Source organism: Eleutherodactylus coqui, chromosome 8 (genome assembly GCF_035609145.1).
Source record: "Eleutherodactylus coqui strain aEleCoq1 chromosome 8, aEleCoq1.hap1, whole genome shotgun sequence".
Classification (NCBI taxonomy): Eukaryota; Metazoa; Chordata; class Amphibia; order Anura; family Eleutherodactylidae; genus Eleutherodactylus; species Eleutherodactylus coqui.
Window position 1 is genome coordinate 55012286 of NC_089844.1, and position 72089 is coordinate 55084374.

At 43.9% G+C, this 72089-nt stretch overlaps 1 protein-coding gene and 1 long non-coding RNA gene across 3 annotated transcripts; both read left to right on the forward strand.

Annotated features, from left to right (window-relative positions):
* Window positions 1-16467: 16467 nt before the first annotated feature.
* LOC136577479 (uncharacterized) lies at window positions 16468-20933 on the forward strand. Its single transcript, XR_010786484.1, has 4 exons — window positions 16468-16583; window positions 17993-18078; window positions 20325-20389; window positions 20802-20933. It is a non-coding gene; the product is annotated as an uncharacterized lncRNA (long non-coding RNA).
* Window positions 20934-24843: 3910 nt separating this feature from the next.
* Window positions 24844-43338, forward strand: MYL1 (myosin light chain 1). Of its 2 annotated transcripts, none has more exons than XM_066575632.1 (7): window positions 24844-25105; window positions 39281-39308; window positions 41454-41597; window positions 42158-42331; window positions 42424-42501; window positions 42647-42689; window positions 43048-43338. In XM_066575632.1, the coding sequence occupies exons 1-6, from the start codon at window positions 24986-24988 to the stop codon at window positions 42673-42675; spliced, it is 573 nt and encodes a 190-aa protein (XP_066431729.1). In that variant the 5' UTR covers window positions 24844-24985; the 3' UTR covers window positions 42676-42689; window positions 43048-43338. The 2 variants fall into 2 exon arrangements, with proteins under 2 accessions (XP_066431729.1, XP_066431730.1); XM_066575633.1 differs by lacking the exons at window positions 24844-25105; window positions 39281-39308 and adding exons at window positions 38313-38427; window positions 39016-39040.
* The last annotated feature ends 28751 nt before the right edge of the window (window positions 43339-72089 follow it).

Consider the following 72089-nt stretch of genomic DNA (forward strand, 5'->3'; position numbering starts at 1 on the left):
GACGTCACTGTATGAGGGCTTGTTTTTTTGCAGGACGAGTTGTCTTTTTTAATGGTGCTATTTAAAGTACCATATAATGTACTGAAAAACTTTTACAAAATTCTAAATGGAGTAAAGTGAAAAAAAATTGACATTCCGCCATCTTTCAGTGCATTTAGCTTCCACGGCACATAAACTGCAACAAAAACAACCTAATAACTTTATTCTATGGGTCAGTACTAGGGATGAGCGAACGTGTCCGTTACGGACACATCCGCACCCGGACACCGGCTTTGCCGAACACTGCAGTGTTCGCGCGTAAGTGTCCGGGTGCCGCCGGGGGGCGGGGAGATGCGCGGCGGCGCGGGCGGCAGTAGCGGGGAACAGGGGGGAGCCCTCTCTCTCTCCCTCTCCCCCCCACTCCCCGCCGCACCCCCCCGCGCTGCCACGGCGGCCCCCGAACTTTTTCGCCCGAACACTGAAGTGTTCGCAAAGTTCGGTGTTCGGGCGAAAAAGGGGCGGAGCCGAACGTGTTCGCTCATCTCTAGTCAGTACGATTGCTATGATACCAAACTTGTATAGTTTTTTTTTGCTGTACTACTTGTATTTTTTGCAAAGACATTTAATTTTTAAAATTATTTTCTGCTGCATCTTCTGCGCGCAATAACTTTTGTATTTTTCCATCGACGTAGTTGAGCAAGGCCTCATTTTTTGTGGGATGTCCTGTAGTTTACGTTAGTACTAATTCGGAATACATACAACTTTTTGATCGCTTTTTATTGCATTTTTTCTGTGAGACGGTGACTAAAAAAGTGCATTTCTGGCGTTCTTTATTTTTTTTTCGAACTACGTTCACCGTGCGGGGTAAATAATGCACTATTTTGATAGATCGAACTTTTATGAACGCGGCGATACCAAATATGTATTTTCCTTTTATGATTTAGATTTTTTTATTATAGATATGAAAAAGGAGGGTTATTTAAACTTTTATTACTTCTTTTTTTTTTAACTGTGAAAAAGTCACGAGAAAGAAAAAAACTATTGCAATTTGGTATTGGCATAATCGTACCGGCCTGTAGAATTACTTTAATATATTATTTATACTGCTCAGAGAATGCAGTGAAAAATAAAAATAAAAAACATGCCAGAATTACAGATTTTGTTAATCTTGCCCCTAGAAAAAAAGGAATAAAAAGTGATCAAAATTTCACACATTCCTAAAAATTAAATAAATGAAGACTAAAGTTCATCCTACAAAATAACAAGGCCTTCTAGGGCTCTGGCAATGGAAAAATAAAATTAATACGGCTCTTGGAATGCGACGACACAAAAGCAAACCTTTAAGAAAAAAATTTGTTTTAAATGTACAAAAATAAGGAAACATAAAAAAACTGTATAAACGTGGTATCGCCGGAATCGTGTTGACTAATGTTATCACACTATTTATTCTGCACGCTGAACGCCGTAAAAATGAAATAAAAAAAACGAATGGCAGAATTTCTTTTTTTCCCCCCAATTTTTTACAAAAGTTATGCAATACATTATATATACCCAAAAATGATGCCGTCAAAAAGTACAACTTGTCCCACAAAAAACAAGCCCTCATATGGCCATGTCAATGGAAAAATGAAAAAGTTATAGCTCTTGGAACGCGACTGCAAAATTAGTTAAAATTAAATGATTAGCCCATTTAAAAACCTGCCCTGGTGGGTCTGACAGGGTGGTAAGAAACACACCACTGAAGGGGTTAAATGGTTACAATTTAAAATTTGTCATTTTTTTTGTGATCTAAAAGAGGAAGTCAATATTTACTTGATGGACAACCCCTTAAATGGAGATAAATTAAAAGTCATAAATGTCAGTCTGCGGTTTACATCCAAAGACTAACGTGACAAAGGATCAGTAATTTGGAATATTTTGCTATCTTCAGACCCAGCTAAACCTACTAGGACGTCTTTGGTGGTTTACTCTACTGTTGGGCCTTAACACTAGTCACAGTTGTAGTAAATGATGTGGCACTTAGTCCTCTAGAACCCCAAAGTGAAGCCATTATATCTCATAGATTTAGGTGACTCAGTATTGTCCCTCAATGGAAAAACAAGTAGACGTTTTAGAAGCTCTATGTAGAGTTCTAAATTCTGGGCAATGATACCACTGTACAACACTTCAGTAAAAATTCCAAAACTATCAAGTCTCCAATATGCATTACACAGTCTGTGCTGAAATTAGACTTTGCCTTAGTTCCACAGTCATTCATGTATGCCGCTATTATTGCCGCTACCAGACCAGTTAAGTGTGATGATAACCTTTATTCACTGTGTATTTGGGGTTATAGCCAAAAAGGCTTCAGGTTATGTCTACTGGCTTTACCTAAAGGTCGAAAGGTTTTAGGGTAGAATTTCCTCCAGGATTTCAGCCTACAACCCCTCTCCCTAAGTGGTGGTCCATGTAAAAAGGTTTTTAGTGTTCACAATTAATTTTAATAGTAAAGCCTTTGGACTAGTGCTCAGTCATGGATGGTCTTGAGGAAATAACAATTTTTAAAAAATTTTTTTCTTCAATTTTCTACGAAATTCTTGGCATGCAACATTTTGCAGTCATGACTGATATTTGTTTTTCATCCTCTTCTACCCCCAGCTGGACTGTTCATACTGGGCTTAAAAAGTCACAGCCTTTTTGATATATGTAGGCTGTGTACAAGAGCACAAAACAAGTGGTGTAGTACATACACAATATGTTGAATATATGTGAACACGTCTTCTACTGGCACCCATTGATAACAAATGCATACTATTCATAATGCAGCCATGCCATCTTTTGTAGACAAACACTAACTGTAGAATGATTGGTATTGAAGAAACCGATGAGGTTATGTGGTTTGTCCAATTTTGTGTCCTGCTAAAGCTCTACCTGTAAAGAGTACTGTCAGGGCTTGAACCCACAACCTCCTGCACTCCAGTAGGCAGCTCTCTGCACTCAGCCATCCAGGACTTGCATAGTTCCTTTGCTGAAACCTAGCCTTGTTGTATATTCTTCTTGATTTAGTTCCTGCCCCTCTGTCCTGGCTCCACCCTGCCTCTGATTGGGACTCTCTATAAAAGCCTGGCCATGCCACTGCCTCTTTGCATGATTATTCTGCTTCACAGCACTGTTTGTTCAAGCTTCATGTTACCTGCTCCTCCACCATTTCTGAATGACTACCCAATAACAACTCCTGGCTTCCATCTGACTACGCTTCCTGCCTCACCCATTTATACTGCAACTGTGACTACCCAATAACAACTCCTGGCTTCCATCTGACTATGCTTTACACCTCATCCATTGTACTGCAACTGTAACTACCTGCTGACAACCTCCAGCTTGCTCCTACTTTGGTTCCACGCTGCTACTACACCCATGGCTCCTATCCAGCGCCAGTAAGACGTTACAAGTATCACTGCTAATCTGGTGAAGAAACATCTAAAACCCATGGAACATTAAGCCATACCTGCTGTCAGAACCTGATCACCAACTCCTGAAGTTGGTGGTACATTAAAATCATTATCGGCTGAAACATTCGCTGTTAACTTTCAAACTATCTCTAAAAACAGCACAAGAACAATTTGTAAAGGCCTTAATGCATTTGTTTTTCATGGTGGAACAACCACACACAAGTGCAAATGATAGGGGGACACTTTCTGCTTCCAGCATTCTTTGAACAGGTTGGGTAATGGCTCCTTTACACTGTGCAACTATCGTTCAGATATCTGTCAGAAAGTTTTCTTTTTCATTAGTTGTTTAGTAAAATATCGTTTTTAGGTGGAATCTCCATGCAAATTGGTTTGCAAGTTCTTCAAATACGAATGACTGTGACTTTACACCAGATGATTTTAGATCCAGCAGCGACTATTTTTTAGGCGAGCTGAAACAAAACGACTAGCAGCTGGTGAGTGAATTACCGCTCATCCCCCTGTTGGCGGCCATGTTTGCACCAGAAGTCTGTTGTTTGCATTTGCTCTTTCAAGCGATTATTCAGATGATGGTCGTAATGTGTAAACCTGCCCTAAGGCACTTTTTTACATTAGCATTTCAATATCCCTGCCCACATGAACAAGTAAGTGCTATGTCAAGGTATATCACTTGTCTGACATGGACGCAGCGACCTCAAACACTTTTGGGTTAAAATTAAATGCTATGTATGAGTCAGACTTCATTGGTCAAATCTCAGTGCAAAACCTCACTAATGTCAATGTGGCTACAAGGAAATGAATCCTTGTAGATATGTTTTTAATTTTCCAACTATACAAAAGTAGGTAGGGAGGTGGGAAAAAAATATATAGGGGTGGAGCTACCTGAATGAGTGGGTGATTTGGATAAATATAAGTAGAGGAACAGGCAGAAGATGTGATTCTTCTCTCTCGTTAAGATCGTGGGTCATGGAAAAGACCTGGTTGTTCGGGTGCAGCCAACCCAATGATAGTCGCACTGGCAGCTGAGACAATTCTGATGAATGAGTGAGGAGTAAAATGTGATGGGTATAGGTGCTGGTGTACCAGGCAGAGGGGCTCCATGCACATACCAACAGCTAACATAAGGTGTATCCCCAGTTATAACTGAGGAAGGGACGTTGCATCTTTTTATTCTGGTATAAAATAAAACAGAGAAGCTTAGCTCACTTCTTGCATTGCATTGAGTTTTATATTTCGGTCAGCTGCGCCTACACCCATCACTTTTTTGGCCTCATGTCCACGGGGAAAATCAGGCCCGCCACGGATTCTTTATGGAGAATCCTGCAGTAGGTCTCTCGTTTCCCGGGGACATGAGGCTAAAAAGAGGAATTTACTCACCTGTCCGGACGATGCGGACCTGCCCTCCGTCGCAGCCGGATCTTCTTTCTTTGGCCCGGCAGATGTGCTCGGCATGCCGGATGCGTGCCGCGCGCATGCGCCGGGCACTCCAGTTTTTTTTAACTCCTGCTCTCCCGCGATCCCGCGCGCGGAGAGCAGAAATTCAGGCGCGGGTGTACCGTGGATCCAGACGAGTTCCATAGGCCTCAATAGAAGCCTGCGGGAGCCGTCCCAGCGGGAGACCTGCACTAAAATGGAACATGCCGCGTTTTTTTTCCCCGCACATGCAATCCGCGCCTCAAGGGGAAAATGACATCCACAGGTATTTAACTACCTGCAGGTGTCCAATGCATCCCTATGGGGCGCGGATCCGCGTGCGGGAAAAACGCTTCGGATTTTAGATCTGCTTTTTACCGTGGACATGAGGCCTTTCTCTCAACTATACAAAACTGCAGGAATAATGTTGACTGCAACGCTATTTGAAAAAAATTGAAGGACACACATCAGAGACCTCCAAAATGCAGAATTTCCAAATAGCAAGTTCGGGCATAAAATTAATTATATCTCAAAGCTCCACTTTAGAAGTAGTAACAACTACAGTCCAATTTTCCATATCATAGTGAATATTAAAACCTATCCTTAATGCAGCCTCCTAGGCTCAGAACCCCTACAGTCATCATCAATGTCCTCCTGAGCCTAGGAGGCTGCATTAAGGCTTTAATAGTTTTAATACTCACTGTGATCTGGAAATTCTGATAGTAGTAGCCGATTTGTTAGTAGTTTTAAAGTGGAGCTCCTGGACATCATTACTTTTATAAGTAACAATATTGCCATGAGTGTAAGAGACAGCAATCTCATTGTTAATCCCATTACCCAGTATCCTTGTATTCTGCTGCTAAGTTTCGTAATAGTAGATATGTGTTACGTTCATCTGAGGGTTTATTCACTTTGCCTACAACAACTTCATAATTCCTAACTGAACATTAAGTATCTGGACATTGACACCACTTAGGTATACCAAACACATAATAGTTTTATTACCGTGTTTCCCCGAAAATAAGGCACCCCCTGAAAATAAGGCGCACCCCGAATTTTGCGGAAGTCCCAAATATAAGGCACCCCCGATAGTAAGGCATAGTAAAGTGTGCAGGCAAGTCAAGAGGCCTGTCCCCTGCTGCCATCCCCATTGTCTCCTACCTCCAGATGTATAGCTAGATCTGCAGACAGTCTGCTGTTATCCTGTACCTGTTCTGCTGTACAAGTGTGCTGTTGTGAGCTCCCCTTGCTGGCTGGAAAAGTCCATACTGTACGTTCTGTTCCTGCTGTACATGTCTGCTGTGATAAGCTCCCCCTGGTGGCCGGAAGCTGCAATACCATCCCTGCTTACAAGTGGTACAGGAACTTCTGTCTGCAGACAGGTACCTTACTTTACAGCCCTTATTTTGTTATGGCTCTGTGTGTGAGTCAGGCAACCTGTGTGTGATTCTTAAGGCTGGGTTCTCACAGAGCGTATTTCCAGCGGAAATCTCGCAGTTTGGCCACAGCGATAAACAGCGAGATCTCAGCTGGGAAAGCGCTGCTTCAAAACCCACGGCACTCAGACGCTTGTCTTGAAGCGACCTGGCTGCAAACTTTTCCGTTTCTGTGGCTGGTGAATCCGCACCACAGCACCGGCTTCTCCTAGCTTTGCCGTGACAGATTTGCTGTCCTATGTGGACGAGATTTCTGAGAAATTTTGTCCACAAAGCTGGCCAATTAAGGGATTAGCGGCCACAGACGGATTTGCCGTGGCGAAATAAGACACCCCAAGAAAATAAGACGTAGCGCATATTTGGGAGCAAAAATTAATATAAGACGCGTCTTATTTTTGGGGAAACAGGGTAGTTAACACAAGTAACATACCCGTATTTTTCGCTTTATTAGACGCACTTTTCTTCCCCCCAAAGTGGGGGAGAAAAGTCAGTGCGTCTTATAGAGCGAACGTGCGGCTTATTCACGCGATCGCGAGTTTAACGCGCAATTATGCGAACATTCGGCCAAAGAATCAATTCTCTCTCCTTTGCACTGCTGCCCACTGATTGGTGGTGAGCGCCGGCGGGAACAACTGTTGCTCCCCTTCCTCCACCAATCAGCTTGACCCCTTCCTCCTATGAGGAAGTGCTTACAGTTCTTTCATTATTGCATGACAACGCTACCTTAGTCTCCTGCTGCATCCATCCAATTTTAGAAAGATGTCAAAGCAGAAACGACTAGCATATAAAATCCCTTTTAAACTGGAGGTAGTGAAATACGCCAAAGAACATGGGAACAGAGCAGCTGAGAGACATTTTGGGCCACCTCCAACAGAAAAAATGATACGTGAATGGAGGAAACAGGAGGAGGAGCTGCAGAAAGCAGATAAAAGTAAGCACACTTTTCGTGGGCGTACTGCAAAATGGCCACAGATAGACGTGGAAATGAAAGAGTGGATAATATGTCACAGGAACAATGGATTTTTAGTCTCTACAAAAATGATCATCTTTGAAGCCAAGCGTCTTGCTGCAGAGAAAGGCATTGAGGACTTCACTGGATCAGCATCGTGGTGCTACAGGTTCATGAGGAGATGTGGCCTTGCTATGCGCACCAAAACTAGGATTGCGCAAAAAATGCCTAAAGAATATGAATCCAAGATTGTGTCTTTTCATAAATTTGTAATTGATGCAAGAAAGAAAAATGGCTTTGAAATAGGCCAGATTGGGAATATGGATGAAGTCCCATTAACGTTTGATGTTCCATCAAACAGAACTGTTGATTTGAAAGGTGCAAAATCCATAACTGTGAAAACCTCAGGACATGAGAAAATGCATTACACGGTCGTGTTGTCCTGCTGTGCAGATGGCACCCAACTTCCACCAATGCTAATCTTCAAAAGAAGAAGCATGCCAAAAGAGGTGATCCCACGAGGAGTTATTGTACATGTTCATGAGAAAGAATGGATGGATGAAGGTGGAATGAAAATATGGATCGAAAAAGTGTGGTCCAGACGCCCTGGAGGGCTTCTGAAGAAACCTGCCCTGCTAGTACTTGACCAGTTTAGGGCACATATCAGTGAAAACACAAAAAAAAAATTTAAAGAAGCAAAGACCCATTTAGCTGTAATTCCTGGGGGGCTTACCAGCCAGTTGCAGCCTCTGGATGTTTCTATTAACAAGCCATTTAAAGTTTTCATGCGAGAGGAACAAGTGGATGTTTGCTGGGAATCATGACCTGACACCCACTGGACGCATGAAAAGGCCCACTATCCCTCAGGTTTGTGAGTGGGTGAAAACATCGTGGCTGGCTGTGAAGGAGGAAATTGTTGTAGGATCCTTCAAAAAATGTGGTATCAGTAATGCCTTGGGCGGTTCTGAGGATGGAATCCTTTATGAAGATGCTGACACCAGTGATAGGGAGTCACTGAGCTTGATAAGTTCAGACAGCAGTGAGGAGTTTTTGGGGTTTCCTGATGACTAGAGGTGTATTGTTCTAAAATAAAAATCTCTGCTCATCTGTTAATTACAGTAATAATAGTTCTTAATGCAGCTGTTGACTGACTGCTGTTCATGTTTACATATTATTCTGTTATTTTATTAAATATTTAAGCCCACTTTTTGGTTCAAAATATTTTTTTCCTACTTTCCTCTCTCTAAAACCTAGGTGCGTCTTATCATCAGGTGCGTCTTATAAAGCGAAAAATACGGTAAATACATTGTCATAGGAACACCAAGGAAACATCTGACCCTGGTGTACACCAAGAGGGGAAACCTGCCTATAAATGGAGTAAGCATGGCCCCATATCAGGAACCTAGGGTCGAACTGATTCTCCCTAAGGCCGGGCTCACATGACCATATTTGAATTGCGGATTCCACGATTGGCGTCCATGTGGACTTTCCACGGTAAAACGTGGGCATTGAAAGGCATGCATTTTCAAATTTTCCTTAACACTTGCAGACACAAATTGTGTATTCCGCAAGCGGAAGAAAAATTGCAGCATGTTCTATTTTACCGCAGAATCCACGTGGATGGCCTCCATTGATGTCAATAAAGGTGTCAGATCCGCAGCCCATACACAATTAACATTATGTATGGGCTGCGGGTGCCTGCGTCATTACTATGCGATGGCATGGGAAATAGAACAAAAAAAAAGGGTATTGCGCATGACCACTTGCGAGCCTCCACAGTCATCCACAATACAGTTAAGTGCAGTATGCAGGGTCACCGACGGGACTCGCAACCAGAATCCACTGCAGGCCTCCCGCATGCGGAATCTGACCTTCTCGTGTGAACCCGGCCTAAAAGGTAGCAGGCAGCAGTGGAATAGATGGGACAGGATATAAACTCCAGCAAATAGAGCTGCATGAACAAATACAGGCAAACCCGCAAGACCAGGGAACAGATCAGACAAGACATGGTTCAGACCAGTAATCTGTACACCTACGTATGGAGGGGATTCAGACATAATCAAACAGGACATAGCTTAGACCGGGTGTCGGCACACCTACAGACAGAGGGGTATTTAGGCGTCCACGCACCTCAGGACGGAAGGGATTAAGACAGAACCGCCTGCATGCTATTACCAGTGTTCAGAAAGGAGACGATGAGGTATAATGACCAGCACCCTCTAGCAGGAGGGGCTAGTATTTATGTACAGATTGTTATGCAGTATAGTGGCTAACGCAGCTGCATGGGACTGGGGGCGGGGTACTAATAGGGTAATAGCGAGATTAGCTGGGGGGTGGAGTTAAGACAGGAAGAGAAGACAGGAAGAAGACCAGAAGAAGCTACACGAGGGAGGAAGAGGACGGAGCTGGACAAGACGGAGTGAGGAGCACAGTGAAAGGAGCTGAGAGATCAAGAGCGAAAGAGAAGAAAAGAGAAGAAAATCGTGTGACAGACCAGCAGAAGACAGAACGAGGAGCGAAGATCGCAAGACGGATACGAGCGGGGGAAGGATCGGCAAGAGAAAGCGAGTCAAGATGGAGGATCTGCGGGCAAAAATCCAGGCGGCAGTGTTACAAGACGGCACCGGGTGGCTCGAGGACCTTCTAGCAAGTTGCAGGTTGGCCGGGAATGCGGCGGGGCCAGCGGAAGCCAATGCGCTGCAGAGTAGAGCCGGCGAAGACATCACCGAGGAACAGGAATGCTCGTGGGGCAGGCCGCAGCGTAGGAAGCAACCTCCGGCAAGACTTAGCCCTAGCCCAGCCACCAAGCGCCATGGCCGAAGATCAAGCCGGAGAGGCAAGGGAGCGGCGGGAACCGTAAGCGACAAAGGCAAGATGGCGCCGGAGTTTATACAGGCGGCAGGAAAACAGCCCGCCACGAAGCAGCGGTCTGCAGTCAAAGGGAAGGCGTGCGGCAGCGGCGATAGCAGCAAGCTCCAAGCCATCCGAACAGCGAGCGTCCAGGCGCAGGACACCACAGTCGGGGAGAGGTGAGCGACTAAGGAGAGAAGGAGAGGATCGGGGGAACACGCGGGAAGGGCGCGTACTTCAACAAGATGGCGGATCGCCGTGCCACCGCAACTATGCAGTGCACAGCGGTACCAAGACAAGGCAGGAGATAGTGCAGCGGGGAGGGGGCACTAAGGCAGCAAGATACAGGCCACAGGCAGCGGGTCTCCCGGGCAGCCCCACTTGCAGTTCATCGATCAGGCCCGACATCGCGGCATTAACGCCACAGAGGAGTGAGCGAGGGGGAGCAAGCTCCATTACAGGGTCTGGCAGCCCAACCCCTGAGCCCTCCAGCTTTAGTCTCCCAGCTCATAGTCACATTAATCCCATTTATTATAACCCCCCTCCCAGGGCTGCTTCCGCCCATTCTCTAAGCCACCTCACAGTTACCCAGCCTCTCCCAACGGCAGTCTTACCCCCTCATCAATCCCCCCCTCCATTTCTGGCTTACAGCGCCGTTGCTTTGTCAACCCCCTCTATCTTAACCCCTCGCTGCAAGACACGGCGGGTTACTCTTCCCAGACCTCATCCAATCGCGCCAGCGGCAGCCGCCAGGGCCAAGGCGCCAGGTGCAGGCAGAGAGATAGGGCCAGACTTTTAAGGCAGGACGCCAGGCGTTTTAGGCAGACAGAGCAGGCAAGTATAGCTTCTAGCAGCAGTAGCTACAGGGTGCGAGAAGTTAGTAGGGCAGATAGGAGCAGCAGCGAGGAAGAGCTAGTTCACGCAGAAGGCCAGCGCCAGCTGCCAGCCCCGCGACCACAGCAACGCAGCAAGGAGCACAGGAACAGCAGGAGACAGTTTCATTCGCAGGGACGGTCAGAGAGGGACCAGCCTGGTTTGTCGCAGCCACGGGGGGCGAGAGAGGGTCCGCAGATGGTCGGTCGGCAGCCCACGCCCAAACACAGGATCCGCAGGAGGGACGCAGTGAGGACAACACCATTGGCATCGCTGGAGGTCGGTCGAGCTGGTGAGTCTTCATTTTACAATGCTTGGCAAAATGTTATGGATCCCGCAAGAGGCGCGGACAAACAAGATTTGGTCACGGTTTTGAAATCGTTGTTGAGCAAGGTTAATTCGCAAGAAGGGCTTTTAGTGTCCTGTGTTTCACCAGGGGGCGCAGGCACACCTGTGAGTAATGTTGGTGGTGGCTCAACAGCGAGTGCAGAGGGTGACCCATCGGAAGGTCTAAAATATGCTGATTCTTTGTTCTGTGGTGTCGCCCCCTTGGGGGTAGGTTTGGCGAATGATCTAGCGGATAAGATCAGAAAAGGTATATATGTAGATATTTGGTCGTTCGGTAACTGGTTACAAGCGTACCTGTTATTGGCACACATGGCATGCCAGCATCAGCCCAGCAAGGGCCCAGAGCTCATGGTGTATTTGAACACCATTTACAGCGCCTACAAGCTGCATGGAGGGTCGGCTTGGTGGCACTACGATGAAGATTTTAGGCGGCGGGTATCGGGACTGAGCCACATAAGCTGGGCTTCAAAAGCCACGGATGTGTGGATTCAGCTTATTCTAGCGCAGCGGCCCGCCAGATCGTCCTTTCCAGTGGGAGGCGCGGGGGGCAGTCAACAGCCCCCCGCGGCCGCACAGAGACCGAATGGCTCTTGTTGGCTATACAACGAGGGGCATTGCAGATTTTATGCCACCTGCAAATTTAGGCATGAGTGCTCGGTTTGAGAGGGACAGCACGCAGCAATTCGCTGCTTCCGGAAACAAAGATCGTCTGCCTCAGTGGGTGGTGCCAGTGGAGCGCCAAACACCAGTGAGAAGTCGGTACCTGGATCTGTGGCTCGACAAGTACCACATGAAACAGGAGGCAAAAATCCTTAAGTTCGGTTTTTCCAAGGGTTTTGTTATACCGTTTTCGTTCCACCCCGCAACAATGTTATCCCCCAACCTAAAATCGGCATTAGATAACATAGAGCTAGTGAAAGAAAAACTGCTTAACGAAGTTGAACTGGGCCGTATGGCCGGCCCTTTCGAGGAACCACCATTTACGAACCTGCGGGTGTCCCCCTTGGGTTTGGTACCTAAGAAGGAAACCGGTAAGCTCCGCTTGATCAACCATCTATCTTTTCCAGTCGGAGGTTCCGTCAATGATGGCATATCAAAAGAACAGGTGGCGGTCGCTTACACGTCTTTTGATTGCGCGTTCGCTTAGTTTGATCGGCAGGAAGGGGAGTGCAGCTAGCGAAAACGGATATCGAGTCCTCTTTTCGCTTGTTGCCAGTCCACCCCGATTGTTTTCATCTGCTTGGTTGTCGTGTCGACAACCAATTTTTCATCGATATGTGCCTGCTCATGGGATGCTCAATATCATGCTATTATTTTGAATTGTTTAGTTCTTTCTTGGAGTGGTTACTCAAGTATGAGACGGGCATCCCATCGGTGATACATTACTTGGATGATTTCCTGTTCGTTGGCACTGAGACATCGGGTGATTGCGGTTTTTTGCTCAACACTTTTCGGTCCCTCATGCGTCGGGCGGGGGTCCCGTTATCTGAAGAGAAAACCATGGGCCCAGTAATGCGAATCACCTTTCTTGGGATCGACTTTTCAGATTGCCTACGGACAAAGTGGCCCGATTGCAGCAGTCAGTCAATGAAGTGGCTAGTTGCAAGAAGGTCACTCTGCGCCAGATTCAAGTGCTGTCAGGCCTGCTCAATTTTGTGTGTAAGGTCATTCCCATGGGTCGGGTCTTCTCCAGAAGACTAACTCTGGCGACTGTGGGGGTCCGTGAACCCCACCATTTCGTTCGAGTGACGCAAGGGATGAGAGCAGACCTGCATATATGGAAAGTGTTTTTGCACTCTTTCAACGGGCAGGTCGTGTGCCCGAAGGAGGATGTGGTAGGCAGCGACATCAGCTTGTTCGCGGATGCGGCCGGTTCGGGAGGCTTCGGAGTTATTTTTAACAATCACTGGTGCAGGGAACCCTGGCCAGGGACATGGTTGGAAAAAGAATGGACTAAAAATATTACACTTTTGGAATTTTTTCCTTTGGTCGTTGCATTGGAAGTATGGAGTTCAGAGTTTCAGGACTGTAAGATTTGTTTTTGGTCGGATAACGCGGCGATGGTTCAAACGATTATCCAACAGTCCTCGGCTTCCCCGCCAGTATTGGCATTGTTGCAACATGTGGTTTTGAGATGCCTTCAAAATAATATTTATTTACAAGCTAGACATGTGCCAGGTTGTGACAATGGAGCGGCTGATGCACTCTCTCGTTCACAGATGGATTTGTTCAGGGAACGGCACCCACAGGCCGATGCCGAGAGGGTACGGTGCCCTCCTTTCTTATGGAGTCTGGCAGAACAGAGTTGCTGAAGCTGGTGGAGGCATCGGTCACGGTTGCGACCTGGAAGAGTTACAACTCAATTTGGTCATCTTGGTTAACATTGGCAGGAGGACGCGTGGCGGAGGGCGCGTTCGGCCACGTTAGACATGTTAACACTTATCGGGAGTAGCCTTCTTATTAAAATTACACGGTAAAGCGGACATCACTAAGGATTTCGTTTTTCGGCAGATAATCCGGGGTTGCAAAAAGGACAAGACTCGGGTCGACACGCGGCGCCCCATTACTTTTGCCCTATTAATGAAACTTAAACAGTTCGGAGATGCTATTGTTCAGAACGGCGTTTTTGTTAGCCTTTTTTGCAGCTTAAAGGATTGGAGAGCTAGTTCCAGCCAGTAAAAATAAAACCGGAGGCTTGCGCCATGATGACGTAATTTTTGCGGACGGATCCCTGCGGATATGTGTTAGGAAATCAAAAACTGATTTTTATGGCAGAGGCGAATGGTTAGCTATCAGTAGGCTGGGCTCCAAGTGGTGCCCGGTCGACATGGTCCTGTCTTATATGAGCACGCGCAACCCTTGCGAACAATTTTTGGTACACTCATCGGGACTCCCTCTCACGCGCTTCCAGTTTACGGCGGTTTTCCGTTCAGCATTACGCAAGGCAGGTATGAACGCGTCCGAGTTTGGAACGCATTCTTTCAGAATAGGTGCTACGACCATGGCCGAAGCGCATGGCATGCACGAGGACGAGCTGAAACGGCTGGGCAGGTGGAAGTCACAGGCCTATAAGTCGTATGTTAGGCCTGACCTAATATTAGAGTGATCCGTTGTTGTGTTGCAGTACAGTCTATGTTTGTTGCGTGGTTTTTCGGTTATTTTCCCTGGTACGGGGTTTTTTCCTTGTTTTTCCTTTGTTTCAGTTACGGAACCGTGGAAAGTGTGGATTATTGGACATTCTTTCGTTTATTGGGTGGAAAAGAGGGCAGCAACTCGGCCATTAGGAAAAAACTTAGGGATGGCAGGAACAGTGGTGAATTGGCACGGAGTTCGAGCTCTGCAATGGCCCAGGTTGCTGCAAATCGTGACGAGGATCAGCAGGTGGAACCCCCGGGAAGTTATCCTGGTCGTGCACGCCGGGGGGAACGACCTAGGCAAGATAAAAATGGGCGACTTGCTCGTCTTGAGGAAACAGGATATGCTTCGATTCAGGGAGTGTTTTCAGGAATCCATTTTGGTTTGGTCCGACATTGTCGCTAGGAGATGTTGGAGAGGAGCCAGAGACCCGGAAGCGACTGACAACGTGCGAAAGGTGGTTAACCTGAGGATGTCCAAGTTTGTACAATCCCTTGGGGGGATTGCGATCCGCCACTGGGAGTTGGAGGACAAAGAAAGAGGTGCTTTGAGAGACGATGGAGTGCACCTCAACGAGGTGGGTCTTGACACGTTCTTATTGGGACTGCAAGATGGAGTGGAAGCGGCATTAGCTCGGGTCGGTGGGGTGGGGCGGAATGCGCCGTAGGTAATACGGCGCATGCCGTGTGGCCTGGAGCTTTCCATGCTGGCTAAAGGAAAAGGAGGAAGGTTTACAAGCCCAAGGAAAAGCGGGGCTTACAAACGTCCATTGGAATGCACAGTTAAAGTTAAGCGGGTTTTAGCATGGGAAGAGTCATCGAGTTAGAGGTAGTTAAAGTATTATTATATTTTTAAATTGTTTAATAAAGCTGTGGCCTACCCCACATTTTCCAGCAAGAAGTCTATGGGTAAGTTTGTTTTGGTAAGGGAGCGTCAGTTCAGGTTTATGCCCCCAGTCTCTTATGCAGTATAGTGACTAACGCAGCTGCATGGGACTGGGGGCGGGGTACTAATAGGGTAATAGCGAGACTAGCTGGGGGTGGAGTTAAGACAGGAACAGAAGAGGAGAAGACAGGAAGAAGACCAGAAGAAGCTACACGAGGGAGGAAGAGGACAGAGCCGGACAAGACGCCCACCCACCCGCCCTGTTGGGAGAGGACTAGGATGGACATTGATACGGCAGTGCATGACTTTGGAAGTTGTCACAGCTAGGAGTTAGGCCTGGAGCTTTCCATGCTGGCTAAAGGAAAAGGAGGAAGGTTTACAAGCCCAAGGAAAAGCGGCTGGCTTACGAACGTCCATTGGAATTCACAGTTAAAGTTAAGCCAGTTTTAGCATGGGAAGAGTCATCGAGTTAAAGGTAGTTAAAGTATTATTATATGTTTAAATTGTTTAATAAAGCTGTGGCCTACCCGACATTTTCCAGCAAGAAGTCTATAGGTAAGTTTGTTTTGGTAAGGGAGCGTCAGTTCAGGTTTATGCCCCCAGTCCCCAGATGATTGGCTGGCTGGAGCAATCTTTCCAACAGCCAGCCAAATCAGCCCCCAAACTGCAGTGATGTCCTGAAAGTGCATAGCACAACAAGACCCAGGAGCACAAACTATCACAAACGTTACAATACACATGTGTCTATGCTCAGGTATTTATTTACCATATGGTTACACAAAGGTGACATGCAGTACCTGCCTAAAATACTCAGGCACATCATCTGTTGGGATGAAATGGCATGACCCTAGCTAAACTAAAAATAGGACATTTATATGAAATAAAATATTGCATGTGTTTTTGTTGGATGCCAAAGAAATAAAAACTCTGCAGATCATGTCAGGCTTCAAGTTATGAAACTTTAATAGGTTAATATTTTGAAGATTCTTGATTTCCATTTTATTTATAGACTAGCGGCTGTAATCACAATCACCCCTTAGACAGCTGTATATGAAGATTAGATGCAGCCAGAAATGCAAGTTCTATACCTTCATATTTTGACTATTTTCCCATCCTTCTGTTAATATACTTCTTATATCTTCTGACATACAGAGTGGACATACTCGTGTGGTGTACTCTGACCAAACCGCTGTCTCCCCCTTCTTGATCCCATTCATCGTAGACTATGGAGGTTTCTGAAGAGAGTTGGCAACTGCATACTGGAAGGTGAGGAAGATGCAACTTTCCCCTGATTGGGTATACAGCAGTGATTTCCAACCAGGGTGCCACGGCTCTGTCTGGAAATCACGTCGGTACTGTTGTACCTTGACGCCACCGGAAGCTAGGGGGCTGACAGCCCTTACAAGGAGGGAGGGGCCTGTCACACCCCTAGCTCCCGATTGGATGATAGGTTCTCTGCCTGGCAAGCTGCTTCATCTGCCTGAGTGCCATGCTGTGTACTCCCCCCTGGCCACCACCCTGCTGCCGCAGCCATTGAGGGCTACTACAGGGTGAGTGTGTGAGGTGCAGGAGGAGCAGGAGCTGAGAGTGCCGGTGCAGGGTGAGCAGGAGTCAGGGACAGCAGCGGGGACACCACTCGCAGTGCTCCCGCCTGCTTTGGCCGCAGGGGGAGCGGCAACGGGAGCTGAGAGTTTCAGTGCAAGTTGAACTGGAGCTAGAGACAGCAGCGGGGATGCAACTCACAGTGCTCCCGCCTGCTATGGCCGCAGGTGGAGCCGGTACAAGGGGGAGGGGGGCTGTCAGTGGAGGAACGGTCCGGCAGGGGAAAAGCACCGTGTGGCAATTTGTGGCAGAGATCGAGGGTTAGGGTGAGGGGTAAGTGTAACAGTTAGGCTTATATTGTAAAAGTAAGGCAAACTGTTACACTTCCCCTTAAACACAGCATATGTGTGAGAAAAAGATCGCAGCCTGCTCTCTTTCAACGTGTATCGCATACGAACAGCCCTATTCTTTTCTATGGGCTTCATATGCAACACAGTGGAACATTAAAAAAACAGGATAAAGTCACACTGCGCATGACAGTGTGCATGCGTTACGCGGTCGTGTGCAGTGTACTGCCGGAGCGCGACACAACGCCGGGGGAGGTGAGTACTGATTTTTTTTTTTGACACTTTTTTTTGTATTACCGGCGTATAAGACGACCCCCGACTTCAGAGCAGATTTTTCGGGGTTCAAAAGTCGTCTTATACGCCGGTATATACGGTACCTACTAGAGATGAGCGAGTATACTCGCTAAGGCACATTACTCGATCGAGCAGTGCCTTAGCCGAGTATCTCCCCGCTTGTCTCTAAAGATTCGGAAGCCGGCGTGGGTGACAGGTGAGTTGCGGCGGGGAGCAGGGGAAAGAGAGGGAGAGAAAGATCTCCCCTACTCCCCCCCCCCCCCCGCTCTCCCCCGCCACTCCCCGGCCCCCGCCGGCCCCTGAATCTTTAGAGACGAGCGGGGAGATACTCGGCTAAGGCACTACTCGCTCGAGTAATGTGCCTTAGCGAGTATACTCGCTCATCTCTATTACCTACCCTTTGACTTTATGAAAACATTCAGTTTTTTTAGGTAGGTGACTATATCAATGTCACATCTTGACTTGACAATCTTTGTCCACTCTTCCTTGTAGGAGCGCTCCAAATCTGTCAGACTGCATGGGCATCTCATGTACAGCGCCATCTTCAGGTCAACCCACAGATCAGCAATGGCATTCAGGTCTGTGCACTGGCTGGGCCTTTTCAAAGCTTTGATCTTCTTTAGGCAAAGCCATTCTTTTGTTGATTTGGAGGTATCCTTTGAGTCGTGATCCTGCTGAAAGGTCCAAGAATAGTCCAAGAATTGCCCAGGATCACACCAGGGTATGAAACAACGCTGCCATGGGGCAACCAAAAGCCTGTTGGTTTTGACCCTCACCAACATAAAACATAACCTTAATTATATAAGTGAAATAAAGCGCTTATTAACATATTAAAATTCCAGGACTCTTGCCGCTCTTATAGACTAAAGAATTCATGGATCATACGACAAAGGCATAGAAATTGGGAGGTCACCAAGCTGACTCCTATCATGCTAGAATATGGAGGGATTGAATGCCGACCACAATCCTTCACATGTATTTACAGAGCAGCAGTGAAGCCTTGAGCTACAATGTAACCACTAGCCCCACCGACATGTTTCGCCTAACTAGGCGTCATCAGGGGAAAGAAAGGGCCTATAATGAAAACATTGCCGCAATAGTAGCCTTTAAATGGCAAATAGCCGGGACAAACGATCCGACCTCCAAAGAGATCACATACATGGTTTCATCCAATAAGGAGGCATTATTATTGCGTAAATCCTCCAATGACAGTCTTTCATCCATGCAGAGATTAGAGTGTATCAAGTTCCTTCTCGGTCAGATTTTCATGATCTCATTGACAGCAAGACGGGTGAAAGTGTCTATGGTGCTGGGGTGAGCATGTTTATTATTTTTACATGGAGGAAAGTATGACTATATGTTCTTGCAGGGAGACACTATGGCCCTATATTAGCATAGCGGACAGTATGGCTGTATATTACTACAGAGGGCAGAATGACTTTATACTACTACAGAAGAATATTATGGCTACAAGAGGCAGTATAGCTATATATTACTACAAGAGGCAGTATAGCTATAAATTACTACAGGGGGACAGTATAGCTATATATTACTACAGGGGGACAGTATAGCTATATATGACTACAGGGGGACAGTATGGCTGTATATTTCTAGAGGGTGACATTATGGTCACAGGAGGCAGTGTGAATATATATTACAAAAGGGAGACAGTATGGCTATATATTAATACAGAGGGGAAAGTACAGCTATATATTCCTTCAGGGGACAGTATGGCTATTTATTTCTACAAGGGGACATTATGGCTATACATTACTACGAGGGGCGGGGGGCTTTATGACTATACAGTAAAACGTCTACTAGCATTGCCATGTACTAAGGCCAATTTCGGGTAAGGTCGTTTTTTTTTTAGCCAAAATTTTGTCTCTAGTAACATTGGTTGCCTTTAATAACACTGGCATGTGCCGGCCCACGTGACCTTGATGCTGAACCCATGTGATCTCCTGCTCAGCGTCTCCTCCTCCTCCTCCTGCTGCTAATGCAACCCACCCTGCTCCATCATCAGCGATGGGTTATACACTAGTACAGTACAGTACTGTACATTTGCACTCCAATATAACAGCACAGAGAACACAGTAATAACGCTGAGGACAGATGATGTACTGCAGTACAGCAGATGTCACCTGCAGTCCTATGTAACACCACAGAGAACACAGTGATAACGCTGAGGACAGATGATGTACTGTAGTACAGCAGATGTCACCTGCAGTCCTATGTAACACCACAGAGAACACAGTGATAACGCTGAGGACAGATGATGTACTGTAGTACAGCAGATGTCACCTGCAGTCCTATGTAACACCACAGAGAACACAGTGATAACGCTGTGGACAAATTATATACTGTAGTACAGAAGATGTAGCCTGCAGTCCTATGTAACACCACAGAGAACACAGTGATAACGCTGAGGAAAGATAATGATGTCACCTGCAGTCTTATGTAACAGCACAGAGAACACAGTGATAATGCTGAGGACAGATGATGTACTGTAGTACAGCAGATGCCACCTGCAGGCTTATGTAACAGCACAGAGAACACAGTGATAATGCTGAGGACAGATGATGTACTGTAGTACAGCAGATGCCACCTGCAGTCCTATGTAACAGCACAGAGAACACAGTGATAACGTGAGGACAGATGATGTAGTAGATGTGACCTACAGTCCTATGTAACACCACAGATAAGACACAATAACGTGCAATAACATGTTAAATGCTCATTTATTCTTTACAGTAGTCTTTTATATTCATTTATAATTGTTATTTCTCCATTAATTTGTGGTTTGGTGTGTTTTTTGAATGTTTAGAATGAATTAATTGGATTTACATTGATTCCTATGAAAATAATTACCTCGAGTAGCAACGGTTTCAGGTAAAGCCAATTGCTTTCAGACGGATTACCAATGTTAGTAGAGGTTTTATTGTATATTCCTACAGGGAGACATTATGACTATATATTCTTACAGGGGGACATTATGGCTATTTATTACTACAAGGGGACATTTTGACTATATATTCCTACAGGGGGTCAATTCAGCTATATATTACTACAGAACGCCCAGTATGGCTACAAATAATCTTATAGTGGGACATCATGGTTATACATTACTACAGGGGAGAGTGTGGATTTTTTTATTACTACGGGAGAGAGTATGGCTCCTTATTTACTTAAAAGGGACAGTGCGGTTTGTTGTTCATTACTCAGAAATCGCTGTGAGTTGCACTATTATACATTATTTAGAGGAAACCATGTGTGACACTGTTAAAAGTATATCTTAATATAGGTATTACGGATATGAAAAAGCAAAGATATCTGAGTGGCAACCTCTGAAGAGACAAGTTCTGTCCAAGATAAGTTGTCATGTTGATCTGGACTGGATGGAGAAGAAAACCACAACGCTAAATTAGAGATGACATCACGGGTGAGTCACATATCAGAATGTCATTGTTTATTCTGCCACTGGCTGCCTCTAAATAGTCCTGTAGTCACTGTATGGTCTGTAGAGTGATGATGGCTAGTAGCATTCTTCTTTGTTAATGCTTTACCATTGTTCAGGTCATAGCAAGGGCTGGTTTGACTTTACAGTTTATTCCTTTGATGATCTTGGTTCTGAAGATTTATTTATGTTATGCGTTTGATTCTGGTGCTGTATTTATGTTATGATGTTGATTCTGGTGTTATACTTTATGTAATTAACTGTCCTACTATTAACCCTTTGCAATCCAGTTTTGGATTCATGGTTCCTGGGGGGCTTTCTCTGTCTGCCATTATACAATGGCACCATCTACTGGCTAGAGCCAGTACTGCGGTAAGGGGCGTTATGGAGAGGCCCCCGACAACAGAGCGACCAGTAATATACAGTAAGAATACCCTGCCGGACGTCTTCTGACATCGGAGCTGTACAGCCTTCAATCAGAATGTCTTCAGACGTCAGACAGTGGATTGGAAAGGGTTAATGTTTACAATAATATATGGAGTATTGTAATTATTTGATTGGACTATAGTTTAGGGATAAATTTCTGCGACTTGTAGGCATTTGACATGCATAATTTAATAACCCAGGTAGGGAATGTGTTGTTAAAATTTTGAGTCCCTCCCCTAAAACCATCTCCTCCTGATAGTTGAAACAGAGAGTCGGAAAGCCCTACAATCAAAGGGTCTTTTAAGACAAGCATTGTTTTTTTGAATACCCACTCCCCAACACAAGCACACAGATGAGGTGAAATTGTGAATCCGCATTATTTTTAGACAGTTTGTCAAAACTCTATTTGGGTAAGGGCTGAACTAACCTTTTGCCCCGGGTGAAGGGAAGCTTAGCTACACTTCTGGCCATAACTGAAATAAAATATTTCCAATTTTGAGCAATAGTTATCCCGTGTAAATGCAGGACTGACAGGGTACTGAGTGAGAAATCCCTCATTAGTCACTACTTCCCGCTCTCTATAAACAGGCAGCTGTTCATCTTTCAACAACTACCTGTTCACAGTGGATGGAGGCTGGCGGCCAGTAGAGATCTTCCGCGCGCTCCACCATGATTAACTAAAAGACTATTGCTCCTGTGTGAAAGCTTCCCATGTCAAAGTAATTTAAGACAGGAAACACAATAATTTAAATAGGAGGAAGTGCTAGGATCAGGGTTATATAAGAAGTCCAAGGGTGGGCTAATTTAGCAGTCAAGGCAAGGAATTGTAAGAAGCAAGAAACTAGACAATAGATTCAGCAAACAAGCTGCCCAGAATAACCTGTAGCTCAGTGGATGATGACAGCGAAAGTTGCAAAAATAATGTTACACAAGAATATGGACCACAAATGGACAGGAGATAAGATACAACAGCACCCCAGAATAAGGAAATCACCAGACAGACTTGTCTGAGCTGAGATGCAGGACTGGACCATCAACCCCCAATTTCACCAGAAGCACCTTCAGACTGAGAGTTTAACCAATGTCCTCTGAAAGGAGGAGCTGGAATAAATGGCTACAAACTAATGCTGATGGGCCAGCTGGCATGCAAACCTCCCAGCCAACCATTCCATTCACATACTAGCAGAGAAGTGTCCCCATTGGCGTCCAGCACCAAAATTACCCTAAGCATGAAGGCCAGGGCTGACGATATGACGTCACCATGCTCCTGATCGTCCGACTCTTGCCATGCAATGCACAGATATGTCATGGTCTTCCAGATTAAGAAACTATTCATAACTACCCTCTATGAACGCTATAAGGGTGGTTTCACACACATAGTTTAAAAAAAAACAAAAAAAACACCACTGCACTTTTGATGCAGTTTTTAGAGACAAGTCAAAGCCAGAAGTGGTCCAGCTTTTTAACTCCCATTCCTTTGAAATCCATTTCAGGTTTTAGCTCAAGAAGTGCATGAAAAACTGCCACAAAACTGCATCTCTCCCCCCCCCCCCAAAAAAAAAATCTATGTACTAAATGACCCCGATTGCTCAGGCACTACATAAATTCTAATATAATTTAACAATCTGCGTTCTTAACCCGAAAACCACTTTAAGGAGGATTAATTGTATTCTTATCATATCGATTAAATGGGTAGAGGCAGAAAACTTCACATATATAGGCAGCTGAACCGCCAGCCATGTTATAAATAGCAGCTCCCGTAATCTATATGCATTTTAATAGCCAGTACAGTGTCATTTCTGAAAAGCACCATAGACTTAGAAAGTCTAGTAATAAATGCATTTAAACCACTCTATCCCCCTGAAGTTTTCGGTGGACTTGGGCAGCATCTACAGTCATTATAAAGTTTGTCCCTGTGCTAGAAAAGAGTAATAGGGGAATAAAAGAGTGCTGTGAAACAAGATGTTGCCTAAAGATGCCAAAGGTGTTTGCTAAATATAAAGCCTTTCGCAGCACGGATTTACAAGGTCATGAATTAAGGCTGTGATTGCTATGCACATATCAGTGGTAAACAGCTGGACCCTACAGCCCTATTTAAGAGTCCGATTTTGTCCTAAAGTGACCAGAAAATCTTCCATCTCAGAGGAAGGAACTTGGGCTCTTTGTAAACCTCTGTGTTCATCTGCAGAGAAGAAATGATCTGGCAGTGTGGGGTTGGCGGACTTCAAGACATTTGTCTTCGATAATAAGGCTGGGATAGAATTGACATGCAGGGTACAGCTTTATGATCAGCACATAACTTGCATTATTTATAGCTTAGAATATTATTTGTGCACTGTGGGATATTTCCAAGTTGTGTTACTGTAGCTAATAGGTGCATGGCGATTGGATACATTATTGATGATTGCACAGATGTATCAGAGCTAAGTCTTCTGTGAGAATGGATGTAGAATGCAAATGGTAAAACAACAATTTTAGCTCTGCTACTTCTGTATCTATTGGATATAGCTGTACAGAATGTAGGACATCTTGGAATACTTAGTCTTTTCACATGCATATGTTATGTAATTGATCAAAAGACAAACACATGTACATAGACAGACATATATATTGGGATATACAAACATACATGTGTGTTCTGTAGACACTAACACCCATCTGGGCGCAGAACGTTTGCATCATAATGTAGGCACTACTTGGAATAGGTTAATGGAATGTATAGAAATAATGGTTTCCATTAGTCAACTCGTTTCTTCGAGGCTTGTATTGTGAATTCTAAGCGGTCTCTGTGTCAAGAGTTGTTAGCTCCCCTTCAGAAGGTAATTAATATACAAAAGCAGGGAGGATGGGGGCATGTGCGTACAGTACATTCTCTCTGAAACCGGAGGAGGTGACAAGGACGACTGGCCATATACGTCTGCTTTTATTTTTAAACCCTCGGCTGCACACTGCTTGATCAACACTTTTCTGCAAATGAAAAGAAGAGAATTGGGGGAGGGCAAATATGACTATGTTAAAAGGGGGGTGGTGGGAAGTGTGAGGGGAAGGGGGGGCAGAGAATTTTTTGTGTACCCCGTTCCTTCTAAACACAACATTCCAGCCTGAAATCACCTCCTTGGAGACACCTTGGAATCTATAAGGAGGGGGAAGTGCTTGTATGATTTACTGCATAAGAACAAAATGAAATTCCTTCAAGGAATTGGGGCCAAAATGTTCCCACCTGCAACTGCATGTCAACAAGAGCTTTCCAGGCAGCTTATTCATGTGTGTTTGTCCTTTACACTTATCCTAAAAATCCAGGCAGGCTAAAAAAAATAGAAGTCCCGTGGCTTGATGTAGCCCTGACCCCCTTATATTCCATTTATAGTCTTAGTCCTTATGACATCCTCCTTGCCTGGGGAACTGTCCAATCCAGCAGCATGCATGGAGATTGTGTTAGGTACTAAGCGAAATATAAATATGCCCTAATAGTGAAAAAGACACTGGGTCCCACTTCTAGGCTCTGGACGGAGGATCGTCCTGATATTACCTTCTCCCTCAAGAAAACACTTGGGCTGGGTTCTTTTTGGATCCTTAACTACCTCCCCTGTTTAAACTAAAGCACAATGGCACCCAAGAAGGATGTGAAGAAACCAGCTGCCGCAGCGGCACCAGCTCCAGCCCCAGCCCCAGCCCCAGAACCAGCTAAACCCAAAGAACCAGCAATTGACCTGTCCAGTATCAAGGTAACTGGGCTGCAATGGGATGTAATGTGTTTTGGTCACTGGAAACTTAGGGGAATAGCGAGATGCTGCTTTCTATAGATTGTACTCTTTAGAAATGCGTTATTCTGAGAACACGGAAGACTAAATCCCACATCTCAGAGTGTTCTTCTTTATGTTGTGGATGTTTTTGTGGCTTCCTTGATGAGTACTTTTTGGGGGAATTAGGGATAACGTTTAATTTTTGATATCACTTGTAACTTTTGAAGTGTTTTACATCGAAACATACACAAGGGAATAAGACACAGTATATTTAACTCCCCTAATTTCACCCATGTATATGTAAGTTATTTAGAACTTCTGCCCTATGTTATCATTAATCATGCAAAACTTGTGTCTTATATATTCCTTTTACTTACCACTTATAGTAACATATTAGCCATATACTTGCTGGTCTGCCCTCATCTGGCAAGATCTAATAGTTATTCTTGAATTGGGGTTTATGAACAAAACTTTAGTATTTCCAGTGACTCTACACAAGCCATCTCTTTACTTTGTGTGCTGTCAATGAATGCAGTGTGAAGTGTGATGTGTCCTCACTAAGATTGCTCCTTGGAGTGGTAGGACAGACAGGTGCCTAGATAGTTGCAGTCTTTTCAATGCTTCTCCGCCTTCCTAGCAGCTAATTGGTCTGTAAATGTGGATCAGAAGGAGGATGCCCTAATATGGAGGAAAAAGGCTTGACTTCCATTATAATTAGGACTAATGCATAATGGGGCGTTTCTCTTCTTGCTGGTGAAGGGACACTAAAAACCTGTGATGTACATTCGTCATGCGGTCTACTGTTGTGTATAGCTAGTCGATTTAGGCTGGGGAGAGGCTCATTGTAGTGTTCTTCATTGGGATCAATCCATAAAGATGTTAATACCATGATCTCTTCTTTATCTCACATATCTCTAGCTGTGAGATAACAGACAATGAATTAGCATTCGAATGAATGACAATGAATTATGTCTTTATTGGCTTTGCTTTTAGAAGTTGTGGATTTTAGGTTTATTGCTGTTGACGTTAACTAATGATGATGTATATAATGTAAGTAGTCGAAGTTTAGGGTTAGCAACTTACTGGCATCTTGTATGATTAGTCACTAATCTCTGAAATCTTTTCAGTATCATGAAGGAGCAATGTTTTTGAGATTCAGTTTTTGCGGTGATGTTTTCCTGTGACGCTTTCCATTCATTTGCTTCAATGACTAATTGTGTCGTGTAGACCTAACATAATATCTATAGTACATCGCATGAGCTAATAGATTTAAAGTAAGAAAATATGAGCAAGTTATTCTTTACATCAAGAACTTTATCCTACAGGACAACTTTTTCGACACTCAGGTCACATAAATTAATCAGTAATTGGTCGGGTGATAAAATAACGTGAATGTCACTAAGCTCATTCTTAAATTGTTTATCTAACTAATCTTCCGTATTTGCTTCAAAGACTTTAACTGTCCTGTAGAGTACAAGCTGCTATATGTGCTTAGTTATAATAGCAGGTTTGATGAGAATTGCCTTCTTAATTAGACATCAAGGGTGCCCTTTCAGGAAACGTGGAACAATATATTTCACTTGACTGCAAAGGTTATGTGTTCAGTGATACATTAAAATACTTAAGGAGCTAATAAAACATCAATGTTTGTAAGTGTTGTCGTTTAGCAGCTGTTACTTCGGTTTCTGCATTATTATCTAAGGGCTCCATGATCCAATTAAATCATAAGGATTGCTGTGTGCAGTGATCGCCATCTGTTGGCCATGTCCCTGCACTGCGGCTAGCATATCACATTCTCTGATAAATAGTAATACTGTACTAAATTCATTATTAGTTTTGAGCGTACCAATCTAGTAGAATCCTGTTTTGGATCAAGTTTGGCTAAAAGTTGTACCAAAGCAAGTTTCTACTGGTTCAGTTTGCTTAACCCTAGTCCTCAACATTGATGTATGACATGGTCTAAGAAGGATAAAAGCCCAGTATAACACTCTGAGAGGCTTTCACGGCTCTTAGACACCAGTTTTAGGGGTTTTGGTGAACTTCTGGTTCGGTTCAAACTAATTTGGACCGAACATAACTTTTTGCAAAAGTTTTCAAAACTTTTCAGAAGTTTACTCGTCATCACTATTCATTATCTTCATTTTTTGAGTCATAGCATATTAAATTCCTATTCCTCACTCTAGCCTAGTATATTTGAATGTACATTTAGTATATAACCATTGGGAGTAAATTAATTATTTAGCATTATTTTTAGGGTTCGGGTAAAATACACAACTACAGTATGAATTCTTGTTTTTTAGTGTTTTTACGCATGTATCTTATACAGCATGATATAATTGTTTCAGTGTTTGTTTAATGTATGCTCTTGTGTGAAGTGTTGCAATGTGGACACTTGCCAGACCAATATGCGCTGATGGAAGCCTGCAGGTTCGGAAACAAAGGATAACAGTAACGTAAGAATTTAATGGTGGCAATGCATTGACAGAATGTGCTGAGATGATAGATATTCCTTATATCCACAGGAACATTTTCTCTGTTGTTAAAGGGAAGCTACCACCAAATTCATGCTGCCCAAAATATGGGCACCATGAACCAAGGACAGGCTTGGCTATTGCCCCATGTATGTATTATTCAGAAATGCTGCTGTGTTACAGAAGAAATGCACTTCGAAGTTTCACTTGGACCTGAGCTCCAAATCGTGAAGGTGTGACGCACCGGCCTCTTCTCGACCACGGCATCATGATTGACAGCCTTCTCCCCTTGTGTATAGGGAGGAAGCTGTCAGTGTGGATGATGCAGGTGGAGAGGCGAGCACACCCCAGCTCCGTAACTTAGACCTCAGTTTCGAGTCAAACTTCAAAGCGTGTTCATTTTGAAATATATACGTGGAGGTAATAGGTATCCCTGTTCTGGGTTCATGTTGCCCATAGTTCAGGCAGCATGAGTCTAGTGAAAGGTTCCCTTTAATAGGATGGTCTATCCAAATACATATTGCAGTTACAAAAGTTAGACTGTGTATATTGGAATCACTAGAGTTAAAGCACTTTCACAGATACGTCCTATAGTAGACCAGCTAAGACATAGGACATGTGCCCCCTGGTATAATGGTTGGTATTACACTTTATTTATAGCTCATTCCATGTACAATTAGTCTGCAACCTTCAGATGCCTTAGTGGGCAAGTGTCATTTTGGACATACGATCATGTGACTCCAAGTGTTCCTTACTGACCGGTTATATACTTCAAGGTATATTTTACTTATACACTTTAACCCCTTAAGGACCAGGGTATTTGGGCCCAAAAGGACACCGCATTTTACCCATGTGGTGGTTGACAGCTCTATTTTTTCATTCAGCTACCAAAATAATGTTTGCTGTGTTTTTTTTCCTGTGACATATAGGACTATTTTTTAGAATCGTTTTTCACAGAATAGTTTTTTTGTTTTTTTATTTTTATTAGGGGTAAAAAGCTAAAATAAAAAAGATTTTTTTAATTTATAGTTGTTTATATTTGCAATTTGTATATTTAAGATACAATAAAGAGCAGGAATGGGTTCCTCATTTTGTTTAGGACGTTTTGATATATAACTTGTAAAGTCTCGGATTAAAGCGTGCGTATGGCGACAGTTTAGGTTTGTGTCTGCGGGGATTTTTTTTTCTTTTTTATACAGATATTTATACACATAGTAACGTAGTATGTTAGGCTGAAAAGAGACAAATGCCCATCCAGTTCAGCCTGTTTCCACCCCACCTTGTTGATCCAGAGTAAGGCAAAAAAAAACAAACAATGAGGCTGAAGCCAATTTACCGTATTTTGGGGGGGAAAATCCTTCTTGACTCCATAATGGCAGTCAGAATAATCCCTGGATTAATGTTTGAAAGTTCCTACCTGACTCCAAAACCCGGAGCAACAGCCCGCTGGTTATTTATTGTCTATATCCTGTAATATCATAGCACTCCAAAAAGATGTTTAGTCCTCTCTTAAACTCCTCCATTGATTTCGCCATCACCACTTCCTCACTGCTCTTACAGTAAAGAACCCCCTTCTGTGTTGGTGATGAAACCTTCTTTCCTCTAGACATAGAGGATGCCCTCTTGTTATCATCGCAGTCCTGATGAATGAATCGTACTCTGATTGGGCCCTCTTGTTACCGTCGGTGGCCCAATCAGAGTATGATTCATTTATTACCACCCTCTGTTTTCTATCTCTGAGCCAGTTCTTTACCCAGATACACACATTTTCGCCCAGAGCTGTCTCATTTTATATATCAGCCTATTATGCGGCACGGTGTCAAATGCTTCAGAGAAATCCAGATATACGAGATCAATAGACTCTCCGAGGTCCAGCCTAGAACTTACTTCATTGTAGAATCTGATCAGATTGGTCTGACATGATCGACCCCTCATGAACCCATGTTGATGAGGAGTTATATCATTTTTTTTATTTTATTGTTATTTTTCTTTACTTATTCTTAGATTTTTTAAAATTAAATCTATGTCCCCCACGAAATAATAAAAAGACCTCTGAGGGTCAGTCATATGGTCTTTTTTTAATTTCACACTTTCCCACAAGCTGGGGCATCCATAGGAGTCCTAGTTACAGGGGAAAACATCCCCCTGTAGTGAGAGCAGTCACTGGCAGAACTGGTGTGGGTCTGCTGGGACCCTGCAGCTCTACTGTAGCAGGGGACACCCGGTGGTCCGCTGGTTGAATAGTGGAAGTGGCACTTCTGCTTTCTCTCTTCACTTCATAGCGCTCAGTGACTGACAGCTGGGGCCCCAGCCTGCTTCTGCTACTTTGCTTTACTCCCACGCCATAAAGTGCAATTTATAAATAATGATTCAAAAAAAAAAAATTGGTTTTGCTTATAGCAACCCATGAAATGTTACTGGCTTTCATTTGCAGACAAATGCATACAAACTAAATTCTATCATATTCAGCCATGCGCCCTGCTCTCAGAGCTGAAGGACTAAGGCTGCCTGTCCACGGGTGTGGCAATATCCCGCCGCGGGAGCCGCAGCCGGGAGAAGGAGGCAGCTCATGGATCTCCACAGGGAGCCAATCTGACAGACAGGCTCACCACAAAGAATCGCGGCAATTCGCAGCATGCTGCGATTTGCCACCCGCGAGCGGAGAATGGCTATGATTCTCCACTCGTGGACAGGGGGGCTTTGCTTTCCATAGCAACACTATGGAAAGTGTGCACTGCGTTCCCTGCGGCCGGATTATCGCCGCGAGGAATGCAATTCAAAAACGCCCGTGGACAGGCAGCCTTAGAAGAGCTATCTAACATAGAGCTCTATACCATGTACTGTCCATAAATCCAATTTTTAAATATTATTTATACAGGCTGGGTCACAGACAAGTAGGCCGGCACCACACAGGAAAATCTGCCTCTGTTGCCCATAGCAACCAATCACAGAGCAGCTTTTATTTCTTATACTGCTGAGGTAAAATGAATGCTGTGCTGTGATTGGTTGCTATGGGCAACACAGATTTTCTTTTTGACATCTGTGGTGTGGTGCTGGGGTCATTTTCCGTGACCGACCCTATATGATTCAGACTTTGGTGGATTTCTGTAGCTTTTAGGGCAATTATTGAACAAAATTAGGCAACTTTAAGCCATTTTCTTCTGCAATGTATGTATATATATGACAAGATAATGTCTGTTGAACATCAGTATGACGCGCCATTATTACAACCGGCGCACCAACCTGTCTAACCACCTAATTCAATATGCGATGCCTTACATCCTATGATTACATTCTTACATTTTAAAGGTATTTTAAAGCAAATACCAAATACTTAAGGCCAAATTGCAAATTCTAGGAACTAGGGCGGCCGTACACAGGCACATTTGCATTTGTGGACGCAAATCCTGCCCGCCGCATGCGCAGTAAATGCACTGTGATTTCAATGGGTTCCTTCACGCGTGTTTTTTTTCCACGCACTTTTCAAGCGCAGGGAAACAAACACGGCATGCTCCATTTTAGTATGCAATTGCGCACCGTAGGCCCCGTTTGCCTGAAATCATGCACTGAACTGCGCAGTTATCGCTGGGTTAAACGATAACACCTGGGTCTACCAACTCAGCTGACTACTCAAACATGGCGCTGCCTCCTATGGGGTCTTTTGGTGTGCAAAGGCGTACTGAAATGGAGCATGCTGTTCTTTTTTTGTATGTGCATATACATCTGTGTGAGGCGCCCTAAGGCAGTTTAGTTTTTCACACGCGCAAAAAAGAACAATGAGAATAAACCCATTAAAACAATGGGTTCTATTCTCCGCGCAATGCGTCCGCATCTTTTGCGCGTTCAATTGAGCCTGGCATAATACAGTGAGTATTTGTCCCCCATGTGAATGAGGCCTTAGGGCATATGCAGATTCCGTTCACACGTGGCTCTGGTTGCGTTTTTTTGTGCGCATATTCACTGAGTTTCTTCACACAACTGCGCAAAAACGCTCGCCTCGGTGTTTGCGCATGAATGAGGTTTGGTGAGGTTGTCTTGCACTCGCATAGTACTGTACTTTCTGTGCAATCGGGGCCAGTTCACACACACACGCCGACACACTCCTGCCATGGATTAAAAGGCTATTTAGCCTAATGAGGGCCAGATGTGTTCTTTTCCTCGTAGTTTTGCGCAGTGTTTCACGCATCCCCTTGTGTATTTGCGCACCTCCCGTAGACTTCTATGGGTCCTATGATGCGCAAAACTGAGAAAGATGGAGCAGGTCTTACCTTTTTCTACGCGTGTATTGCAATCAATGCGTTCTATTCTCATACGCAAAGACGGTTGTGTGGAGAAGCCCTAATTACACGTGCAAAGAAGAAAACCGCCAGCAGGGCCCCTTGATTGTAGGCACATACATCATGTGTTTTCCCTGCATACTTGCTCATTCCTTTCGAGTTCAGTGCGCTATATTTCGGTGCGTAATACACATCATAAGACATGCTGCAAAATAAGTACGTGTAATAAATAGGTTCTATTCACTCCTTGTTATACACGGAAACAAGCTGCATGCATTACCAAGCCTATTCAGACCTGTGTATACCATAGGCCTGTATGTGACGTATGTTCACATGACCGAAGTTGGGGGATGGCAAGAAGCAGGCTGATACGTCTGTGCCGCAGGTCAATCGTTTATTTTTTATGCAATCACAATGCCCGGTCATGCGCTCACATGTCACACACTTCTCGTGGAATAGAATGGCAATGAAATGCCTACTTAGGGCGAGTGGTTTTCTTTTCCCTCTGTTGTGCGCAGGGTAACTCCTTCCCCTCCCTTTTTTTTTGAGGTTCCATAGAAGTCCATGGCAGCTTTCTGTGTAAAGCTTTATTTACACGGGCACGATGATTTTCGCGTGAACGAGACGCAGCCGTGACCAAGTCACGGCTGAAACTCCCGTTTTAAAGACCATGCAGGCGGCTGAGCCGCTACCGCAGCCCTGGGATACTGTCAGCCAGGTGGAGGGGGGAGTTTAGTTCTGCTAAACTTCAACCCCCTTCCCGCCCCTTGCGGGCTTACGACAAGTGGAGGAGGCAGGAGCTTAGCAGAGCTAGTCCCTTCCCTCCCCAGGCTATGGAAGCTGCCGGCAAGGGGGAAGAGGGCGGGACTTTAACATACTAGCCCCCACCTTGTCCCGTCCCCTCCCTTTGCACACAGCCAGCAGGGGGCGGAGAGGGGGGAGAAAAGGGGTAGGGAGTTTAGCAGTTACGCTGCTGAACTCCCTCCCACCTCCCTTCTCCAGCAGCTGTCATAGACTCCCATAGTAGTCTACAGCAGCGGTCGCCGTATTACGGCCAAAGATAGTTCCAGAACTATCTTTTCTGGCCGGTGTAAAATCGTCCAGATGGAATGCGTACTGAATGCACTATTTTTGCCGGCAGGACGGTTTTACACTTCGGGAATGCACCCATCTGAACTGATGCATTGGAAACCAATGCTACAGATGGTAGCGTATATCGGCCGGCCATGAAAACACAGCCGATATACGCTTGTGTGAAAGAGCCCTAACACGGACAAACATGGGGCACGACCTATCTTTTCATGACAAGGGTTTTGCGGGGAAAAAACACATTCGCCTGAACGAATCTATTGAAATCGAAGGCCTCACTTTGTCGCATTATACGGGCTAGATTTTCACAAGCAGAAATGCCTCCGCAAACACGTCCGTCTGTATCCACCCTTAAGCGGAGTTCTTTTATCCGTTATTGTCAGATCTGTAGTGTTTTTGTGGAACGAACATTGCTTTTTTGCGAACACATCAGCAGGACTTTTGGTGCGCAAATGCACAGGACAGTAGCGTGAACTGCGGAGTTATGACCGAAATGCACAAGAAAAATATGCGCATGTGAACTAACCAACTGAAATCATCGAGCTCTATTCTCTGCGTATTGCGCACGCAAATTTTGCGTGTGCAAATACGCCCATGTGCATTTGTGTATCTGAGGCCTTTGACAGATGAGTGTTATGCAATACGCTCGCTCCTGCCCAATTGTTTTTGTGCAGTGAATGAGTGTATTTTGTGCTCATGCATGCGCAAACGCTGTGTTTAGTGCATACCTGCACTGCAGATGTACGTTTTTGCGCACCTTGCATAGACCTCTGTGGGGCTCTTTGCGGAAGCAAATTCAAAGCTTTCTGTTAGCTTTCCGCTTCTTTTTAAACGCATTGAAATCAATGGAGGAAAATGGAACTATTTATTCCACCTCTCTGCTCCAAAAACAGAGAAGACAGCAGGAACGCAGGCTGAACCCTGGTATGAATGAGCCCCTAGACATCCGTTCTGATCAGTTTGTGTGTATGAGTCGTACCGCTGTCTTACAGCTGAACACGTGCAGTTCTTCTACGGATCAGTGAAACAGAATAGCTTCCATTTGTGTCCGTCCACAACAGGGTACAGTGTAAAAAAAAAATGCAGTATCAAACAGGTGGGAACTTGAAGTGCCGTGAATAAAAACTCCTTTTATTGTAATCTATGCATGTAAAAATCACAGGCCCAATCTCTGGACCTGTGATTTTTATATGCACAGATTACAATAAAAGGAGTTTTTATTCACAGCACTTCAAGTTCCCACCTGTTTGATTCTGCATTACGTATAAATACCACCGGATCGAGTGATTAATGAAGTATGTGAGTATACTCCTACATGTGAAATGTATGCTGCAAGCTGAAGTGGATAAGACGAGATGAGACTTTTTTTGCTGCTTTACAAATGTTAAAAAAAAATGAAAGGTGCAATGCTTCAATTTCTGGGTTTTTTTGGACAAAAACTGAAACGAAATCAGTCCCACTAAAATCAATGGAGATTTTGCTGGATCCATTGATTCCCATTTTTCTGCTCTGAGGACAGAACAGAAAAACGGAACACAAAATGCTGATGTGAACCCAGCCTTAGGCCCTCATCACACAAGCTTATGCGTATTTGCATATGCTTGAGTGCTGCGTTTTTGTGGAATGAACAATACTTTTTGTGCACACATATTGGCGTATTGTACGTTTTGCCCCCTCGAGGCATGTTCATCTACGCGCAGCAAACAAACGCATCCATTGAAATGTCTAATTAGTTTCAGATGTGTTCTTTTTCCAGCACAATCATGCGATGTTTCACGTATCTCCTTGCATATTGCACTTGCATTTGCGCACTCCCCATTGACTTCTATGGGAACCTTTGGTCTGCAAAAATAGGGCATGTTCTATTTTTTTCGGATGACCAAATGTGCGTGCGAAAAGCGGAAATGTGAATGAATCCATTGGAATCAATGGGTTCTATTCTCGCGCATGCAAATACACTCATGTACGCCGTTACGGTTGCACTACCAGATAATTTAAGATCTTAATTAGGCCACACGACCAGATTTGAATTGTGGATTCTGTGATCCATGTCTGCACGGACTTTCCACAGGTAAAAAGTCCATGGAGGCATCCGACCCGCAGCCCATGCGCAATTAACATTGTGTATGGGCTGTGGGTACCCACGTCATTGCTAAACAATAGCAATAAAACCCTGTACTGCGCATGATCGCCTGAGAGCCTCCGCGGTCATACGCAAAACAGTTCAGTGAGGTATGCAGGGTCACCGACCGGGCTCACAGCCGGAATCCGCTGCGGAATCCGACCCGTCGTGTGAGCCCAGCCTTAATCATCTATCTAAGAGGTTGCGCAGGATAAGAAAAACGTGTCTGTTTCTTGCAGAACAGTGCCACGCCTGTCCACGGGTTGTGTCTAGTATTGCAGCTCCTTTCCATCAAACAACCTGTGGACAGGTGTTTTTGAAAGAAAGTAGCCACATTGTAAATCCTGGACAACCCCTTTTACTAAATGCTTATTAGCTATTATGGTCCTAATAAACAGAAACAAGTATATATCGCAATGTTTTGGCAGTTTACATAGTTGTATATGACATGATAGGGAAGCCTAAAATATTGCCATTTTAAAGGGGCTTAAATAGGTTTTCCAGGGATTTTCTGGGCAAAACCTATTGACCCATCTTCAAGATAGGTCATCAATTCATTGCCAGGGATCCGCGGCTCAGGAGCCCTGGCGATGAGCTGATTGCCTGGCCTGCATAGTAGATGACGTCTTAAGGGATGGCAGTGGGCAAATCAATGGGAGCTGAAGCTGCTATAACACGTCCGCGTCCAAGCCTGATGTCAGAGGCGGAAGCGGCAGAAAGGTAATAGACATCTTTCGCTCCCATTGATATTCAGATGCCCTGTAAGTTCATCAGGGCGGGGTAATCAGCTCCTCACCAGGGATCTCCAGCAGCGGGTCCCTGGCTATTAACTACTGATGACCTATCCTTAGAATAGGCCATCAATATCAAATCAATGAGGATCCAATTTCAATTAAAGGGACCCTGGAACTCAGATCAGTTCTGCAGTCTCTTAATTGTTTCTCAGGCACAGCTATGTATATTTTGTTGTATTTGTAGCTGGCTCAACTTACTGCAGCTCAGTCCTGTTCAAATTTTATGGGACTGATCTGCAGTACCAGTTTCAGCCACTACAGGATGCATAGAGCTGTGCCTAGGAAACAATGAAGAAGTCATAGCACTTGGCCAAACACAACGGCCTCTTCAATCAGTCGATCAGCAACTAATCTGATATTGATGGCCTAATTTATGCAGCGTCCAATGCTGCGAAAAGCTTACAGGTGTCTCTATATAGGCACTGGAAGGCATCCTGAGGATTTTGGCAGAGCGAGGGTTTTCCAGGGTGCAATGTATTTTTTCGCTAAAAACGTTGCTTACAGTTGTGTAAATGGGCGAGAAAACGGCTGTAAACGCAAAAAAATGGCTGTTCATGGAATTTCACGACGTGGCCAAAACAACATAAAAATGCATATGGCCGCGTGAAAGAGCCTTTAGATACATTTTTTGAGCCAAAACCAGAAGTGGGAACAGAGGAGAGACTGATCTAGTCTTCATTCTCCTCCTACTGTGTGGATACACCTCTGGCTTTGGCTAACAAAACTGTCACGCTAACTGCATGCGTGATCCCAGCCTTTCACATGATAGCATTCTGGTCAGTATTTTGCATCACTATTTGTGAGCTAAAACTAGGAACAGATGCAAAGCATGGAAGGGGTGCAGATTAGAGATGAGTGAGCGTACTCACTAAGGCAAGCTACTCGAGCGAGTAGTGCCTTATGCGAGTACCTGCCCGCTCGTCTCTAAAGATTCGGGTGCTGGCGGGGGAGAGCGGTGAGTTGCGGGAGTGAGCGGGGGGGGGGGGAGGAGTGAGAGAGAGATCTCCCCCTGTTCCTCCCTGCTCTCCCTCGCCAGCACCCGAATCTTTTGAGACGAGCGGGCAGGTACTCGCATAAGGCACTACTTACTCGAGTATTTGCCCTTAGCGAGTACGCTCGCTCATCTCTACTGCAGATCCTTCATTATACAGTACGCTTTCTAAGTATGGGTTTCACTTCCACTTTTGGCTTACAAATATGGATGCAGTTTACCGACCAAAATACGCATGCCTATTTATACATCATTCATTACTTGTGATAAATAATCCATTTTTAGAATTTTTCGGTTAATAGGATAATGGACAGAAAATCTGCAGCACACTGGTAATTGTAGGCACCCATTCAATAAAGAATACAACAACAAGCAGCACAATCACTAACATACTGGAGATATCATGCAGCTTAATTTAACAATGAAGAGGTCGGTTGTGAAAGATGAAGGATGGGCGATGGAGAAGAATTTAGGAATTACAAATAGACTTTCTTCTCGATTATCCCTGACACATTCCTGTGATTACACTACAAATCCTTTAATGCTGGAGGGTTTAGAAACATTTGTACCTCAGATTACCACTAGATGGCGATAACCACTAAGGAAAGTTTTAGTTCCAACTTTAGGCAGTGTGTAATAGATAAGGAAACAAATCTTTCCTGTGGGTTTGCCTACATGTATTTATGCATGCAAAAAAACCCTGCAAGCATTGATTATATGCACTAATACACAGCGAATATGCATGTATCATGCATATTCGCTGCATATTTGCGCAACTTCATTTCAGTCCATAACACGGACCCATATAGGACGTGCTGCGTATTTTAAAATGCAACCAAAAAATGTGTGAAAAATATGCACACGTGAATAAATCCATTGAAATCAGTAGATTCTATATACTCCGTATGCAGTGTGTTAAAGATACGTTTGAACTTATTGGGTAGTAATAATATAGTTAATGATACTTTTGGTGGTGCTTTGTTTGGCTGATTTCCACTTAGAGTACTAGTAGCAGCTTTTCATGTACTTGAAACCTCCAAGTCATTAATTCTGGTCTACGCGCTGATTATTTTAACAATTATGTAATTGATTGTGTTAAGTTACCCATGCAGTTGTCATTCAGGGTGCTGTGGTTCCCACAGAATGGAGCTGACAGGCAGAGTAGGATAGCCCTTGATTTACCTGCTTGTAAATTCTGAGAGAATAGTTGTTTTTAAATTTACAGCCCAAAATTGTGCCTGGAAATCTCCTCCTCATTGAAAAAAAACTGCTGACGAGTTTTAGACTCATTAAAGCATGTCGAACCCACTTCCTACTAAAAATAGCTCTCCAAATTGGTGATACTGGAAGGAGATCCCTCCTTTCCCTTTGCCCTAAGAAAGCCAAAAACTCATCAAGAGGTGGGGCTAGCTTCCCCTCTGACATCTGAGATGGGCGGTCATGTCACTGCCCCCGGATAAATAAGAGGAGCTCGGCCGGAGCAGAAGGACCACAAGCTCAAGCCCTCCTCAGGACAGCGTCTCAGCTCCCTACTCCTCTCCCAGTCCCAGGCTCAACATGGTGGGTGTCATTAGTTTGTTTCTGTAGCCGAGCACTAGCATTGCACTATGCAGAGTAGAACTTGATGACTTTTCCTAAGACTTTGTCTTAGAAAGACTAAATCTTTTAAAGTGCTTAACTTTTCATAAGACATTACGGGTCTTTCTATAAAAATGAAGCTTCCATTTCTACTGATTAACTATAATACGATTGCTACTATGAATAAACCTAGCACAGGTTGTACGTATATAGTGCTGGCTGAATCTATGAAATATTTTATTTAACTCTTTGGGTTAATCCCTTTTTGCTGATTAACTCGAGGCCTTTAGGCTTTACCTATTACTTATATTAGAAGTAGTGCATTTGCATTGTCAGTGCTGCAAAGGATTCTGGGATTAAGAACAAAGCCTGTTTCCAAGTTGCAAGCGCGGCATAAATTCTTAATGTAGACAAAATGAAACAAAATGAGCAATAACAAATAAATAACATTTCCTAAACATAGTGATCGCAAACATTATACATATTCCCATGTTTTAGATCTACACTTGGTTTTCTGTCCATTCACTTGCCACCATTACTAGTCTTTGGCTTTTTCTCTTTCCCTTGCAGTCTTTCTCCGCAGATGAGGTTGCTGGTAAGTCATAGCTGGAAGTGAAGTAATGCCTTTCCGTCGGTGATACAAATTCTCTCTTTGATCCAAAACAAATGGCAACAAATGGCACCCGGGCATCTCCTTCATTGCTGGCCTTGTTTGGTTTTCAGCTTCCTGTATGTTCCATATGCATGGATTTATCTTGTGGACCTGAGAAAGCTGTGAACCTCAAATACAAACAGGCCTTTAATTGTAGCGTTTTGGCTGATTTTCTTTTAACAGATTGAATTCTCTCAAGATCAGCAGGATGGTAAGTGGAGAACCAGGTCTGACTGCTTTTATAGCTACTAGGTTAGATTTGGTGCAGAACCCATATAACCGGCACGTATGTATTTAATAAAATAGCTCATGTGCAAATCTGATGTTCTGCTTTAACGTTTTATTTGGTATTAGATTTGCCCTAAAGCTGTTTTATGTGTTTAACTTTATATAAAATGAATAGTGTATCCCATGCTTTGTCAACAAGAACTCTTCATCATGAATGTCTTCCTCTTGTTGCCTTTGTTTCAAATGTGGGATACGGTACACAAACAGCATCAGAGCTGCAAATATATAAACTTGGTTCTGGAAATGAATAAATAGACTACTTCCTGAAGGATGCAGATATTGTGGGTATGAGACTGATCCAAGTTTGGGCAGTGCAGTTTAACTGACAGAGTATACCATAGATAGTTGGTGACATGACAGTATGAGTCATAAAGGGTATTCTGGGGTGCCTTTGTGCTGCCAGGGCATACCCATTACCTGTAAGAGTTAATGCCACTATAAATCATTCATCAGAGATGTAGTAAAGTTCACTCTCTATTCCCTAAAGCTCCGGTTTACACTTTGTAAAATAAGACTATTACGCAATCACATGGTGTAGATATAGAGCCTCTTACAAATCACACCCTACCATTCTTGGGAGGCTGCCCACCTCTAGTATGGCTTTTAACAAATCTGAATTAGTACATTATTTTGTTTGACAGAGAGGTTCTGCAGCAGCTAAGGCTTGTGGCTTCCCATGTAATGCCTAGGGTAATGACAATTACTTTGTCACTTTTCCTAGTATATACATGAAATACCAATCGTATAAGTGATAGCTGCCCATGTCCAACAAACATTAGCTTTAACTTGGTGCCGAAGATACACAGTAGCAGCAAACTGTCACTTCACAGCATAAAAGCCATTGAAAAGGTCAAATAAAAGTTTGTTGTAACAGTGTACGTAATGCGTTACATGTCAAGTTAACGTTTGCTACAACTGCACATCTGCTATCCATTTGAAAGAACTCATAAATTCTGTACACTACCTTGTCATCTTGTGCTTGAGAACACTCAGTGAGAAGTTTTTAATCCGCATTGTATTAAGGAGTAACAACTTTTAAGCAACATGAACAAAGGGAAATAACACCATGCAATTAGATGACGCCAAGTTGCAATAATATATTTAGATCGCTAAACCTGCCAGGTGCAGCTCTTGGCTGAGCGTGTTGTACTTGTGAAAGTAAATGCTGACGCTGTCAAACTTTTCTCTGGTGACAGGTGCCTATGTTAAGCATCTTAATTGCTAGTGCTCTGGCACTTAAAGGGTTAGGGGGGCTAGTGCTAGGAATAGGATATCCCGTTACAAGAGCTCTGACCCTCCGCTAACATTAGCAGCTTTTTACAGTCTGTCTCTTAAACTATCTGTGACTCGATTTGGAAGCCTCTCCGTGTTACTGAAAATAGCCCAGTTTCAAATGTCCCAGGCTGAAAAGTAGCTGAAGACGCACAAATTCCACCTCCGCTGCTACAAGAGGTCATTCAAGTGTAACCTTTTGTAATGTCTTATAAATCAGAGCTGGACCAACCCTTTAATTCTGCACATAATTTAGTGTATAGTGAAAGCAGTTAATAAAAGTAATGTATGTGTAGGTGTGTATATATATATGTGTGTGTATATATATATTATATATATGTATATATATATTATATATATGTATATATATATATATGTATATATATATATATATATATATATATATATATATATATATATATATATATATATATATATATATATATATATATATATATATATATATATATATATATATATAGTGGATGTAGCAGAACGGAATTAGTCATTCAACTTTTTCTTTTTTTTTACACCATAAGTAAATTTACCCAGTTTTATTATGGAAAAGCACCCGTAACACATTAAATCATGGCTCATCATGTAAAATGTGAATCTTAAGTGTGCTGCACTGACCAACTCAGCTCTGCTACATCAGCTTCACATGGGGTTTGCAGTTAAAAATAAATGAATTATATATGTATGTGCGTATATATATATATATATATATATATATATGCGCAATCCAACATTTTTACCTTGTAGCAATCTCACCTTTTGTTTCATTTCATTCCTGCAGACTTCAAAGAGGCCTTCCTGCTCTTTGACAGGACAGGTGAATGCAAAATCACCTACTCTCAGGTTGCTGATGTCATGAGGGCCCTTGGCCAGAACCCCACAAACGCTGAGGTCAAGAAAGTCTTGGGCAACCCATCTCCTGAGGGTAAGTAGTCTTACTGCGATTACATAGACTGAGAAGTACTAGATAAATATATATGACTTCATACTGATGACCTGTTTGCAGATTCCATAAACAGTCCTTCATTCTAGTTCTATGGTCCCCTCATGTTCTATGTCATCTCATATATTATATGGTGAAGCATATTTTTGAGATTTTTTTTCATTTTCTAAAAATATTTAGCATAAAAAGATATAAAATATATTCTGGTTTGTAGATTGGCGAACTAAGATTATTAATCAAATGGTGGTATATTAGGTCTAAGTTAAATCAGATCATAACATTCATTATTCTCTAGGGCATTATGGGTTTTAATCTTATTTGGATTAATTGGCTCCAGGAGTACAAATAATAAACTACTGTATCCATGACAAATATCATACATATCGTATCAGAAAGTTTAGATTAATGGAATGACAACTTATTTACTGAACACGTAAAGGAAAGTCTTTCTGAACCCCTGGCAGAAATATACTTCACAATATGTTAATTTAAAGTGTTTTTTCCTGTTGGGCCAGAGCTTATATTTCATGTATTCTTCACAGAGATGAATGCCAAGAAGATTGAGTTTGAGCAGTTCCTTCCCATGATGCAGGCTGCTGCCAACAACAAGGACCAGGGCAGCTTTGAGGACTTCGTTGAGGGTCTGCGTGTTTTTGACAAGGAAGGCAACGGCACTGTTATGGGTGCTGAGCTGCGTCACGTATTGGCCACACTGGGTAAGCCGATTCTTCATTGCCTAAATGTTCCTTTAACAAGTAGCGATCGATTGAAACTGGACATTAACAATTTGTTATCTCTGCCCTAACAGGTGAGAAGATGAAGGAGGAGGAAGTAGAAGCTCTCCTTGCAGGACAGGAAGACTCCAATGGCTGCATCAACTATGAAGGTGAGAAAAGAGACTATTATTTTTTATTTCAAATCCTATGAATATCGCATTTATTCATTCATTCATTCATTCTGTCATTGGAAATTAAATAAACCTGGGCGTCACTGTAACTTTTCCTTTTTTTACATTTTTTTCTATTTCCTAGCCTTCGTGAAGCACATCATGTCCGTCTAGATTTATGTTTTACAGTAAGTAGTACTTTAATTTAACCCCTATGCTTACACCAAACAAGTACCAATCCAAATAACCTCATGCACTAGTTTCCATATAAACCTTACTGATGAAAAATTACCCTATTTTCATAATATATAACAGAAGCAATCGGTTTATGGACTATTTCGAGCATCGGAAAGTTGAATGGACTCAATGTATAGAGTTCTGTATTGCATATACGGTACTAGCTATGACTTATGTCTAATATTGTAAAGCAAGATTCCCAAGACATGGAGACTTTATATATATTAAATCTAGATACTGTAATATAGTTAACATTATATTATAGAATTTCCTTATTAGCCTTACATTTCCTTTTGTTTCATCTTTTAGCACAGCCTTTGAATGTCTCAGAAGACCTAGAGGCATGGAATCTGTACAACGATCAGCAACTGGTCATTACCAACTTTACAGAAATGTACTGTACAAAACACTCATCAATATTTTTTTATTTTCCACCAATGGGACTCTTTTTTTCCACAAACCCTGTTATTTAAAGAAAAGACCACACAGGACGTATCCCCCTGGCAAAGCTGGCGGAGATTTCAATCAAGCAGATATGTATAACATGCCATGGAGAACTGTACATCAAAAGTCATCTCAATAAAATACCCTTTGCTAAGATGGTGGCTACAAAGTCTCTCTTAATTTACATGCCCTAGGTTATGGGCCAACATACCAAAGAACACTGCGTCATTCACGGTCAGAGGTCGCACTAGCCTAAGGCGTAGTGGTGTTCCTCTGATAGTAGAGGGTTAATTTATTGTATTTCTGTTTTCCATACTGTCTAAACAATAAAGTTTATTGAAAGAAACATAAGGGTGCTTTATTGTTGGTGGGACAAAAGTTTTTAAAGAGCATACCAGACACCTTATATTTTTGGGGTTGGAATACTTGATTCTTAAACATCTTAAACTAGCAGTACATGGGCTAACACTGATCTTACAGTGATATAAACTATATTAACTTGGTATCGGAGACATAATCTAGGTTTCATTAACTACATATTTGGTAACAGAAAATGGGGAACAGTTTTGGTGTCATGAATATATTTATGGTAACAAAAATGTAGTTGAAACCTATAAATAAAATACACAAGAATTCAGTAACAGAGGTTTAGGACTACAAGGACTTTGGAGGTCCCGTGACTACATAATAACTACTAACTGGCCATTAAGTGAATGGGACTTAAAAAGTGCCACATAATATGAAGCTTGCAGTATTACAGCTCATGAGTTAATAGGAATTACGTTTACCAATAAACGATTTGTACAAGAAACATTCTAGGAACACAAAGACTTTGGTCATCTGAAAAGGTCAACATCTCAACAGGTTGAATTTACCTGCGGCATAAAGGCTGAAAATCAGAGGAAAGGGGCAGTGGTAGAGTTTGTCATTGTTCTGAATGAACGGTTTCCATAAATCAAACTTAATTACATTATTCATTGTTGGACTGTGGTCCCTCGGGGACCTCTACAGAAAATGGGTTTGAGAGCTCACCCTCTATCTATACAGAATAGTACGAGGGTTGATTTAAAAATAATGAGACTGTCTTTTTTTTTTTTCTCCAGGTGACAGATCTGGCGACATTCTTGTTTGTGAACATCAACATATCTGAACCTGCAATTAGACAGCCATATTCTTCAGCATTACGTCACAGCGAGTTAAAGCACTTTATGTGTGGCATCATGGTGGATTAAGCAGACATTTCTCTGTATGGCAAAGGAGTGTGATTGAATATTGTGTTAAGTGGTAATGAAACTCTCGACATGTTACAACAAGCATATGGTGATTAAACAATTAGCCCTGGTGCAGTATTTCGGTGGTGCAAGCACTCTAAGGGGGGCAACACACGAGTGAATGATGAAGTGCTTTCAGGGTGGCTATCCACAGCAGTTACAGATGTCAACATTATCAAGACTAATTAACTGTTGCAAGAAGACAGAAGACTCACTACTGTACGGGAACTTTGCATCTCATTCAAATGGGCTCAACGCAACGCGACACAGAAATTGAAAATTCAATTGCACATCTCTACTGTACTTTTAGAGAAATGTCTACTTCACCCACCATGATGGAAGGTACAAACTGCTTTCACTCGCTGTGACAAAACGCTGAAAAGTATGGCTGTCCAACTGCAGGTTCAGACACGTTGATGCAGGACGTTAACAATGTTGCAAGATCTACCACCTGCACAAATACAAGCAGTCTTATTACTTTTCAATCAGCTTTTGTATGCAAGATGAAAACGTTCAGGTTTAATTACATCCTAAAAACTTAGTTGTTATCATTGAACATATGAGATATATCATCACTCATTTGGGATCTCCGACTCACGTATTTTGGCCATGTAATGCAAGCAGAGTCGCTACAAAAATCTATAATGCTTGAGGACAGATCAGTGACAAAAGAAGACCGGGCCGCCAAAGGACACGATGGCTGATACTATCAAAGCGGATACAATTAAACGGCTATCAACAACATATCATGAATAAAGTCTTGTAGGGTAATTGTGAATCAACACATAAAAAATGGAACCTGCTGGCAAGTTATTGGCGCTTAAAACAACCCTCCGGGATGGTGGAAACGAGGATGGCCGCTTCGCTTCTCTGACTACTTGATGCACACAGAGCATTGGTATGCATTGGTATTCTAAAACACTGTATGCTGCTCTGACTGGCCACATAAGCCGTGCTGGCCAATCAAAGCAGGTGTAGTGTCTTAGAATACTAATGATACTAATGTACAGTCTGCATCAAGTAGTCAGAGAAGTGCTGCAGCCATCTCGGTTTCTACAGGTCCGGATGGCTGCTTTAAGGCAACTCTAAAAGGGGTCTTCTGTTGATCAACAAGTCCGATCCTGACATAATTATCAACCACACTTATGTACAGCCCTAACTCCCTATAGCTGCACTTGCTGAAAACCGAAGACCTGTGCCACTTACCAAGTACTGGGTATGTAGGCAAACCTCAATAGTGCGGTTGTGTTAAAAAAATAGAATATTATATCATATGCTGAAATTATCCAGCTGTAGAGGACTACACATCAATGAAGCAATTTAATCTGTTTAGCGTTAATCCTGATGGCTTAAACGGACAGATGCCAATATGCTTAATAATCTGAAACCTTCTTGATGTCGGTAAATCCAGTATTAAAAATCTAAACCCCCGGATTACAATTAGTTTTGTAGAACTAAAGAAAGGAATTGTCATGAGGTGGTCCAAGTGTCACCAAGGAGTTATAAATATATACTCAAATACTACAAGACAAATGTCACATTATGCAGAGGGGGGGATACTTGCCACGATCTCACAGTGTCTGTCTAGTTTCCGGGATATAGGAGTGACCTATGTCTGTTTATATCGGCTTTGAAGAAGATCAGGCTCTGATTTAATATTGAGAAGGATTGCTGACCTAAAGCTGTGATAATGTTGCAGGCCATTTCAACGCCACATATTCTGAAGATATATCCATTTCCAGAAATGTAAATTGAAACTTGCTCCTGGGCCCGAATGCAAAATCTGTAATAGGACTCCCACCTACTATGCGCCATTTACAATACTGGTGTCGTCTTATGTATCAGAGGAACAGTCGGTCCCCCTCAGGCACCAGGGACCAAGTGGGACTGCTATTTCTACACCTCCTGTAGGTACACCGTTATCCAGCTCTGAAAATTGATAGATTTTGTAAAACACAACACCTTCAAAAATAACTTCTTAGGGAATGCATGAAATTGTATGCTTGAAATAACATAAAATAATGACTTGGGCTAAGAACAAGACAAACATAAAGACAGAGAATATTACAGATAGGTGGGTAATTGGAGTTATTAGAATCACCCCACCTAGGCTATGGTAAAGACGAGACTGAAGAGTCGCTAGTGATGCATCAGATAGTCCGTAATTTAATGAGTAGAACCACGGGTATCAGATATAAGTCTAAGAACACTTTGGTACTGGAGCAAAATTGCTCAAAAAACCTATGGAGATCGCACTGGTTTAGTCGTCACTTGCGATTAATTAATCCAATGGTCACTAAAGTGGGGCCCCAGTACCTATAAACTATAAGAAAAGTGTCACGCATCAGTATAGCGACCGTCTGTAACAAAGTGGTCACATTCGGATAGGTTGATGATCACAGGATTTGATAGTTACTTAGCCAATAATATGATTTGAGGAAACCATAAAAGTGCCTCAAGTATTTGGCTCAGAGTAGTATCAGTCCATATCATTTGGAAAGAACGGTAAGCTCTCTTTAGTATAAGTATAGCTCAATATACAACTCATATAACTCAAGAGAGAAGAATGGATGACCTCTCTTTATGTGAAAGGGTGATTACTGCTCAGGAATAATTACTGCTCGTAGAAATATGATTACTTGCTCAGGAATAATTACTGCTCAACGCGTTTCCCTACTAGGATTGTTGGTAGTTCATCAGGAGCAATTGTATGAGTTATGCCATACGGTATGACAGGTTCATTGAGTTGAAAACTCAAGAGAAAGAGAGAGAAAGTACCACAATCGTGTTTTGAGACACGAAGGGTTAAATACTTTGTCAAATTTTGAGAAAGTGCCACAATCTTGTTTTGGGACACAGAGTTAAGAGAAAGTGCCACAATCGTGTTTTGGGACACGAAGGGTTAAATACTTTCTGTCAGATTTTGAGAAAGTACCACAATCGTGTATTGGGACACGAAGGGTTAATTACTTTCTGCCAGATTTTGAGAAAGTACCACAATCGTGTATTGGGACATAGAGGGTTATATAATCTCTGTCAGGTTTTTGTTGGTGTGGTCATGCAGGCTAGTTAGGAGATGTGCAGGAGATATACTAATTTATAGAGAAATACTGCACATCAACTAACCTCAAAGAATTGAAATGGGATCAGAACTAAAAGGTAGGGGATTATTCAAGACCCATACTTAGTTCATCATCCAATCTTTGAACAAGGTCGCTAAATAGCGAAATAATAGCGGTCTGCAACTTGTTCATATAATAAGCTCTATAGATATATAGTAGCCTGGGACTGGTCTATCAAAAAAGAAATAGAGTTCTAGGCTACATAGAGCTTTTTTCAGATCCCTTTCATTCTATCAAGGTCTCTAGGCAGCGCATAGTAGCATAAGCAGAGCAGTGTCTTTGCTGCCTAGATATGAGACCTACATCCAACACACACACATTCAGATAAAATAACAAAAGTGGTAGAGCCTGGAGCTCTGATGGTGAGCTCAGGCATTATGTCTGTGAGCCCAGAGTGCTGCTACTGATATACCAAGAAGCCCTCCCCTAAAGGGGGTTGGTGTGGAAAATCAGCCAATCAGATGTTATAGTGGGAGGGGTTAGGACGACTCCACTGATCTAAGGGAAAACAGGGAAAAGAAGTCCGTTTATAATCTGCTGTTTGGCTCAAACTGGGTGTATTAGTGAGGACAAATGTTGCAGCAGTCTCCCTCATAGTCTGATCGCCCGTATGTACACATGGATCTTTAAATTTTACTTTAGAAAGATCGCTACCGGTGATCCGCTATTGCGCACGCGCGCGCAGCGCTGTGACGTCATCACGTCAGTCATGTGATATGGTACGTCCTGACGTTCTGTTGTGTCACATGAACGGCTTCATTCAAAGGAATAGCTTATTAGAAGCAATGTAGATTGCCATGGCAATAGCGGTCATGTGATCTGCACTGCCCAGAAGACACATGAGTGAGACTGGGATGTATATAGTGCAGATTAATTAGATGCTACAGCATAGAATATACAGAATGCGTTTAGTGAGGATTTATTGGTTGTTAGTTATAAGACACAGAAAGAAGTTTATTTAACACATATATATATATACAAGTACTGTGTATCGGTAATGGTTATTTTAAGGCTACGTAATGTAGAAAGAGTCATGCATATAATGCATAAATCTGATAATTAGATGGTTTGAAGAACAACCGATGAACGTAGCATCTTAGATATTGCTCACTTAGCGCTATGACAAGGAAGAATCACATAACGTAACAATGGGCTGATTTTTGAATTCCTTTGTAAAACGGCACTCTAAATGCGTGATAAAATCAAAATATTGGTATTCTCATAATAGAGCCAATGACTGATAGATGCCGGCTGTATAATCAAAGAGAAGAAAGATTGGCTATAGAGGGATTACAAAAAGCAGTTGAAACACAAATTCTCATTTAAGCCACTAGGATTAACTGTATTCAGTCGAAAAATCCATGCTGCCTCTTTGCATAGGAGTTTTTTGTCCGTATCACCGCGACGCCCATGAGTCCTGATAATTTCAATCCCTTGAAATTTCAGTTGTTTTGTATCACCATTGTGGAATTTCCACATATGGTCTGCTAGGGGGGTCGACTCATGGCGTCTGAAAAATTTTAGTCTGTCTGTCACTGTGAAGGGCTCCAATTTGATTTAGTCAGACAAAGTTCTGCCCCTGTGATTCTGTATGCTTGAAATAGCATTAATTTCTCAGTGTGTCAATGTCACGTCACAAAACTTTAGCTTGCTTAAGCAATTATAAGTACTCTCTAATACGAGCATTTACCGCCCGCATATCTCCTGCGCGGAGAGCACCAGCAGTGCATGCTGCGTTCTTTATTGCATTTGTATGTGCTCTGTGTGCGAGGCACAGTTGAAAGTAATGTAAAGTTTGTTACTGCGTATTACATGTGCAACGCCTGTGAAAGTAATACACAGTAAACGACGCTCAAGTAAGAGAGCCCTAAGAAGCATAATTAATTGTGTATAGTAAAGGCACCCTACACAGACAAACTATCATTCAGATAGTCGCTCAAAAAAAAAAGTGTATGTATGAGAGTTGTTTGTGCTTTTACACAGACTGATGATTGTTTGTTTAGTGGTTTGCTGACATATTCGTAGGTGAAATCTCCATGCAAATTTGTTTGCAAGTGGCTCAAATACGAATAACTGTGACTTTACACGTAATGACTTTTGATCAAGTAGTAACTTTTTTAGGTGAGCTCATTGGAATGACTAACGACTAGTGAGCGAATCATCATTTATCACCTTGTTGGTGGCCGTATTTACACAGAACGACTAATTGCATTCTCTCTTTCGAGCAATTATTGTGTAAAGCCACCCTTAGGCTGGGTTCACACGGGGCGGATTTGCCACGGAAATTCCGTCCGGAATTTTGCCGTGGCAAATCCACCTGCGGCCGCTAATCCTGGGGTTAGCCAGCCATGTGGACGAGATTTCTCGGAAATCTCGTGCACATGGGATGGCAAATCCGCCGCAGCAAAGCCGGCAGAAGCCAGCACAGTGGCGCGGATTAGCCGCTCGCAGCATGCTCATTCTTTTTCTTCCTCCGCTGTGGCCACGCTCTCCTCTAAGGGAGCGCCGGCCGCAGAGGAAGAGCGAGCGGCCGGGCCGCTTCAAAACTTAGCCGCGGGTTTTGAAGCAGCGCTTCTCCCGCGGAAATCACGCGGTTTTTCACTGCGGCCAAACGGCAAGATTTCCGCTGGGATTCCGCTGTGTGGGAACCCAGGCTAAGGGTACATTCATATGTAGTGGAAAATGGTGTGGATTTTGTGCAGCAGAGTATCTGCATCAACTCTGTATCATTTCTGTGTCAAAAACTATATCAAAATGCGCACCAATGGTTTGGATTTTGGTGCGGATCCGCAGCGGATTTCACTCTTTCAATAGAAGGGGTGAGTCTGCTGTGGACCCACACCAAAATCCACATCAACGTCTTGACACGGAAATTATATGGACTTTGGTGTGGATTTTCCACTGCAGAAAATCTGCACCATTTTCTGCTACGTTTGTGTCCTAAGGCAAGTCTGACAGAGATTTGCAGAGGGTTACCACTCCACCCTGAATAATCATCAGATCAGATCTCCGAACCCCTAGTATTGGATCTATATTGTGACTATATTACACAAATATCATACAGTCTTGAGCCTGGCTCCATCTAAAGAGAGGAGGAATGTGCATAAAATAATAAGATGAAGAGGCTTCATACACAAGATTCCTCTTGCTTCTAAAGTTATGGAATCCTTTATGATAAGTCAGTGTTTCCCAACTCCGGTCCTCAAGGCACCCTAACAGGTCATGTTTTCAGGATATCCTATAGTAAGAACACCTGTGGCAATGTCTGAGGAGCCAACAATAATTACATCACCTGTGCAATACTGAGGAAATCCTGAAAATGTGACCTGTTGGGGTGCCTTGAGGACCGGAGTTGGGAAACTCTGTGTTAAGTATTAACCCTCTTACCTAATGAAATGGTACAACTGCATTCAGTCTTGGACTGGGCCACAGGGAAAGAGGTGGATCCCCCAGTAGGCTCTAAGCCAAGGTTGGACACCCACTGCAATCCATATTGATTGGCACAGAACAGAAACTTAGGCAGGTAATTTTTGCAGAGATGTCAACTTGGGAGAGCCTTTCACAGGGTGATGGGCGCAGCCTTTTAGGGCATGGCTAACTCAGAGGGCGTGGCTAATCTAGAATAGGAGAGAGAGGGAGACAATGGAAGATGGTGCAGTCAAGTCATATTGAATACTTGGGTTGCCAATAATGCTTTGGTATACTTAGCACACCAAAACATTATCGGCAACTCGTGGCATGCGATAGCAGATTTTACCATGTGAAACTACAACTCCCAGTGTGACCTTAACAGTGCTAAGAACATGCTGAGATATGTAGTATAGAAACATACAATGCTGCAGTCGTTACATGTAAACGCAATAGTGATGTGTGACACAGAAACAGAATACACAGTGACACTAAATGACTCACAGGTGACATCCTGCAGACTCCTTCCTCTTCTTCTCTATCTGCTTCAGACCTTCCTGACTTCACCAGCTGATTATTGTCTCTGTGAAGTATGTTGCCTAGTCTTTGGCTCCTTTGAAAATAATAACAACGCACACTGTGTCATCTGAAAATAGTTAAAGATAGTTAAAATATTACTCACTGTGTCCTAGAAATAAATTATAATACACTGTGTCCCCAAACATGTAATACACACTATGCCCACAGGTATATAATACACTGTGCCCCAAAAACTGTACTGCGTGCCCTCAAAAATAAATGATACTACACTGTGTCCTCAGAATATAATAAACTGTGCCACTTGAAATTATATTCTTTTCTTCTCAATCTAGGCCCAAGATGTCTCTTCCCATTTTGATGCTACCTCCAATGCTTCTCTCAGTGCCTACTTCACAGTAATAGTTCCCATCACAAAATATTAATGTCCCCTTTATGGCCCTATGGTAATTAGTCCCCCAGTAATTTAGGTTTATTTTTCTTGTCCCCCAGTAATTTAGGTCCCCCTTTTTTCAACCCCCCCATCCCCAGTAATTTGCTCCCTTCTGCTGACTTAAGGTAGTAAAATAAACAGTCTACTATACTCATCTCCTTTGCTCCCCTTGGCCGCTCCAGTTGCTGTCTCCCCAGCCTCAGTCATGCTGTAGCCAATCCCTGTCCTAAGCTTTTGCACTGCTGAGGCCAGTGATTGACTGCTGCTCAGATCATGTGACTGTGCTTCCTGGAAGTGAATGAGGATCTACGGGACTGTGACAAGAGTGGTCGAAAAGAGTCAATACAATGAGTATAGTAAATAGGCCACAGACTGCATGATGGGGCTGAAAACCAAGGTGTCTCCCAGGAAATCCAGGAAACTTGACAGTTCTGAGAAGCACAACTTCCCATCTATTACAATCTCCCCCCACAGAACCATGTCTTCCCCATTTCAATATCCCCCTAGACACCTGTCTCTCCCACATAACAGTCCCCTTCCCCATAACACATCTTTTCCCTCTACCACTCTGTGGTTCTTCCCTTCGGCTCTTCCTCCCACACAGCACACTGGCAGACTAATACAGACAAACATGTAACATGAGTCAGGACTAGCCAATGAGCACTTTCCCTGATCCGAGCAAGTGTGTCACACTCTGCATTTTGCACCCCTACTCTACCACCACTTTTTGTACCCCGAGTCCTGGGGTGACTCACTTAAAGGGGTTGTCCCGAGGCAGCAAGTGGGTCTATACACTTCTGCATGGCCATAATAATGCACTTTGTAATGTACATTGTGCATTAATTATGAGCCATACAGAAGTTATAAAAAGTTTTTTACTTACCTGCTCCGTTGCTGGCGTCCTCGTCTCCATGGTGCCGACTAATTTTCGCCCTCCGATGGCCAAATTAGCCGCGCTTGCGCAGTCCGGGTCTTCTTCTTTTCTGAATGGGGCTCCGTGTAGCTCCGTGTAGCTCCGCCCCGTCACGTGCCGATTCCAGCCAATCAGGAGGCTGGAATCGGCAATGGACCGCACAGAAGCCCTGCGGTCCATGAAGACAGAGGATCCCGGCGGCCATCTTCAGCAGGTGAGTATGAAGACGCCGGACCGCCGGGATTCAGGTAAGCGCTGTGCGGGTGGTTTTTTTAACCCCTGCATCGGGGTTGTCTCGCGCCGAACGGGGGGGGGGGGTTTAAAAAAAAAAAAACCCGTTTCGGCGCGGGACAACCCCTTTAATCCTTAATTCCACTCAGGAAGCCGGCTGCACAATATTTGCAGTCCCCAGCCCACGCTCACATGTTAAAAATAGGGGTGTAGTGTCCCAGAACGTCATCCTGGTCCCCTCCATAATTGTCATACATGTATTGTCTTATATGGATGCACTGTGCAAAGCTGTCATGTCATTTCCTCTCTGTGTGTTGCACAGCTGCAGCGTCTGAATGGTTAACTGTGTTACAATCATTGCCTGTGTGCTCTGCTGCTGAATGTATGTATTCTACTGTGTCATGTGGTACAAGTGAGGTTATAAAGGCGAGTATCTGAGAGCTGGAAAGGTTGTTGATGATCATCCATCTACCCATGCTGTTGGGGGACCCACAGTGATGCAGGGGAGCACTTTCAGCTTCCTTGTGTCGAAAATGGAGAAGAAGGAGAGGCTCCCCATGTCAGAGCTGAGGATCTTCCCTCTTCCTTGATCAGCTGAAGAAACCGCAGGGGCGCAGGGAGACATCTCTGGTTTCCTTGTGTCTAATATGGAGGAGAAGAAGAGACATCTGTACTGCATGTGAAGCGCATGGAAGAACGAGTGAGTTACTAAATTTCCCAGAGTGAGAGCAATCCCCAAACAATTCTGTATACAGGGACCCACCATACCAGATACTTGTTCACAAGTCAGGCGTCTTTTTCCTGTATGGCCATCCGCCATTAGGATCACCACACAGAGGTACTTAATTGTGACAACCACGCAGATGATGTGCGGGGTGCATCTAGGCTAGGCCTTCTTTTAAGTAATTTTGTCTGCCAGAGTGTATGTGGAGTGACCCCTACCCTTATCCTCTTCCGGAGTGTTCCAAACATCAGGACTGGTGACATACAGATAACATGGACTACAGGGCTGTATTGTTCCTGTGCATCCCCCCAACCTCTGAGCCCTAGCCTGTAATTGCTGCAAGTGAATTGTACCTGTAACTACCTGTCTATTCAAGTAAAGTTTTACAGGGCCTTAACCGTTCCTAAGGACGCGAGGTACTATACACAAGTCTCTGTGTTAATAATTTGCCGCTTAGATTAACGGTGTGTGGGAATGGTGGCGTCACAATGTGATATCTACGACAACCCCGCTCATCCTGACGACCACTGACCCTATCCTTTGCTGCAGTAACTCCCTCCAGGACCAGAAGTTGGTAAGTCCCACCATGACAGGTATATGCACTACACCATCCCAACTCCAGACGTATGCTTGAGTAGCGAGTCATTCCCTGGAGTATCCAATGCATAGGTGTTGCAGAAGTTGCAGCGGCCCCGTTATTTTCACTACTACGAAAGGGTCATTGCAGGAGGAGCTAAGCTGGTACTTGTTTTACTGGCTTCATACATGTGATTGGCCCTTGCTGAAGCCACTAAACAAGTATATGCGTTCAATCCACACATATAATTGTTATGGGCGGCTGGGTTCTGGGCTCAGAAATCGGGTGAATGGCAGAGGTGACTGGCTGACCGGGAGAGCAGGCATATAACCCAAGTGACTCCCAGGAATCTCGGGTGAGTTGATATGCCTGCCCACCATAGAAACACACAGTGCACCTCCAAGAGCATCCCACAGGACCTCCCCAGAAACGTTCTTGGCCTTATGTGCACCCCAACAGCTCACACAACCCCCCATAATCTTTTAAACAGCTCTCTTGGCTCTCTCAGCCCCAGATGTTCTCCCTGAACCTCCAGACCTGCTCTCCACTGGCTGCAACCACTACAGAGCTCTGAAAACACTCAGGGTCCGCCTCTGCCAGGGAGTCATGTGACCTGGAAAATGTTAGCTAACCTGTTGACATCCACTCTAGCCTCTCCCCAGCGGGGACAGGGCTTGATGGAGCAGGGAACAGTAAATGAGAGCTGGGTATGGTGCATTTTTATTTTTTGACAACTACCCGGGAAATAGTGTAGGAAATCCAGGAGAAGGGGCCCTAAACCTGTCTGTCTCCCGGTATATCCAGGTGTCTTGACAGTTCTGTATTTGCATGTAACTGCAAAGTAGGTCTCCAGAATAAATTTTGCTGTTAAAGGGGTTGTCCCGCGGCAGCAAGTGGGTCTATACACTTCTGTATGGCCATATTAATGCACTTTGTAATGTACATTGTGCATTAATTATGAGCCATACAGAAGTTATAAGAAGTTTTTCACTTACCTGCTCCGTTGCTAGCGTCCTCGTTTCCATGGAGCCGACTAATTTTCGGCGTCTAATGGCCAAATTAGCCGCGCTTGCGCAGTCCGGGTCTTCTTGTTTTCTCAATGGGGCCGCTCGTGCAGGATGCCGGCTCCGTGTAGCTCCGCCCCGTCACGTGCCGATTCCAGCCAATCAGGAGGCTGGAATCGGCAATGGACCGCACAGAAGCCCTGCGGTCCACCGAGGGAGAAGATCCCGGCGGCCATCTTCAACCGGTAAGTAAGAAGTCACCGGAGCGCGGGGATTCAGGTAAGCGCTGTGCGGTTTTTTTTTTTTAAGTCCCTGCATCGGGGTTGTCTCGCGCCGAACGGGGGGGGGGGGGGGGGGTTGAAAGAAAAAAAAAACGTTTCGGCGCGGGACAACCCCTTTAAGCCGTAAGCACCCCAGTCTGACTCGGACTGCATTATTAAATATATTATATTCAGTCAGTTTCAGCTAGTTTCTGTTTTCTTTTTGAAAAACAGTATGAAAAGTAAAGTAATGGTCTAAAATAGAAGGGGTGAATAATGGAGTCCTTATAAGTCTGTTAGCTAGAGATAATGGGGCTTATTTACTAATACTGTCTAAAAGTTAGACAGTGCAAACTTAAACTAAATAGTCTTTAAATGCGCCGGTTTATCACTGAATGATAAATCTGTTGAATACTGTTTAGACAGATTAATTATAAGTTTAGACCCCCCATTAGTTGGTTTAGTTTACACAGTCTTGGCACAATTTGCGGCAGTTTGGCAAACTTTTGGCACAATTTAGGCCATGCCCCCTTTCCGGGCAAGTCAGAAAAACTATCTGAAAGTGACTAAAAACACACAATAAATGTAGCGCAAGCATATAAGACAGTTTTACGGCATACTTTGTGCCAGAAAACTCATATTTTGAATAGAAAATAATCCGCGCTGTTCGTTTCATAATATTTAGTTACCGTATATTCCAGCGTATAAGACGACCCCAAAAAATCTGCTCTGCATTCGGGGGTCATCTTATACGTCGGTAATACAAAAAAAAAGGTGTCAAAAAAATAAAAAAGCAGTACTCACCTCCCCCAGCGTTCTGCGGCGCTGCTGCAGGCTGTCGCTCCCTCCTCGTCCCCGACAGAACAGTGCTTTCTGGATGCGGGGCTTAAAATCCCCGCCTCCAGAAAGCTAATACTGTAATTAGCTAACTCACGCGGCGTCAGCCAATCACAGCCATTCAATGATGTCATTGCTGTTCACATACAGCAGAGAATTGCTGGTATTTGGACAACCGATCATTACTATAATCATTCGCCCCCATACAAAATGTACTTGGCGCATCTCTCCTTTTACAGGGGTATTTGAGCCGCCGACAAGAGAGCATGTTTATACACGCACAAGACATGATCAGCCGGTGAACCAGTGTTTGCTAAATAGTTATCTGATCGTATGCACTTTCACATGTTCATGCCCATTGGCCATGTAAAAGGCCCTTAGACCATTATTAAAGGTGTATTCCCATCTCAGCTTTTCATAACCGAGATGGCAAAGCCCTGCCATGACTACCGGCCACCATGCTGGAGCCTATGAGAGAGCCAAGCCCCTAGCACAATGCTGTATTCTTAACTCTCATTGAAGTGAATAGGAGAGACAGAAGCAGCATAGCATAGCACACTACGCCGTTTCAGAAATTCCCATTTACTTTAATGCGAGCTATGAAAACAGTGCTCGGCTGAAGCACTCGGCTGGTCCAACAGGAAATCGGAACAGAGTGCTGGGTTTTCCTACTTCGGCCATGAAAAGCCAAGATGGGAATACCCCTTTAAGTCATGATGGTTGCTGTAGTGGTTTGGCATTACTGGCAAAATTCAGGATAGGATGAAAGTAGGAAGCCTGTGGGCGAACAATTTGGTAGAGTTCCCCTCCATAGTACCAATTATATAGAATGTCTGCATGTTTTGCGCTAATTGTATGCTACCATAGAGTATCTGAGTGGGGATGAGGCCTCCTAACTGGTTGAAGCCCTTGGGCATTTGACCTTCCTATGATCTGTCACTAGCAATGTTCCATGGTGGTGCCGAGAACTGCATGCAGTGAAATCATCATCCGGGAGGGTTTACTTTGTGTGACGCATTTTGTTCTTGTCTGCACCAATAAGATTAGACCCTTCCAAGGTCTCTGATGAGAAAGCAGCCCACCTCCCTAGTTTCAGCTGTTCACCATTCGCTGGGGATGAAAGATGACAACTGACACTATTCCATTAACAGCAGAGAAAGAGGAGTTTAGGTTTAACCTCTACCAATCCATAGAATTGCATTTAATATTTCCCCTAAGAAAAACATGCTTTAAAATCTCAAATGACTAAGGCCGAATTCACACAAATGTTAGAGGGATTTTCTGAGATTGAAAAAAAAATTAAAAGACAGATAAAGGTGTAAAAGAAAAAAATCCGTGCTCACCCTTTTAATCCCCCTTCCGTTGAATCTGTTCCCATTAGTTTGATCTTGGAAGCAACAGCAGTGGTCACTTGACATTCATCCTTCATGTGATTACTCAGCGCATGCAGGACTTGAGACTGCTGACCTCAGCGCATGCGGGACTTGAGACTGCTAACCTCAGCGCATGCAGGACTTGAGACTGCTAACCTCAGCGCATGCAGGACTTGAGACTGCTAACCTCAGCGCATGCAGGACTTGAGACTGCTAACCTCAGCGCATGAAGGACTTGAGACTGCTAACCTCAGCGCATGCAGGACTTGAGACTGCTAACCTCAGCGCATGCAGGACTTGAGACTGCTAACCTCAGCGCATGCAGGACTTGAGACTGCTAACCTCAGCGCATGCAGGACTTGAGACTGCTAACCTCAGCGCATGCAGGACTTGAGACTGCTAACATCAGCGCATGCAGGACTTGAGACTGCTAACCTCAGCGCATGCAGGACTTGAGACTGCTGATTCCAATGATTAGCTGAGAAATCATGTGAGCAATGAGTGGCACATGAGCGCTATAGTTGCTTCCAGGATCGGTCCGCCAGGGACTGGAACAGCTGCACTGGATACTGGGCGCCATTGGAAAGTTGGGTAAGACTTTCTTTATTTTACACTTTTATCTGCCCCCTATAATAATTTAATAAATCTCATAAAACCTTTTTAAACTTTATGTTGAACTTTCCATTCTGGGGTCCTTTTTGAATACACAAAAACAATATTCTGTCTTTTTTGGAGAACACGATAATGTAGTCGACTATGTTATTGTGTCCTCCAAAAAGAAGAGAAACAAATGGAAACCAAGTCAAATGGAGACTAAAATTTGTACCCTTGATCTCCATTTGCCTCAGTAAAGTCAACGGTTCCACTGTGGGTTCCATTTGAGTACCGTTTTTGGATATTCAAAAAGAACCAACAGTGGAACAAAATTCAACATAGAGCTTTAATGCTAAGAGAACCCGGCTTCCTTGGTTATAAATCATCACTGTACATTGTAGGCTATTCATAGAGACAGATTGTTATTAATACAGCAGATTGAACACTCAAACACACAAACTGCGACTGTTCAAATATACTTAGGGACGGACGACATGGTCTACTGAACGAAACACCAATGCGGATTTTGTCAATTATTGTGGATTTTGTTGCATTTTTAAAAGGGACGACACTTGTCCCGGTGGCGCTTGCTCCTGCGCTGTTACACAGGAGCGAGTATCGCTGACATCACTCACAACGTTGCCAGAATGAAGGCGGAGCGGACCGGAGAGCGTTGCACCCCCTCAGCCAGCCTCCATTCACAGTAAGCAGATAGTCGTTCAAAAGTGAATGACTGCTGTTTACACTGAACGGCATGTCATTCAGTTTACTGCATGCAAAAAATGAACCACTGGAGAATTCTCATTCAGTCGCTGCATTCTTTTACACGGGATGATTATTGTTCAAATTCCAAAGAGGGTGCAGCAATTGGCACGATTCTCAATGATAATAGACCATTGTAAAAGGGGCCCTAACTGCAGAATGCGCTGTGCGAAACATCCTGGGAAATATCTTGTGTTTTATTCCACAGACTTTAATTGTGGAATTACATCTCCTGCATGTTAGAAATCCATAACAACAATTCTGCAAGACGTTCTCAATCTTGCAGGAGGAAGCTATTCCGCTGCAGAATTCAGTCTTGTGGCTTTGAAGTAAAGATGTGCAGATTTCAAGTCCCGTAGGAATAACATTGTGAGGCGGAAATGTCCCCATGGACCAATATTGTCCTGTGTGAACGTTTCCCAATAACCTAAGGCTGCATTCTGATGGGGAGGTTGAGGTGTGGTTAAAAAAGGGATTAAAAACTACAGGCCCCCCCCCCCCCCCCCCAAAAAAAAAATACAACACAGTCAGAAACTGCATTAAATCGTTGCAAAACCAAATGCAGTTTTTCAGGTGCGGTCTATAATGTGGTTTTAACTGCACCTCAGACTCCCCCTCTGAATAAACCCCAAGTCAGATAATTACCATAATTAATGATTAGAGCCAGAGGTGTAACTTGACGCTCCTGGGCCCCAATGCAGAACCTGTAACAGGGCCCCCAACTATAATGCTTTACTCATAGTACTGGGCTCCCTATATGGAGAAGAGAGGCCTTATGGGCCCCCAGAGGCTCCTGGGCCTGGGTGCAACCGCATCCCCTGCATCCCCTATAGTTACGCCCCTGATTAGAGCGCTTATACTACATACAAAGATTATTACATTGACACTTTTCAGGTCTATAAAATAGTTTATCACAAAGACTATAGTTACTATTTTTATTTTTGTCCTCACTCCAAAGTATCTGTATGATAATATGTAGCTGTAAAATAGGACCCATCTTAAGGGATCTTTCACACGGGATGGAATAGGCCGCACAACGCTCCGCAAGCCGCAGTAAATTCCGCACAAAAATCAATAGGCTACCTGCAAATTTTGATGCAGAATTGAAAATAGCTTAAAATATGTGTGAAGATTGTGGTGTGGAATTCCACAGCTGTGGATTTGGTTGCATCCTGCATCGTAATTCCGTCCTGTGTGAAAAGTACATCAGACTTCCACACAAGTCACCAAATCAAAGAGTTTGTTAAACTTTGCAAACTGCTCGTTTAGTGGAGTGGTATAGAGAGCTTTGGGTTTCTCGTTCCAATTTCTCGTTTACACGGCATGGGTCCTGGTGCATATGCGGCGAGGTCACCATGCAATCGCCCCTTTCCCCTCCCTCCCCCCTTCAGGCTCACCTCTGCTTTCCTCCCTGCTCGTTCTTTGCAATGGGACTAAGCACCATCCCGTCCTGCCTCCTCCCATTGATGGCTATGGACAAGGGGTGAGGAGAGGGCTGCAGCTTAGCTCCACCCATGCCCCGCCCCTTGTCCGCAGCCAGCAATGGGAGGAGGTGAGACGGCCCTTAGCTCCGACCCCGTCCCGCCCCCTCCCATTGCAAGGAACGAGCAGGGAGGAAAGCAGAGGTGAGCCTACATGGGGGGAGGAGAGCAGAGGGAGGGAGTTTAGCAGCCACGCTGCTAAACTCCATCCGACCTCCGGCTGCTGCCATGGGCTTCCATAGGAGCCCATGCAGCGGCTGATGTATTCTGGCCCAAAAGATAGTTCCAGGACTATCTTTTGGGCCTGACGTAAAAACGCCCTATATAGGCTTGGCTGGGTGCTTTTACGACTCAGGAATACGGCCATGTGATCTGATGCATTGGAATCCAATGCATCAGATCACAGCGTATATCGTCCGGCCATGAAAATAGGCGGCTGGTATACGCTCTTGGAAAAGAGCCCTTAGGCAGTATTTACATGAGTGAGAAAATCGGACCTATATTGCACTTGGATTTTTAAGCATGCGCAATGCATTCACTTTCATAAATAATACTCTCTTTTATAAATGATACCCCCTTTTCAGATATTATGCCTCCTTTTTATTTATAATTCCCTTTATTCAGAAAATATGCCCATTTTTATTAATAATGCCCAGTTGGCTGCCAAAGGGGTGTGGCCTAGAGTATGATTAGAGTAGTTGAGACACACCAGGAGAGCCCCCACTTGTTAGGCTAGCGCACAAGCTTGGTTTTTCTTTCTGAGGTGGTGTTTCTAACTCTGATGTGTTGGCTGCCTTTCTGGTCCTTGAGCCTTTGGTTGTGCTGTACCATGGTTCCTTTTGTGCAGGAGCAGAGAAGCAGTGATAGCAGAGGCTGGTCTGTTGTGAGGCTTGTCTGTTTTACAGAGTTGTGATGACGAAGAGGAACAAAGCTGGCGGTGCACGTGCATTTCATGATGGTGCCCAGGCATCTGCAGACACTACTGCAAAAGAAAGAAAGAAATGGGGTAGGGTTGAACAGCAGATTGGTTTCTAAAATGACAGGTTGTAGCCCCCCTAGTAGAGTATGTGAGACAGGGATGAAAGGAGAGGAAAAAGTGACTATATCCGGCTCTTATGGTAATTAAATTATGGAATACAGTTAAGCAGATTTTGCAATTAGATGGATTTAATATATATACTTCCTTTCTGCTCACAGCTCAACACCCTTTGGTGAATTTTCATGGGTGTTCTGGAGCTACGAAGGGTGTAATATCTTATTTATATAAACTTACTATTTACAGCAATTCCCAATAAAATGGAAAAAAGACAAGTACTGCAATTAGAAATGAGCGAGTGTACTCGGTAAGGACAGATACTCGAGCGAGTATCTGTCCTTACCCAGTACACTCGCTCATCTCTAATTGCAATTATATTTAGTGCATAGAGTTGATCGTACTCCATTCAAGTTATTTAACATGGGTATTAGAGTAAACTCAGACTATCTAAAATGCTACATGGATGGTACAGATGTAATGGATATGGTTTGGGTTTGTGCAAAAGTGTGTGAATTTTGGAATGGAGTACTAGAGGATTAAAAAAGTTCAGGAGGTGCCTGGATGCCTTTTTTGACCAATACAATATGTTACAATCAGTAATAACTTCAGAAGGGTTGTTGATCTGGTGATTATTCTGATTGCCAGATTGGAGTCCGGAAGAGATTTTTTTCCCCTTAAATGGGGAAAATTGGCTTCTACCTCATTGGATTTTCTTTTGCCTTCCTCTGGATCAACATTGGAGGGGTAATAGGCTGAACTGGATGGACATATGTGTTTTTTCGGCCTTACATACTATGGTACTATGTAATATTGGTCTTAATCCCAGAACTTTCATACCGGGTATTGTCGAAGGACATAGTCTTTTGGGAATTCAGAGACCATTGTATCAGGTGCAGAAGTCGATTACTGCTCTTTGGATGCAGCCTGTTTCTCCTGACAGTAGGAGATTTTGAAAAAAGAGTGTGTTTGACTAAATTTGAGAAAATTTGGGGAAGATGGTCTGATGTTTATAAGTCATAGTTCACATTGAGTGCTGGTTTCATTGAGGTAATGTAGAAAAACTGATAGGATTTAGATGGGGTGAATGAGAGAGGTAAAGAGAGTGGTGCTTTCTTGTTTGTGCCTAAATATTTTTTTTTGTTGTGGATGGGAGCGATTATGATTTGCTTAAACATAGTTATGATTGATTGTATTGTTTGGGTGGGTCATTATATGTTCTATGTATACTTGAACTGCATGTAAAAGTGTCTTGACATTAATGCCCTCTTTTTGTAATAATGCCCATTTGCCCCCAATTAAGCCTTGTATTTAATAAACAAAGAAAACAGTCCATACTCACCTTCATGAATTGACTACAGCGATCATGTGATTGTCACATGACCATACAACAGGGAAGTCAGCAAGGGACAGCATGCCCATTACAGCTGCCAGTAAGTTACACTGCAGGGGAGTATGGACTGATCAGGGGGGCCCAACTGCTGTGTCTACTGACCTAGCAGCCAAGGCCCCCTCCTGACCTACGTCTTGTCAGCAGGTTAGTGTGCCTCAGCATCAATTCCAGTTTGCTGGATGCTGACGCCAGGCCTGGCTGTAGGGATCCCCAGGGCATTACCACAGAAGTAGCCTCAGTGCTATGTCAGCTGACACAACCTAGTCAGGATAACCATTGCGTTTTGGAGGAGCAGACAGAGACATGGTCGTGATACAAAGCTAAGACCAGAGCAGACAGAAATCATATGAGTGCAACCAAAATTATATGACAAATATATCAAATAAAAGTTGGCATCTTTCCATCCAACTTTGTTCTTTGATAATCAAAAATTTTAGCAGGGCATCCATAGTGTATTGGTAGTGTTAGGACTATAATGCACTATAAGGAATCCTAGTTGGAAGGGGCCCCCAGGACCATCGGGTCCGACCCCCTGCTCAATGTAGGATTCACTAAATAATCCCAGATAGATGCCTGTCCTGCTTCTGTTTGAACACTTCCATTGAAGGAGAACTCACCACCTCCTGTGGTATCCTGTTCCACTCATTGATCACCCTCACTGTCAGAAAGTTTTTTCTAATATCTAATCTGTGTCTCCTCCCTTTCAGTTTCATCCCATTGCTTCTAGTCTTTCCTTGTGCAAATGAGAATAGGGCTGATCCCTCTGCAGTATGACAGCCCTTCAGATATTTGTAGACAGCTATTAAGTTTCCTCTCAACCTTCTTTTTTGCCTGCTAAACATTCCCAGATCCTTTAACCGTTCCTCATAGGACATGATTTGCAGACCTCTCACCATCCTGGTAACTCTTCTCTGAACTTGTTCCAGTTTGTCTATGTCTTTTTTAAAGTGGGGTGCCCAGAACTGGACACAGTATACCAGATGAGGTCTGACTAAGGAAGCGTAGACGGCGATAATTACCTCATGTGATCTAGACTATATGCTTCTTTTAACCCAAGCAATAAATTTACGGTGCTTGGTCCTGGACCTTAAACCCAGCCGATAGTAGAAATAAGGCAGGGTTTAAAGCCCCATCTTCTGTAATAAATCAGACGTATGTCGTGTTGTCAGCTGTTAGTCATAGCTGCTAAGCCGGAAGAGAAGGCGGGAGGGGTTTTTAACCCTTTCTTCCTTCTCTTTACCCAAGTACACAGCGCTCAATGAGTGCTATGTACTAAAAAATGAAAGTGGAAGTGTAACTTCCACTACACAAGCCGGCAGTCACGTGACTGCTGGGATTCCCTGTCACAGTAGAGCTGTAGGATCGTAGCAGACCCTGATCAGCTCTGCTAGTGACTACTGTCACTACAGGGGATATTTTTTCCTGCAACTGGGGCTGCTATGGATGCCCCAGCTACAGTGGGAAAGTGTCAAATAAGAAAAAAACAAAACATGACTGTCCCCTAGAGGTCTTGTATGATGTCATGGGGATCATAGATGAAAAAAAAATAATTACATAAATAAGAAAAAACAAAATTACAGAATAAAATAAAAATATATACATATAAAAGAAAGTAACCTAGAGCCAACGCCACTTGAAACAGTTGCCGTATGCGCTTTGTAATCCAAAACTGTACATATTATATATCAAAACATCCGAAGCAAAATGAGGAACCCATTCCCATACTTTATATTAGCGTAAGTATACAAATTTAAAAAAAAAAACTATAAAGGTTTAAAAAGTCAATGCTTTTTAGCTTTTTACCCCCAATAAAACGGGGGGAAAAAGTCAGTGGAAAAATATTACAAATATAGTCCTATATGTCACAGGAGAAAAAAACTCAGCAAAAATAATTTTTGTAGCTGAAGGAAAAAATATAGGGCAGTTAAACCACCACATGGGTAAAATCCCTAAAAAGGGTCTGGTCCTTAAAGGGTTAATACATCCCAGAATTGTGTTTGCCTTATTGACTGCTGCATTACATTGTTGACTCATGTTCATAGTGTGATCTATTAATATACTCAAGTCTTTTTCACATGTGCTTCTGCTTAGCCCAATTCCTCCCATTCTCGATGTACTTTTTAAAAATTTTTTGCCCAAATGTAGGACTTTGCATTCCTCCTTGTTAAATACCATTGCTGGCTGCCGCCCACTGGTCATGCTTGTTTAGATCCTTTTGAATACTTTCTCTTTCTTCCCTAGTGTTAGCTATCAGTCTTAGCTTTGTATCATCAGCAAATTTGATCAGTTTCTCATCAATTTCCACCTCTACATTTATAAAAAAAAAAAAAAAGGACAGAGCCTTGTGGTACCCCACGTGATACATTCATCCACTTGGATGTGCAGCCATTTATGATCACTCTTTGAGTCGATCACTCAGCCAGTTGTGAATCCACCTAACAGTTGCCTTGTCAATCCCTTATTTGGTCATTTTTTCAATAAGGATGGTATGAGATACTTTGTCAAATGCTTATGTGTATGAACAGTGATGTGTTCTGTGGGTCTGCGCAGGTGGCCAGGCATTAGGAACCAACAGTCTTGTTTGGTGTTGCATGCTATCCTTAGTGTGTTGGCGTGAACTGTGTCCTGTCCTACTTTGGTTCGTTTTCCACCCTGGGCAGTTAGGTCCATAAGTTCCAGCATGGGGCTGTCCTTATCGGGACGATCACCCTGCTCACAGGAAGGTGTCATGGGGAATTTGTCTCGTTAAAGTAGGAACAACGAGGACCTGTGACATGGGCTTAAGTCACTTGGCCAGTCAACGAAGTAATATCTTGTACTTTTATAGCTATTCCATCTGGTTATGTGTGCAGGTGTGTTTGGGTCATCAGTTCAGGTTTTATGTTATGTATGTCCATGAGTCATGCATACAGATAGTAAACAACCTACAGAAATAAAGGTTTTATGGCTTAAAAAAGGTGTTATAAACACACCAAAATGTGTTGCCTTTATTCCTGTATGTTGTATCTGTCATGAATAAAATAGCCTTTCTTTCAGTTGGCCTTTTTTTCTGACCAACTGGACTTTCCTTGGAAGGGGGTTTGTTACATTACACACTTCCTCCTCCTCAAGCAAGTGGATTTCCAACAGTAAATTTATTCCTCTTATGAGCACAGAAGGATTTTTTTTACTTATTGTTTCTTTATTTTTACCAAACCCTGCCTGGAGTTCTGGACCCCCTGCAGCTCCCCAGTTCCTCCTTCCTGGATGCCCCACCTAGCATAAGAGGTTATCTATGTGTCTGCCAGGTATGACAGCTGATCCATTTACCAAAGGATTAAGCTGCTCACACCAGGTAAGTCCATTGCTTTCCATTTTTTATCACCTACACCATTGTTTCACATTTATATTGGAGCGCTGCCCTGACCACTTGAGTAAGACAGAAGATTACCAACTCAAGTGGGTCTGTAAGTGGCAGAACACTCAAAGCAATTCTACTCAACATTCTTTATATGAACAAAGTTTTTCTAACTCAGGAAGTGAAGCCTCACGTACTTCTAAGTGACAACTTTTTTTAGGATGTGGAAGAGGAGGAGGACAACATGGAGCATGTGGCAAAAATATGACAACGACATGAACTGGATTTAGACACAGTCTAAAGTGTGACAGATAATTTAGTGGTGAAAATTTCTTGGCTTCCGCCTAAATATCAGTTTTGCAGAAAGGTTAATAGACGGTTTGTCCATTAACCCCTTCTAATCCAATTTGTATCCTGGTTTTCCTAGGGGGCTTACTCTTTTTCTACTGTTATACAACGGCGCTATATGCTAGTTAAAGCCAGTACTGCATGAGGTGACACGTTGGATAGGCTCCGACAGCAGAGAGACTGGCAATATACAGTAAGAGAACCCAGACGGACGTCTTCCAACATCGGAGCTGTACAGTCTTAAATCATAATGTCTTCAGACGTCAGACAGTGGATTGGAAAGGGTTAAAGAGATTTTCCAGGCAGCACCTGTCAGTAGCAGAATACAGCGGGTAATCAATGGGAGCTATGCTGCAATTACAAGCTTCGGTCACTACACAGGGATCAGAACAGCAGCCTCCTCTCCAAACCTGGCGCATCCTGGCACTGACAGCGGGCGCTGCCTGGAAAACCCTATTAACTCAGTTAGACACTCATCCTAGAACAGGAGCTGTACTGTTTGTTTGCAGGTACACTTCTCAGAGTCTGACACCCGGGAAAGGCATGCGATGCAGCTGTTGATACTAATGTGCTATCCTTAGAATATTTGGGTCCTAAAGCAAGAAATAAGGACTTTATTCTTTATTTGTAATTTCTTTTTCTTGCTTCCAGATGGGCAGTGAATGTATATATAGTGATCTAGCCATCACATTCTTCTGACTATTAGGTTAGGAATAACCTCTTGTCTAGACATACTCACTGCACTCCTTGGACAAGACTGAAGTATCTTAGTAAAGGTTCCTACATGAAGACTAGGCTCAGCGTTTGCTTCTTTTCTGTTCATATACATTTATTAATAATAATAATAATAAACTTTATTTGTATAGCGCCAACATACAGAAAGACAAAAAATACAAAAATTACAGAACCACGGTTACATAGTAATCAGTTGATGCAAACAATAGGGGTGCGGGTCCTGCTCCAACGAGCTTACATACTACAAGTAATGGGGTGATACAGAAGGTAAAGGGGCTGGCAGTGTGCGCGGTATGGCGAGGTGAGGAGTGAGGGATGCTATACACATAGATAATGGTCAGACATTTGGTCGTGTGATGGCAGAAACAGTATGACTGCAGGAGCAGTTTATGATGGCTAGCAAGGATTGCAGTCAGTAGGTCAGGGAGTATGTTATCAGGCGGAGTACAGAGGGGTTTGTTTAGGGAATGCGATATGCCTCCCTGAAGAGGTGCGTTTTTAGAGCACGCCTGAAGTTCTGCGAATCCTGGATTGCTCGGGTAGCCTTTGGCAGTGCGTTCCAGAGGACCGATGCTGCTCTGGAGAAGTCTTGGAGGCGGGAATGAGAAGTTCGAATTAAAGGGGCGTGCAGTCTGGTTTCGTTAGCAGAGTGGAGAGCCCGGGCTGGGTGATGGATTAAGATGAGGGAGGCAATATAGGGGGGCGCTGCGCTATGGACGGCTTTGTGAATGAAGGTAGCGAATTTAAATTGAATTCTGTATTTAACAGGCAGGCAGTGCAGTGACCGGCACAGGGCAGAGGCGTCCGAGTAGCGGCTGGACAGGAAGATGAGCCTGGCTGCCGCATTCAGGATGGATTGGAGAGGGTAGAGTCTGGTGCAGGGGAGGCCAATCAGCAACGAGTTGGAATAATCGAGTCAGGAGTGGATGAGGGCAACAGTGAGCGTTTTTAGCGTGTCTGCGGTGAGAAAAGAGCGGATTCTTGCGATGTTCTTGAGGTGCAGCTGACATGTTCGTGCGAAAGATTGGATGTAGGGAGTAAAAGAGATCAGAGTCGAATATGACCCCAAGACAGCGGGCATGTTGTCTAGGAGTTATGGTGGAGCCACACACTGAGATGGAGATGTCAGGATGAGGTCGGTTAGTGGAGGGTGGAAATACCAGTAAGTCAGTTTTAGAGAGGTTTAGTTTTAGGTAGAGAGAGGACATGGTGTTAGAGACAGCGGACAGACAGTCGGTGATGTTTTGGAGGAAAGGTACAAAGATGTCACGGGAAGAGGTGTATAGCTGGGTGTCGTCAGCATACAGGTGGTATTGGAGGCCAAAACTCCTAATGGTTTGTCCAATTGGGGCTGTGTAGATAGAGAAAAGGAGGGTGCCGAGGACCGAGCCCTTGGGGACCCCAACAGCAAGGGGAAGAGGAGGGGAGGTAGAGCCAGCAAAGGAGACACTGAAAGAGCGGTCAGATAGGTAGGAGGAGAACCAGGAGAGAGCAGTGTCCTTCAGGCCGATGGAGCGAAGCATACTGAGGAGGAGTTTGTGATCAACAGTGTCAAACGCTGCGGAAAGGTCGAGGAGGATCAGTAGGGAGTAATCGACCCTCAATTTGGCTGTCAGTAGGTCATTGGATACCCTAGTAAGGGCAGTTTCTGTCGAATGTTGAGGTCGGAAGCCAGACTGTAAGGGGTCTAGGAGAGAGTGCTCTGATAGATAGCTTATAATGCGGGAGTAAACCAGGCGTTCTAGTAGTTTAGAATTGAAGGGGAGGTTAGAGATGGGTCGGTAGTTGGCAGCATCAGTCGCGTCCAGAGTCGGCTTCTTTAGCAGTGGGGATATGATGGCATGTTTGAAAGAAGAAGGAAAGATGCCAGAGGTCAGAGAGAGGTTGAATATAGTGGTGAGATGGGAGATTACCACTGGTGAGAGGGATCGGAGGAGGTGTGAGGGGAAGGGGTCACTAGAGCAGGTGGTGGGGTGAGCTGAGAAGAGCAATTTGAAGACTTCTTCCTCTGTCGCTGGTCTGCGTACAGACAGTGAGCAGGAGCTAGATGCGGTGCTGACTAGACTAGGGTCAGGGCTAGTCTGGGATTGGGAAGTTATTTCCTGATGGATCAATTTTCTTTTTGAAGTAAGCAGCCAGCTCTTCTGCATTGAGATCCGTCATCGGGGGCTGTGGTTTAGGGCTGAGAAGGGAGTGAAAAGTATCAAAGAGACATTCAGGGTTGTGCGATAGTGAGGAGACTAGAGAGGTGAAGTAGACTTGTTTGGCGTGGTGGAGGGCGAAGTTGTAGGTTCTGAGCATTAGTTTGTAGTGGAGGAAGTCTGTGGATATTTGCGACTTCCTCCACAGCCGTTCAGCACTTCTAGAGCACCGCCGGATGAAGCGTGTTTGAGGCGTGAGCCAGGGTTGCTGCATTCTACATCAGATGGCTTGGGTCCTGGGGGGGCGCCGCTTCATCCAGGGCATGTTTGAGAGCGATGTTATAGTGAGCGGCAGCCAGGTTGGGGCAGGAGAGGAGAGAGATAGGGGACAGAGAGGACTGTAGAGATTCAGCAAAGTCCTGGGTGTGAATGGCCTTAATGTTCCTGTAGGTACGGTAGATAGGTGGGTCTGGAGAGATGTTAGGGAGCATGACAGAGAAAGAGAGGAGGTTAGGATCCGAGAGCGGGAGAGGAGAATTAGTGAAGTTGGAAGCAGAGCAGAGACGGAGGAAGACCAGATCAAGAGTGTTGCCATCCCTGTGAGTGGGAGAGGCTATGAGTTGAGAGAGACCAAGGGAGGAGGTGAGCGAAAGAAGCTGAGAGGCAGATGGGGAGTTGGGGTCATTTGTGGGGATGTTAAAATCACCTAAGATGAGGGTTGGGATCTTGCAGGATAGGAAGTGTGGGAGCCAGGCAGCAAAGTGGTCCAAAAACAGTCGAGGAGCACCTGGGGGCGGTAGATAACTGCTACTCGCATGGACAGTGGATGGAAAAGCCATAGCATATGTACCTCAAATGATGGAAAAGTGAGTGAGGGTTCAGGGGGGATGACCTGGTAAGTTCCTCTCGGGGAGAGAAGAGCACCTACTCCTCCGCCACGCCTGTCATCTGGTCTCGGGGTAGGGGAGAACTGCAGGCCATTGTAAGACAGTGCAGCAGAGGAGGCGGTGTCAAACTGCTGTATCCACGTTTCTGTGAGAGCGAGCAGATTTAAAGATTTAGCAGTAAAAACTAATAAAGACCGAGCTCCTTTTGTCATGTGCACCCACCACACACTTAAATTTGCATTAGGAATTCGGAGACTGATTTGAATTTCCGTTGGGTTTAAATAAGACTAAACAGCTGCTTCTTGCTGGCAAGTGTAGAAGATAAGTAACGGAAGCCAGGCCTGCAGCTGCTGTCACCCTGATACAGAATATAAGTGACTGCGATATAAAAGACCGCTGAAGACCCCATGGTTTTCCACAGCCAATAAGACACTGTGAAGCAGGTCACATAAGCCATTTTTTCTAGCTAACAGACTTGGTTTGTTTTCCAACTCAGTTTCACTTCAATGTTCCTTGAAAATTACACTGAATTGCCACTTGATTGGAGCTTTCTTGTACGGTAATGAGACATGTGACCCTGCAGTGCAGCAGAAAAGCAAGTGAACAAGTTTCCTGTGGATCAGTTTCAGTGCGGATCCATATTAGAATGGGAAAATCAAGCAATGTGAAGAAATCAGGGTCCATCGGTGCTAGATTAGGCAGTGCCTGTGTTCCAAAATCTGCCAAACGTCTGGGGTTTTCTCATGCAAAGTTGTGGAGAGTATACCGAGAATGGTGTGATCAAAGAAAAACATCCAGTGAAAGCGGATCCGGTGTATTTAAACAATCCATTGACGGAATGGGTCAGAGGAGGATGTCAAAAATTGTTCCATAACATCTTCATGCCCCCATTGGACTACAAAATATTATGGAAGACCTGTCATATTGTAAAGTCAGCAGGGCTGGCTGCCGGGCTAAATAGCTCTGCAACCGTGTCCCTGCATATGATATTTCTGCTGTTTTCATAGCTCCCTTTGCCCAGACAGGCTCTTCTTATCTCCAGGTCCCAATACTGTCAATGTGTCAAGCAGGGAGTCCTGACTAGAGATGAGCGAACGTACTCGGTAAGGGCGATTTTGCAATCGAGCACCGCGATTTTCGAGTACTTCACTACTCGGGTGAAAAGTACTCGGGTGCGCTGTGGGTGAGCGGGGGGTTGCAGCGGGGAGTGGGGGGGAGAGGGAGAGAGAGAGGGCTCCCCCCTGTTCCCCGCTGCTACCCCCCACTCCCCTCTGCAACCCCCCGCCCCACAGCGCACCCGAGTACTTTTCACCCGAGTAGTGAAGTACTTGAAAATTGCGGTGCTCGATTGCGAAATCGCCCTTACCGAGTACGTTCGCTCATCTCTAGTCCTGACCGCTCATTGTCAATGAGCGAAGTCGAACTGTCAATCACGTCACATCATCTCGTGAGTGGTGGAGACTGCCCACTTGACAAATTCACAGTGACAGAAGCAGGACCAGAAAT

Coding starts and splice junctions, on each gene's coding strand:
- MYL1 (XM_066575632.1), top strand. CDS start 24,986: ATGGCACCCAAGAAGGATGTGAAGAAACCAGCTGCCGCAGCGGCACCA. Junction 25,106..39,280: donor TTGACCTGTCCAGTATCAAG/GTAACTGGGCTG, acceptor TTCTTTTAACAG/ATTGAATTCTCTCAAGATCA. Junction 42,502..42,646: donor TGGCTGCATCAACTATGAAG/GTGAGAAAAGAG, acceptor TCTATTTCCTAG/CCTTCGTGAAGCACATCATG.